Source organism: Echinops telfairi, unplaced genomic scaffold (assembly GCF_000313985.2).
Source record: "Echinops telfairi isolate 266 unplaced genomic scaffold, ASM31398v2 ScPeMD7_7469;HRSCAF=8507_1, whole genome shotgun sequence".
In the NCBI taxonomy this organism is placed as follows: domain Eukaryota; kingdom Metazoa; phylum Chordata; class Mammalia; order Afrosoricida; family Tenrecidae; genus Echinops; species Echinops telfairi.
The window spans coordinates 102567854-102629334 of NW_022111373.1; the positions used below are offsets into that span (position 1 = coordinate 102567854).

The 61481-nt window shown below is 43.1% G+C and overlaps 1 protein-coding gene across 1 annotated transcript; it reads right to left on the reverse strand.

Moving 5' to 3' along the window:
- Window positions 1-25574: 25574 nt before the first annotated feature.
- ISL1 (ISL LIM homeobox 1) lies at window positions 25575-36171 on the reverse strand. The gene is made up of 6 exons (XM_004703624.2): window positions 36111-36171; window positions 35102-35291; window positions 32093-32352; window positions 30032-30318; window positions 28580-28747; window positions 25575-26518 (listed from the first exon to the last, which is right to left on the reverse strand). Exons 1-6 carry the CDS (start codon window positions 36136-36138, stop codon window positions 26402-26404), a joined length of 1050 nt encoding a protein of 349 aa, XP_004703681.1. The 5' UTR covers window positions 36139-36171; the 3' UTR covers window positions 25575-26401.
- Between the last annotated feature and the right edge of the window lie 25310 nt (window positions 36172-61481).

Sequence of the window (61481 nt, forward strand, 5' to 3'; positions counted from 1 at the left end):
AAATAAACCCAGTAAATTTGTAATACCTTCCTAATGGCATATACGCCAAGAGTAAAAAGAATTGAGGGGAAGAACATTGAAATGTTCTCAGAAATGGTATTACTAGTTAATCTGAGACTGAACCTGAAATTTTGTGTGTGCATTGTGAGACAAAGCCAATGATAATTATATAACATTCCTGTAATCGTTGTGAACATTGTTAAGGATTTGGTGGGCGTGGGGGGATTGAACCTGAGGAAAATGAGATACAAATATAAAACTGTGTAGTACTAAATTATAATTCAATACATAAGTATGCACTCAGGATATGATGTTATCTTATGAATTTAATATTTCCAAAAAAAGAATTAAATATTTTCTAGTTCTGTTCATGGAAGTCCCAGAATTATCTCTCAGGGAGAGCAGTGAGAGCTCCTAGAATCAAATATAGTCTTGAAATGCCATTTTCCAGTGAAGTAGACGTCCTTAGAGAAACAACTTACGACAGAGTTGGGACAGGGAAAGGACACAATGATCTGGGGACATCTTGTTATACTTCAGTAAGGACTGCTTCAGACACGACTAGGAGCTGTCCAGAGAACTCAAAAGCCAAATTGAGGGAGGTTCCATTAGATAAAGAAGAAAATCTTGAAAGATGAACGAACACTAACCACCTAGAAAAGTGTCTTGCAAAATAAAATGAAACTCAAACTTATCAAACCTCTATATTCAATGACCAACTTAAGTTAGATGACCTGATGACACCCCAGGATGCGGTCCGGAAAACCTAGGCTGAGGGATACGCTCCAAGAAGAGCAACCTGAAATATTAAAAAGCAACAAGAGAGAGGGGAAAACAGAGAGAAATACAGAGGAAACCTAAAAAGTGAGAGAGATATATCAATCACCCATCATGTGTGGAACTTGTCAAAATTTCAATTCAAACAATTTAAAAAGATACACGCCCACATTTATGAAACAGCAACGACAACCAAAAAAATAGGATAAAAAAAAAAAAATAGGATCCTGGTTGTCTACTTGACTGTAATAAAATCATTGTTTTCCCATTAGTCCAAGGGACTAATAGACCATGCAAACGTGAGTCACCACAATCTAAGATTAGAAGAAATGGATAGTACCCAGCCACCACTCCCAAATGCTCTGAGAAGAACCACGTCAGACCGGGAGTCCCCAGTTATTTGGCCTACAGTCCCTTTTCAGGGGAAAAAAAATATATATATATATATATAAAACCCCCGCCAGGGACAGAGGTAACAATGAAAAATAAAAGAAGAAAAAACTTGCATGTGACCGTAATATATAACCTGAGCGAAAACACTGTGGTCTACCCGGCAGTTATTCCTTTACTTTCAATTATCTTGTCGTGTTAGCATTTCTTAGTGGTTTTATAGACAACAAACCGTGGATCAGGTGTTTGGCTGCTGTCCCCAAGATCACAAGATCAGCATTGCAAATTCACCAGGAGAAAAGTGAGGCTTTCTGCTCTTTTAAAGAATTATGGCCTGGGAAACTCTGGAGAATAGTGATACTTGCTGATTTAGCGTAGCTGCGAGTTAGAATCGACTCAGTGGCAATGGGTTTTGTGGGTCTGGTCTTAAATAGCCCAATTCCGTGGCCTCACTCTGCACAAAAAGCGCATTCACTACCACAGAGTCAATGCCAACTCATAGCGACTGTAGGTTGGGGTAGAACTGCTCCTGTGGGCTTCAGTGACTAACCCTTTATGGGTGTAGACCAGCCTACTCTTTCTCCCACAGAGTGCCTGGTGGTTCAAACCTCTGACCTTGTGGTTAGCAGGCCTCTGCCTAACCACCACATCCCGTAGCATTCCCTCGGCTTCACTCTAGAGCAGTGGTGCTCAACCTTCCTAATGTCGTGACCCTTTAATACAGTTCTTTGTGTTGTGGAGACCCCCAACTATAAAATAATTTTTGTTACTACTTCATAGCTGTCTTTTTGCTACTGTTTTGAATCAGGCGACCTCTGTGAAAGGGTCATTTGACCCACCCACCCCCAAAGGGGTTGCGCAACCCACAGGTTGAGAACTGCTGCTCAAGAGGAACTAAAACAGACAGAGTTGTTAGTGGAAACCAGGGACATTGTATATTTCACAAGCTCCACAGGTGATTTTGCTACAAACTCACTTGAAAAACCTCTCTGGAGTCTACATTGTTTATATTGTTTCCTGCACACAGTCCTTGCCTTGTCATTCCAATTCCTTTTTCAATTAATGTTCTCCCTCTTACACTAGAAATCTTCCCTTTACTTTTATCCAAATCATACCTATTATGAAAGTTAAGGTTATGTGTCAACTTGGTGTGGCCATGATTCTCAGTGGGTTGGCAGATATTCGTTAATCATCCATCAACGTGTGATCTGATGTTGTTGTTGTTGTTACGTGCCACCAAGTCCACTCCATTTCTATAGTGACCCCCTGGACAACAGAAGAAAACACTGCCTGATCAGGAGCCGTCCTCAGAATTGTTGGTACGTTTGAGCCCATTGTTGGAGTCGCTGTGTCAATCCATCTTGTTGAGGGCTTTCATTTTTGCTGCCCTTCTATTTTACCAAGCACGATATCCTTCTTGGGGTCTCTACTGACAAATTGTCTGAAGAAGGTGAGGCGAAGTCTCACCATCCTTGCCTCTAAGGAGCGTTCTAGCTATCTCTCTTCCAAGAAAAGATTTGTGATCAGCTATCAGGAGCCAATTGGTTGACAAGATAGCTTCCTTGTGGGTATGACCTGTATCCACTACATGAGTGTTTTTCGTATTGTAAAACTCACTCTCCGCCCTGCATCCAGAGCATCACCCTCTGACCTCTCCTTGGAATAGAAGCTGGCAGTCTAGCATTTGTCATGCAAACTTTGGGATTTCCCAACTTCCAAAGCCCTGGAATTCAGCAGCTTGACTTCTGACATGTTAATAGGAGGGTTACCAGTCCCTGCAGCCACTTGAATTAGAAGACCCCAGCCTCATTCCTGACTCAGGTATTTGCAAACTGTCTCCAAAACTGCATGAACGATTTCCTTTCAATAACTCTCTCTTGCTCCCTCTCACTGTGTGTGTGTGTGTGTGTGTGTGTGTGTGTGTGTGTGTGTGTGTGTGTGTGTGTGTGTGTGTGTGTGTTTATATATGCTTGATTGCTTTTGCTCCTTCAGAGGACCCAGCCTAAACCACCTCTTCTGCATTCAAAGTCTCAAATCACCCAATACAAGATGAGAAGCCTAGTCCCTTCAGTCGAAGTGTTCCCTTCCTCCTATAAACAGATTTTCTCCTGGCACAAGTTTATGTCTGTTTATATTCATCTATTCTGTTTCAAATCCCCTAGTCAACAAAAACTGCTTTTGGTAAAAGTCTCATTTTTGCATATCTTTGTAATCTTACAGAATTTAGATATTGTTGAGGTCAGTAAATGTGTGCTAAATAAATGAGGACAAATGACACAGTATCCAGGGAGGTCACTTAAAAACTAGCTAACAGCCCATTCCATCCTCAATATGCAAAGAAGTACCCCTGAAAGAAAAGGGGTCCTGGGAGGAAGAAAATCCAAGATAGATAACTGTCAATATTTCTAAAGCTCAGTCAGGGATATACCTTTAGCTTCTGTCTAAACTAAAATGCTATGGTTACCACTTTTACAACTAAACACATTTGTTTAAGGCAAAACACTGGAAATATTATTTTATACTACTGCATCCAAAAAGTGGTGAACATCCTAAGAGGTGGTATTTTATTAAAAATGCAAATGAATATGCACTCATTTATAAATGCACTTCAGTTTTATAAGACTACTGAAGAAAAGTGATTTATTTTTACAGACATCTATTTTATATCCCTAAAAGAAAGAAGCTTCAAAACTTTCGGAAGTTTATCTTGATACATTATTGGATGACATTCATTGAGTTCTTATTGTTTGCCAGGTGTTGTGTTCAGCACTTTATATACATTATCTCACTCTGTTTTTCCAGCAACACCCTTACGAGGCAGGATTATCTATGATTTCGGGAGAAAACCAGTGAGGCCTGGAGAAATTGGGTAACTGCCCAACATCATTCAACAATTAAACTGATCACTCACCTGCAAGGACTGGGAATGGAGTCCCCATGGTCCTGACTCACACCTTTGCTTCCTTAGCTCTGTGCTGTGTATTGAGGGTAAGACCACAAAGCACTGAGAAGACAGACCCAGAAAAGGTGAATCCGAGGATGAGAGACAAAATGAAGCCGAGAGCTTGGCAGTCCACCTGAATACCTTCTTGCTACTAAATTTCTCTCATCTCGGGCTTCCATCTCCGTTTTGATATTGACCACGTGGGGCAGTGGTGGGGGCTGCGCAAGATGATGCCTGGCAAGCATCAAGCTCAAAAAATGCAAAGTATTGGTAATGACAGCCAGCCTTACCAAGTTCTGTATTGTCGTGGACAGTGTAAGGTTCTCATTACAGCCTCTTCGTTTAATCCCGTGCAATGCACAGACTGACTTTCCATGCTTCGCGGACCCTGCTGAAGACACGATCTAATATTGTGTTGTTGATGGTTTAGAAGTTTTCTTACCAAGTAACGTAGAGTCTTATTTATAAGAAAAGAGTGTAAATTAAAATGCTGCAGACCTGTCCAGTTCCAAGCTCATGAGTTAGGCGGCTGTCAGCATCCTTACTTCTCTCAATATGTCATGCAGGCAGAATGCCCCTCTTTCTGCACACATCTTGCCCAAAGGAGTGCAGTCGGGGAGGATCAATACAACACACCTGTCACCATTAGGCCCTCTAGCAGTCCTTCTGAAGCCTGCTTCGCTTCATCCAGGGATAATGGTGATCATTATTATTTCCTGGAGCAATCCCTCCTAAAGGCTCAGAGCTGGCAGAAGGGAATGGTTTTGAGAGGGCACTGGGACGCTCATCCGGTCATTCGCTACCAGTCACTCTGTTCTTTCTTCTCCTCTCTTTCCCCCAAAGTGTGTGTGTATGTGTGTGTGTGTGTGTGTGTGTGTGTGTGTGTGCTTGTGTGTCTATCTCCTAGGATGTCCCAGTGAGAGGAAAAACATGTTAAACATGTTCTCTGGAATCCACCTCTCTGAAGTTAGGTACGGATGGAGTTTTGTGAAGTGGCCTGAGTCTATGTCTAAATCTTACAATGGTCCAAAACATAGGTAAACAAACTTTTCTGCCTTCAAACCAGTGGGGAGTTTGGGGAACTCAAGTTCCTAGGCAGAGGTACCAAGAAAGACTAAGAATTGCTGATGAATGTATTGTCATTTTGTTGCTTGAGTACAGTGACAGATGTGATTTATCAAAAAATAATGATAACCCCTACATTGTGAGAAACACAAATAAGGAATCGATAAGAACAATTTGCAGTTGGTCATGTGTGAGCACGATCTTTGGTTCTTGGAAACAATATGCCTCCTTAGGACTTTCCTGGGCCTAAATTGAAGAAAAGGTAATAAAATCAAGTGCTGAAATAACTTTACAAATATTTTGAGTGAGTGATTCAGATACTCAAACTAATGAGCATAAATAAATGTATTTTTCTGGCTCTCATACCTCCACAATGGTTGAAATATGCTTGCTCTCTGGGGAAATCTTTCACACACTAATTTATGGAGATACTTTTATTCGCGCTTTAGTCACAGAAAGCTAGGATTGAAGAGCCTACCCTTTTAACACAGAGTATACATTTCTTAAAAGTGAAGACCATTTATGTTTCTCTAAAAGATATGTTCAGATGTTTACACTTTTAATATGGCTCTTGTCTTATGTAAGTACAGAAAACATAAGGTGTAAATTCAATATTGGAAGCATAATCTTGCTACGGAACCCTCACTAAAAGAGGATTTTTATTGTTAATATCTTCCTCAGAGCACTCTGCATGTATGAGATTAAACGGCTGTGAAGTCTATTTTATCTATCCCCGAAATTATTTTGTCAGTCTCTTTAACTATCTAAGTATTTTTTACAGTTCAAATTAAAATCCCAAATCTATCATTAGTATCCTTATAAATCCCGAGTTGAAGATCCACTCTCGGAGAACGCACAACAGCAACCTTCTTCAGTCGAGGATGCCCCATGCCCAGACACCATGAATCTTCCATGTACATTACACGTTTTTCAGTTTTTTATATTTTTTTCTGAGGATGAGACAGAAGAAGCAGCTAACACCACATCTATCAGGAGAGCCGGACTAGACTTGCAGTGCAAGGGCTTCAGCTTTCTTTGAGGCTCCCGTGCCATTTGACAGTGGTGGCTGAGAAACATTAGCATAATCCTGAATTATTAAGAAAATTAGAGGTCAGATTTACTTTGCAGGAGTATTCAACCTCTGTGAATCAGGCCCGAAAGGGTCACAGCATTCCAGATGTGAGCCTGGTGGTTGGTGTAAAGTGCACCACATGTAGAGAATGTGCACAGTAAGGGAAAAGACAAATTACCCAGAGCTATTACTGTCATTAGTTCCATCAGCTGGGGAAGCCCTCCCACGGCATTTTCAGCGTGGTGTGTGGAGCAGGCCCAGGGCTTATCACATCTCACAGGGGGTCGCCTTCTGTGGAGCATAGTCACATAGCTTGACATTTCAGTTTTTAAAAAAAACAACAAAACTCTGGACCCCCATTCTCCAGGCAGCCTTCTGTTTCCCAGCTCCGCGGCCAGTAGCTCAAATAGAGGGAGCCAGCCCGCTGAAGGCTGCAATCATGTGTCTGATGGCAGAATTGCTAGCCTGTCTAGAGGTGTGCACCATTTCATTCACACAATCAGTTTTAAGCCCAGGACAAAGACTCGGCCCCTGTACTGCACCAGGGGCTCCTTTGGGGTTGGAGGGGATAGTGGTCCTTTCATTAGTCTTTGGAATATTTGGCCACAGTTAAAAGGTTAGGAGTCTATACCATGAAGAATTATGGTGAAATAATAACATGAGAGCAATATAAGGCGGTTTAGGCTGAGCAGTAGGAACCGATGTGATGGGCTTCCAGAGCCAACGGATGTCACAAAGCCATTGTCACAAGACCGTTTTGGTTCCGGAAGGTCATGCGGCCCAATGTTTGCTATGGGGCAGTATGCAACATAAAAGAATATTACGTGTACGTGTATATTATAGGACATATAAGTATATATTCTACAAGTGCTGTGGCATGTGATCCTAACTCTAAGAATTCTTGCATATGGCAAGTAATATGCAAAAGGAAGAAATGGCTGTACTAAGATGATTTTTCTTAAATTGCCTTTTAATTACTGGCTGAGATCTCTTTAAGGCTGCTGCACATTTCCTTCAGTGAAAGAAAGCCATGAAAGTTTATTTGCAAACCATCTCATGACGGAAGCAGTAGTAGGCAAAGCAAAACAAATGGAAATGCAGAAAGCATCCCCCATCCCAACTCAAAACTAGAACGAGAAGATAAGAGACAACACTCAGCATCCCGCTCAACAGGGAAAAGACACAAGCCCCAAATACATTTCATTAAAGGGAAAAAGTACTGCCTCCCACCCTTAAGAGAGTAACAATCTCACATCCACAGATTGGTGAATCCAAAAGTATCATTCAAAACACCAAAATGTGAAGGTACTATTTCTAAAAACACCCTCCGCCTATTGCTATGTACTTCTGCAGGCAAGGTGTCCGTCTCTCTGACCCTTGCTATTCTTTGATTTACACCACATCAAAATGGCAGCATTGGCATTCTCCTTGGAGGGCTCAATCAAGTTATTTTAAAGGCTCTGTGAGTTTGGGCTGGGGGAGAAGTGTGATGGAGGAAATCAGGGCTAGAGGGGAGATGAGATAAGGTTTCCCCAAGAAATTACCCTAAGGCAGCCCTTGCAATCTTTGAGGAATGATCAGGTGTATTGTCATAATAGAGGGGGAGAAAATCCCCAGGGCAATATTTCTGGGCCTTTTTCTCACCAGTAGAATTTTCAGTGTTCTTCCAATGTATTTCTAGTATGTCTCTGTGATTGTCCCATGTTCTTTGAGAAAATCTGTCAAGATTACCCCTTGTTTTGGAGTCCCCCAAAAAACAGCTGCCCTGACCCTCTGAGCTGACTTGCTGGCTGTGAATTTACCCATTAGTGCCTCAGTGTTGATTGATTCTTGTTTCCAAAGATGCCCTGAGGAGCCCTGGTGGTGTACTGAGTTGTTAAACATAAAGTCAGCAGTTTGAATGCACCAGCCCCTCTCAGGGATCAAAAGGAGGCTTTCTACTCTGGTAAAAATTCACAGCCTCAGAAACCCTAAGGGGTTCTACTCTGTCCTACATGGTCACTGTAGGCCATGATTTTTAGGTTGTTTTTTTTTTTAAGGTGACTAAGACAAATTTATTACTGAGAGAACTGAACTGTGGCCATCTGTGGACCACTGAGACATAATTAAGCACATTTAGTCTGAAATAAAGTCATGCCTGTATGAACCGGAACCTGTGCTTACTTTTTAGACTTCTCATCCTATTGGATTTATAACAGAGTAGATACACATCATTAATTAATCCAACAGCTCCATCTTACTCATGTGAAAACTCCAGTGTAGAGAAGTTAAGTAGCAGGCTCAAAGCCAAAGAGCTAGCGCTCCATCACTCTCCAAGACTGCCTGGCTGACCCCAAGCGCCTAGCTACTAAGCTTTAGCTCTCTACGCTCTTTCTCCCTCTTCTCTCTTTCACTCTCTTCTGCCTTTCATAATTTTCATTGTCCACCATCATTCACCTTCTTTTCTCTTTCCTTTCTTGTCTAGGTCTCAGATTTTAATAAAACAGTTCAGTTCTCATATGATTTTGGTAGGTCGGATATTCATCATGCTGTTGCGTAAATAAATATTTGAGTGGTCCTTGTGCATTAATACCAATGACCATGGCCCCGGACCAGACCATGTTTTGTTCTGTTGTCCATAAAGTTGGAGCTAGCTGGACAGCAACTAACAGCTATGCAGGATATTGGTGCTGGGGTTCAAAGCTGAGCAAAACAGGCAAGTGGGAGATGCAAACATGCAAACGGATAAAGACCCAGGCTGCTTGAGGAACTGGCATGTGAACCGAGAAACTGAGCGATGGAATGGGGTGAGACAGGAAAACGGTGTGTGGATTGGACATACTTCCTGTAGAGGATAAAAGCGAAGAAACTCAAAATTAAAATTTATGCTGCATCCCAGAAGCTGAAAGCGACGTGTACAGCTGGAATTAGAGCACAGTAATACTAGTGAATAGTTTACTCGAACTGTCAAAATTTTGGAAGACCTGGCAAAGTTTCTTTTCCAGGGGGTGGGGGTGGGGGGGAATAAGATATTTATGGACTGAAAAAAAAAACCCTTAAAATTCTTACTATTTACCTGACTGAATGCCAATAGTTAAAAACTTTGTGGGTGAGAACATCTAAATTGATTGTCCTGTAATTACCCGGGCAATTTATTTAATTATTTGCTGTGATTTTTACCTATGAATTCTGTGGGACCTTGGGCTAGTCACTGGCCTCTCATGAATGCAGATTAATCTCCTCTTCTACAAAATTGGATACACCAGTTTTCACAGGTAGGAGCTGAGAATGAGAAACAACATGAGAACATCCGCTACCCCAAAGCAGAATGGAAGCTTTAACCCATTCCCAACAAGGCCTCTAGGGACGGTGAAGGCATTTCCAAGGTTAAGGGAAGTTGTCCCAGAGGTCTCCTTCATGGGTTCCTCTAGCCACTCATCAAGGTTAGATGTAGCTTGGCGTAGAGCTAATTAGTTCTACGGTAAGAGGTTGGGGGACCCTTTCAGAGTAGCTGGCTCAGGAATGTATGTTGTGTCTTTCAGTGATAGTTCATCGCATTGCATCTTATGGAATCAAGACCTTTATTTAACGCTACAATTTTCCAGAAAAGGCTGTTTATGTACTCTTGCTACGCAATAGTGAGTGATTCAGGCTGCCAACCTGAAATAGCGGGTAGTAAGAGAGGAAACAATTTTCATTAACTCTCAAATATAAAAAATAGGTTTTTCATGATTCATTTTAAAGGAAAACATTTTTTCTCTCTCTGAAAGAAAACCAGCTTTCTGAAGACAAATGCAATTTGGATTGTTGTGGCTTCTCTTTTTCCACAGAGACCAACCAAATGTCTGTCTTTGGGAAAAAAGACAACTAATAAAAAAATCAAACAAATCTAGTTAGAAGAGATATATTGCATTTTCCATTATTTGTTGTACTTCACATATGATGTACATTTTAGGAAGTAGATAGGGCAAATGAATGACAGTTGATCCAGGAAAAGAAAATACAAGCAAGGATTAGATTGGAAAATGTTTGATCACTAATTCTGTAGCTCACAGCATTGGAGTAACTAATGCTTTTCTCATTGTGGAGGGGCCTCATTTTATTACTTTATACATTATACTATTATCTCAAAAGTAGAGATAAGAGAGGAAATATTACATTTCTATCATTCTCAAAGGTAATGGCATTAAAGAAATCACCATGATAAAAAATGTAAAGGTATTTGTTTTTAACTGCACTCACTTAAAGCCTTCTCTTTGTCTTGGCCCACTGTTCAATGCCACCCTTAAGACTTTTGCCTACCTATCAAATGAACACTCAGCTTTTATTTCAATTATTACCTCAAAAAACTTAAGTCAATGCTCTTCTTTTCATTCCTAGCTACCAAAGACTTTCTACTTTCGCCTCCTTCAAAAATCATTTTGAATTATAAATGCTAACTAACTTTGTTTATGGGCAAAGGTGCTTGCATTTAGTCTTACGTTAGAGACGCACCAGGAGTTCTATTTACTTCATCAGCTCATACATAGCAAAGTGGGAGAAAGAAGAGGCTTTGGGCACCCATGGAGAGTTACAGTCTTGGAGACCCGCAGGGGCACATTGTCCTGTCCTTTCCGGTCTCTGGGGGTCAGAGCCAACTCACTGACAGTGAGCTAACAAAGCCAAGTACAATAAAAGAAAGTATAAATTCCTGGTGAGGCGTTTATTCCGGGACAGAGAAATCATGTCACACATTGGTACTGATATTTTTCTTGCCATAGACACCTTAATGATGCAAAACAATATATAGTCCCAAATATATTCAGGATGGCAGACTACCAAGTGGTGGAATGTATGACAGTACAAAATACAGAGGAGCTTGGATTGTTTTCAAGCTGCCAGAATTTCCAAGGTCCGACTGATTGTGTTTAATTCCATGCGATATTTTTTCCCTTCAAGTTTGTTGCAGCTGAAATTATAAGAGCCGTGGTAACATAAGGCCAAAGGAATATTATTGTTTTGATGAAACATTTCATATTCTAACCTAGTGTCTACAAAACTAAGCAAATTGCTAGCTTCTTAACCAGTTTACAACACTCTACCAGGCCTTTTTCTCTCCTCTGTGGTTACTCTTAAAGTCACCAGATAATTACCTCTCCATTCACACTGTCTTGTGACAGCTCAGCTCTAGTCTGTAGGAGTTTAACACCTAAAAATAATTGGGGTGTCTGCTTAGGTTGTGGAATCTTGTAAGCGTTCTTGAATTCCACAAAGCCAGACAGCCAGAAGGGTTAAAAGCATTTTAGGAAATTCTGTCCTCTACGTCCATTTAAGTAGGTTCCTAGAAGTACCAGCCTGGGGTACAACCAGTCATTCTTCACAAACTGGTAACTGCACACCGCAAACACTTTGGTTATCAGAGCAGAGCCCTGTAGAATCAGTGCACTCAATAATGTCCAATAACAATGGTGAAGAGTTAGATGAACTATATTTAAAATATTTCTATCCTAATACCCCTCCTAAATCTGGCTTCCATCTTCACATCTTTATGGTATCCAATGACCTCTATTCAGCCAAGTTCAAAGGCATTTTCTCTGTCCTTATCTTCCTTGATCTTTCTGATGTATGGGACACAGCTTTTCATACCTGCCCCTTTGAAGGCTTCTGGCTTCAGTTCCTGAGACATTTCTATTGTCTTTTCTTTTTCCCCATCACCTGCCTGATCTCGCCATCTATTTCTCACATCTATATGTCTCTTTTTGTCTTTACACCTTTCCAGTCCATTTCCTTCCAACACATCTGTGATATTCTCATGTCCTGCTTTTGCAATTCTGCACCAATTCTTTCTAGTTGTTTTTTTTGTTTGTTTGCTTTCACTGAATTATGTAAACAAATACGCTCTCTAATTTGCTAATAGACCTATTTGTCTCTTAAAGCCCTGGGCACATCACAGGCACATCAAAAGTCAAGTATACAATTACAGTACAGAATTGATGTGATACAACCATATTTCATTTGCCCTCTTAAGAATGTTCACTACCTGTTCAAAGGTCACCTTCTCAAAAAACACTTTCTTTAATCATTCTGACTCAAAGTCTCTATCTCTTTTTTTGGTTTAATTTTTTAATTCACGGCAGCTTTTATTCTTTCACTATAGTTCATCGCTACTTGTATAGAATCTGAATCCATCACCAAAAATGTAAGTTTCCTGAATGTAATGAAGTTTTTTTTTCACTGCCAGAATAGTCATATCATAGCATTTATAACGGATGCTATGGAATAGCATAAACTGGAATAAACAATACCTTTGCAGTTATGGAGGTACCTTAGTTTGGCTGCTTTATGTATTTTAACATAATCTTAGCATTAAAGATGGGGTCAAAATTAAATATCACTCATTCTAGGGTGGGGATGGATGCATGGTACATGGTAAGTACTAGATATGAAAGAGCTTTAAAAGGTTTGTGGAAAAACAGAATTAAGAGATGGTGGAACATTTCTGAAAATTTTTTGAAGTCCCCTTAGAATACCTAAATTAATGAATGAGTGGATTATTGCATGATTTACTGAGAATCTGTCATCCAGACTCAGAACCTTAGAATCATCCATGACTTTTTATCTACCTCAATGCTGTAGTTTATATCCAGCTAGATGAGGTCAGAGTAGCTCTAATAAATAGGCCACACAACATGTCAGTGGCTTACAGAAGATAAAAATGTATTGTCTCAGTTTGAGGTGCCAGTTAGCAACTCCGTTATACAAAGTCACTTAGCACATTGGTTAGTTATAATGATATAACCAACCCATTGCCATCGTCAACTGGTTAAGCTAGGCTTTTATGAATTCTAGAAAGTTCTACAATGAACAAACTCATTGCCATCAATTGACTCGAACTCATAGTGACCCTATGGCAGTGGTGGTGGTTGCTGTTAGGTGCCCTTGAGTTGATTAGATCCATGGGGAGCCGATACACAACGGAAGGAACGCTGCACCGTCCTGAGGGTCTTCCTCTTGTTCACTGCCCCTCAACTTACCAAGCGTGATGGGAAAACAAAACACCAAGGAAGCACAATCACTATTTAAAGATCTAAGTCTAGAATAATCCACATTACTTATGCTCAGATTCCTTTAAGAAGGGCATAGCCATGTCGTCACACACAGATGCAAGGGACCCTGGGATTTTCAACCTATCCATCCACCTATGAAGAATGGTATGAACCTGTCCACATGCCGAGGAAGACATATTCTGACAGACAGCTATTAGCCTCCTCCGTACCTGTTGCTTTCTTATCATCCTGTTTAGATAAACTCACAGTGACCCTATTGCTGTTGTTGTTGGTGGTGGTGTTAGGTGCCATCGAGTCGGTTCTCACCCACGGTGACCTTGTGCACAACAAAAGGAAACACTGCACCATCCTGTGCCATTCTTACAGTTCTTTCTATGCCCGGGTCCACTGTTGCAGCCACTGTGTCAATCCATCTCCTTGAGGGACTTCCTCTTGTTCACTGGCCCTCCACTTACCAACCATGGCCTTCTTCTCCAGAGACTGGCCTCTCCTCACATCATGTCCAAAGCATGTAAGACAAAGTCTTGCCATCCTTTGCCTGCAAGGAGCACTCTGGCCTTACTTCTTCCAATACAGATCAGTTTGTCCTTTTAGCAGTTCATGGTACTTGCAATATTCTTCTCCAGCACCACAATTCAAAGGAATCCATTTTTCTTAGGTCTTCCTTATTCAATGTCCTACATTCATATGAGGCAATGGAAAATACCATGGCTTAGAATAGGCGCACCTTAGTCCCCAGAGTAACATCCTTGCTCTTCAATACTCTAAAGAGGTTTTGTGCAGCACACTTACGTACAGAAAAATGTCTTTTGATCTCTTAACTGCTGCTTCCATGAGTATTAATTGTGGAGCCAAGAAAGACAAAACCCTTGAAAACTTCAACCTTTGCTCCATTTATCAGGATTTTACCTCTTGGTCCAGTTTATGAGAATTTCGTGTTTTTTACATTGAATTCTGATCCATGCGGAAGGCTGCAATCCTTGATCTTCATCAAGTAATACCCTATCATTTGATCTCCCTGTTGACTCATTTTAAAGTTGTTCCAGTTTTTAATATTTTCCGCTTTTTCTTTGATCTAAATTTTTCAATGTTTTGTCCAGTTATTGTTGTTAGAGTTTTTGGGTTATTGTTTGATTTGCCTGATTTTGTATGATTGTACTGTACTTGTTCATGTACACTTACCTTTGTCGTAGTGGGTCACATGTTGGACTGCTTTGAAACCCCCAGTCACTCTGAGGGAGCAAGAGGAGGCTTTCCACTCCCATAAAGAGTTACAGTTACAGTCAGAAACACACAGGGACAGTTCTACCCTGTCCGATAGGGTCACCAGGAGTTGGCATGGACTATGGCTGTGAGTGAGTGAGGGAGTATATATTCATGAATGTTGTGGAGCACACAGGGGACAAAGTTATGAATATTTCTTAGGCCTAACCAAACTCCTTGAGGGAATAAGTCTCTAGGCCTGAGGGGCAAGGAGCTTATTCTCAGAGGACACCAGTCTATTGACATAAACAGTTCATAAAGATAATGACTCACATTTTGTCTGGACTCTTAAAAGCTCTTGAGCAGTTATCTAACGTGCAACCATTTGTCTCTTCCATCCACAGGAAAGATGAAAATATAAAGATCTCAGAAAATAATTAGTCTAATGGAGCAACAGAGCACACCAACCTCAGTCTCCACAGCCCTGAGACCGGAAGCACTAGATGGTGCTCAGCTGCCACTAACAACTGTTCAGAAAATGATCACATTAGAAGATCCTGGTAGAAAAATATGGGGAAAGATCCAAAATCACGAGAGGCTAGGTTTATTAGCTGGAAACAGAATGTGGGACCCCTGAGATTATGTGCAGTCAGGCCTGGAATTGAACCAACCCCCATTTTAGAATAATCAACTGTTTCAGAACCAAAGGGCAGCATTTTCCCTACAAAGTCCAGAAGGTTAGGACAGAAGGGGGATTAAACAGGAAACAGGGAGAAGTGGAATAAGTGATGTTATATTGAGAGAATGGCAATGGATCAGTTGAAACAAAATATATATGACCTGTTAAATGAAAATCGGATGCTCTGCTTTGTAAGCCTTCACCGAATTCATAATCAGAAGTTTCTAAAATTTATACCTCTCACTAATGCTTTGTTTTAAAAACTAGAGTAATTTATTTTAAGAAATTACATGTATGTTGATGTGTGGTTTTATTTTAAGTGACCACGAGCATTTTAAGTGATTTAAGTTTTATTTTAAGTGAATCAAGATTTAAGAATAGTTTTGTGTCAATAAATGTTTTTAAATTGTCAGAAATAACTCACATAAACCCAAACTTTTTGAACCTGTCTAAAAGTGTGAAAAGGTCCTAACTTTTAAGAGGTGGGAGAGCCACTACTGTAAGCAGATAAACGGTGGTGTTGCCCGAGCGGATTGCAACACATCCACCCCTCCTTTACCTTTCAGCCTCTTCTCTCATTTCTTGAAAGTAAAAAGATACCCATAAAACTGCCTCCATCCTCGGATCTAACATAGTCTTCACAGAAGTAACCAAGGAGAAATGATTGCTCCTTTGATGCTGCTCGTGTACATATGAAGGGAAGGGAAGACTACTGAGTGTTGCGCTGAGAAGCAGGTACCCAGGTTATTAAGGAAATGGGCTCTGCCAGCTCTCATACATAACTAATGACTGCAAAGTGCTCTGCAAATAGAAGAGCACTATATCATGGCGGGTTTAGCAACGCTGTTCCCTTTGCTCCTGGAGAAACTGACCCCTCTCTTGACATTCCGTATAAAGAAGACTTGTCTGAGCCCTGTTAGTGCAGCGGTTAAAGCACCCTAACCAAAAGGATTGGTGGTTTGAACTGAACAGCCACTCAGCAGGAGAAAGAATCTGCAGCCTGCTTCTGTCAAGATTGACAGCTTTGGGAAAAGTTATGGGGCCATTTTACTTACTTTGTCCCATAAGGTCTCTGTGAATCTGAATCTACTCCAAAGTAGTGGGTCGGGTGGTTTGATATGTAGTTATTTCAAAAGCTTTTAACTTGCATAATCAGAACAAAATTCACGGTAAAATGCTTATCAGTTATACTCTTCCCTAACCCTTATAAGTGATGTGCTGTTAGACCATCACTGAATTCTTTAATACCATAGGTTCTAGTTCAACACCAACCTTTTATCTTTGGCAAAAACTTGTATGTTCTGGCATTATACTTGTATGTTAACACAGAAGCATCTATATTCACATACATCCACCAGAATGATTCCACAGAATCCATCACCACTAAAAAAACCAAAGCATCAAAATTTTGTAAACAGTTCAACAGAAATAGTGTCCTATGTGGAAGGCAAATACATAGACTATATAGTAAGCAGTCTATAGGAGTCCTCATATAGTGGCTTGTGTTTTAGGCTACTAACCATAAGGTCAACAGTTTGAACCCACCTGCCACTCCTTGGGAGAAAGAGGAGGCTTTCTGCTCCTATAAAAATGTACAGTCTACAGGGTCACTAGGAGTTAAAATTGACTCAATGGCAGAAGTTTGCTTTAGTTTAGTTTAAGCAGGAGAGACCAGCTGTGGCCCTATATCTCAGTCTGACATTGGGAAGTTATATTATTTATCTGGCAAGAGCATTCCTGTAAACTAAAGTGTTACTTCTAAATTTATCAACACTAGGGGGAAATATTTTCAACCCCCTCCTTATAATACATTTATCTTTAGATCAATTCTAATCCTGCCACTTTATGTGCTGTTGTTCAACTATAAAACTATCATATTATCTGAGGCTAGCTATAAACAAATTAGTTCTTAGGCAGTTTTAGCTAGTCCTAGCATACTCATTTCTAAAGATATTGCTGGGCAAAATAGATCCAATCCCATTTTTGCACATGGCATGTAAGGACAGTTTTCATTAGCCTTAATGAAACTTGTAACACCACGCGGATGGGCTAATAGATGACAATGGTGAGGTTTTGCTAGCAATAGACCATGCTTTTGGTAGACGAACAGGAAAGGTATGTGTCATATACTTATTCACTATGTATGCTGAACCAAGGATCCAAGAAGCGGGGCCGTACAAAGAAGAGCTTTGCGATGGAGTTGTAGGAAGACTCGCCGGCAGTCTGCAATATGCAGATGACACAACCTTGCTTACTGGAAAAGAAGAGGGCTCCTGAAGCCCTTCCCTATGGAGCTCAAAGGGTGGGGCCTTCCGTGTGGACTACACCTCAGCGTCAAGAAAGCGAAACTCACGACTGGGCCAAGGAGCACGTCACAGTAAACAGAGAGGAAAAATTGAAGTTCTCGTGACTTTTATGTTACTTGGGGCCACACGCAATGCCCATGAAAGCAACAGTCAGGCAATTGAATGGCATACTGCCATGGGCAAACCTGCTAAAAAACGTGTGTTAAAAAAACAAAGCTGTCACTTTGACAGCTAAGTGCTGCTGAGCCAAGCCCTGGTGGTCTCCACTGCCACGAATGCATGTGAAGGCCCCACAAGCAAGGAAGACGAAGACTGAAGATCGACCCATTGGAATGATGGCACTGACAAAGAAGATTGAGTTACACCACCGCCTGCCAGAAGCCCGGGAAAATCGGTCTTGGGGGAAAAAAACAAAAGCAGACCTCTTCTGAGAAGTGACAATAACTCAGCTATCTTATGTACTTTGGATACGTCATTAGAGAAAACAAAACAAACCATATGTTTGGGTCAGGAGAAAAAAGGAAGACACTCCACGAGTTAGATTGACACAGTGACTGCTACCGGGGACTCAAAGGAGGAAAGTGAGGCTGGCGCAGGGCCGGGTAGTGCTGACACTTCAATACGCAGGGTCTCTATGAGACGGAACTGACTTGAGGGCACCAGACAGCCTATCAACAACCCCCTTCACTCAAGTGCTCAACTCTTGGCAAGTAAAATTGGGTGGAAATTTAACCACACATGAAAGATCACTGTAAATACTATATAGTTGCATAGACTTCAAGGGTACATCTTAGTCTTAAGATTTTGAAATGTACTGGTGTGATACTAAAATAGAATTCCAAGTAGTAAACCTCCAAATATTAGGGAGAGTAAATGAATTATTTTAGGTCTTATTAAACATTTTCCTTTTTCAGAGCTGCTAATCCATATTTTCCATGTCTAATCTTTTTAGATATCAATCATTCATGAAAGTAAAGTTTTTATGTTTTACAAATAAAGTCACTGGCTATTTTTATTTCAACTATTTCTTTTTAAAACACTGATCTCTCATAACATAAAGTCTTGAATTACTGAGACATAAAATTTAAAATAACTATCCATTAAATTCTGAGTTTAAAATGAGATTTTCACTAATTGAGCCTATAAGTATGTCTTCTTTTTATTACCTAAAACACACGTTCAAAGTACACGTATCCTTTTAATAAATCTAACTCATATTTTAAATGATTCCTCTTTGCCAAGAAAGACAGAAATAGCTTTGCTTTTGCTGAGCCTATTTTTAAAGTAAGTCTCTTTACAATGAAAAAGAAAAGAAGTTGTTCTAACAAGTGGTTATTGAAATGTTTAGGACAACACACAATTTTACTTAGAAGTAAGCAATTTTTTTTACTGAATGAAAAGAAATTGTACTTAAAATTAATTGAGATTATAAATGTTCTAAATTATCAAAATGACTACAGAACAGGGCCTGCATCAAATAACATTTTGCAAATCATATCCAAATGATATATAAACAACTACTTTACAATTTTAAATTACAAATAGGTGAAAAGACAGACAACATTTTGAAGAAATACTAACTAAAAACCCATTGGGCGGGGGAGTGAAATCTTTCATAGCCTTTAAAAGTTCATTCCCACCATATTTTACTTTAGCCCATTCAGTGGCCTGTCTAGTATTATCTCTATATACCTGCTAAGTTTAACAAGTTTCAAACAACACATTGTATTTGTGACAGGTCAAAATAAACAGCAACTCTTATCCATGAGAAAAAGAAAAGTTGGTGACTTAATTACTGTTACGGATTCTTTTCTTGGCAGCACGGGGAATCTCCCTGCAGATTCTTTTATTTCCTGAAGCTTGGTGGTGGGGGGGGGGGAGTTGTTTTGTTTGTTTTTCACCCTGACACACAGCCATTTTGCTGAGGGCAGGCAGGCGAAAGTAAGAAACGTGGGTCCACAGTGTCAAAGCTGGAAGATGCCTTGTTTGGATTAACACCATTTTAAGCACGTAACTCAACTACCCTCGCCTACGTCTAGGATTCGTTTTCAATCAAAGGTAGTATTATCTATGCTAACACACATGCACTCGCACTCATATAATATTTGAAAATGAGAATAGTGAGTATAAAGAAGGAAATAGGACTTTTATTTGTTGCTATCCTTTTTTTTCTCTTTCAAACGATTTTATTAGGACCTAATCCACACATCAGACCGTTCTATAGTTGAATCCTGTCAGGCAGTGTTGTACAGTCGCGACCACAATCAGTTTCAAAACATTTTTCTTCCTTGTACGCTTTGATTAGGACTCCTACAAAAAGCAACGTAACTATGGAAGTGGATGGTAGGTGAATTTTATATCGATGAAACTTTATAAAAAAGATGTAACTAGGAACCCCTCCTCATTTTCAAATATGAAAGAGAAGAAAAAGCAAACAAATTCCGTGGGGATCAAAATTATAATCTCACTCAATTAATTTGAAACTGGAGCCCGAAACTAACTCTGAAGGAGAAAGCTTTCCGTTTGGCTTTGTGCTGGTCCAGGAAGGTGGGGGGGTAGGGGGGTCGGCCAGGCGGTGGTCTCCTCGCCCTCCAGTGAAGGGCAATGCCAGCCGGCCGCATGGAAATCAACCAGGCAGGGCCAAGGCTCCCCTGGTGTCCCTGAGAAGTGGCCACGAAGCCAATGCAAAAGCACATGCAGGGAGGGAAAAAGAAAGGGCCGCGGTAGGGACGCCCTGTCCCAGATGGTGACGCATCTTTCTCGGTACATGCGGGAAAACGCAGCTTATGAGCGAACTAAATGTTTTTATTGATCGCCCTGCAGTCAGAGCCCACTGACCCTGCAAACCGTAAGTGGCTTGAGCGCAGCATGCCATTTCCAGGCAGCAGGTGAAGCCACTGGGTCAGTCCCAGACACCTGGCCCCAGCGCTCTCTCTCCGCAGCTCCACCACCTCCTGGGCCCCCCGGTTGGGAGAAGCCAGGGCGGAGGCACTGCGCCCGGGCGGCGAGGGCCCCCGGCTCCGGCCTGGCCGGCGGGACCGCGGGCGCCCCCCCCTCCACTCACGACGACGGGGGGGTGGCCGGGACGCGGCGCGGCGGAGTCTCGGGGCCGGCCGGGCAATGGAGGTTGAGCAGCATTCCCCATTAAACAATAAAGCGAGCTGTAAAGCCTCAGGTGCTGTGTTTGTGGTGCTGTCGGCTCGGTGCGGTGGCTCCGGGCCCGGGGGCGCGAAGCGCAGTGGGCCGGGAGCGTCTCTTCGGCTGATCCCAGGGAGAGATAAGGAGCCGCCGAGTCACCAGCTCTGTCTAGACTCGCGACCTCACAAGTCAAGCGCCTTGTTTGGATTAGCCCTTCAAATCTGCCAACCTGATCAAGTCCTGAAAGAGAAGGGCCCAGCAACACCCTCTTCCCCGACCGCCCCTCCTGTAAGGGATCCAGGGCCCACTTGCCTGCGGGAGTCCAGGGGCTGGTTAGACCAGTGTCCAGGTCCCCATTCTCCCACCCCCCAACCCCCACCGAGAGCAGAGGACGCTGCCCTTTCTTCTGCCTAGAAGGAGGGGAGATGCCTGGGGTGTGATGTGGGACAGAGAACCATTGGAAAGACAGGCGAAAACTAGTAGTGGCCAAACTCAAAGCCGCGGCCCCACTCCCACGCGCCAAACGAAGACCACTTTTCAGTGGAATGGTGAGGGTATCCCGGGAGGATGAGTCGTTCTGGGTTGAGGTCTTCCTAAAGGGCAGGACCCAGGGGCCCCTTCTCCCCACCTGGCAAAAAGTAACCTTATCTCCAACCTTTTCCCCAATATTGGGCGTCTCCTTTGGGCGGGAGTATATTACTATCACTATTTTCTGTTTTAGAACTCTCCTTAGAAATGTTGAGCGCTTTTGCAGATAGATGATTAAGCAAAAGGATTTTCAAAACGCATTAAAAAAAACAATACTAAGGACCCTGGGCCAACTCAGGTGCTGTTCCAGGGAAAGACTGGCTGGCTACTGGAGTCAACAGCTTAAGCGTCATGAAAATTACAGGATGTGATCTTAGCAATGGCCACAGCAAACACGGAGGAGCCATCCTTGCTGACCCTCCCCCTCCCAGGCTTCCTGTGAACCAACTTCTCTGTCTACACTTCAGACGTCTCTCGGAGGTGTGGAGAGATCCTCCATCACGACTTGGGACATTGTAAGCTGTGAAGTTTATGTTTGTGGCGCCTGGGCTCAAACATCCATTCAGTGGCTAGCTCTGTTATCAAGAAAACAACAATCAGAAAAGATCAGTAAACAGGGTTGGCCACAACCAGCGTGCTGGATTAACTTGGGCACATTCTTTAAAATCGCCAACTCCCAGTGGAAGAGTTTCTTGTTCTGATTTGAAATATTTGAATAATTTCAGACTCTGGCTCACGTTAGCAAAGTACTATATTTTAATAGTCACACAGACAAAGTCCCTTTATTTTTTTCTCTCCCCCAAGAAAGCGCCCCCTTGCCTTGAGATGGAGTCTTTAATTGTTGATTAGCAGAGGGAATGTAAATAGTTCTTAATGAATACACTTCAAGCATCATTTGGATTATAAATCTCTTTTTAAAAATTTGACTGAGCTGAACTTTTACAAGTAAGAAAACCAAGTTCTTTCCACTTAAACTGTTCCCTTGTACTCAGTCCTATCAGGGCGAGATTAAATGCCCAAGTTGGCTGGGTTCCATCCAAACTTGGTTCTTCTTTCGGTTTGAAACCCAGATTTTATACTTTTTTGTCTTTTCTTTTTTAAGAAAAAAGAAATGGCTAAGTAAATCCACATGGGACTTACAAGAGTTATATTTCAGTAAGCTCGATCCTACAGCTTAAAAGTCTAAGGTGCTAGGGAAATACAAAATAGGTCTAGTACCTTGAAAGCACATTATCTTTTGGCTGGTAGTCAAAAGGCGGAAATAGACCAGAAATGAGGTCAACATCATGAGTAGAGCAACATCATCAGGGTGACAGGCAGCAAGACACCAGAGTCATCTATTTCATCCTGAACTCCAAAAGTGTTGTGGATGGACAAAGTGGGACACAAAACACCCAACAACCAGAAAGGCTCTTTCAGTGCAGGAAGAAAAAACAGAGGGAGGTCTTCATATAGAATTCTAACTCAGGACCCACTTTAAGTGTTTAAAAAAAAATCCCAGGTTCATTTGCTGAATAGGAAAGAGAGAGACATAGGTCAAAATAGAAACTGCTATGCTTCTGAAACAATAGGGTGGGAGGAAAGAACCCGTGTCTGAGAGTGTAGATACTGATGTGGGTTCCCTGATTTAAGGGGAGCATCTGAGAGGCGTTTAGTTGCATTACATTTTAGCTGGCAGAAGCTGGAGGAAATGAGTCATAATGTCCAGAAGGAAGGATTCAGAGTAATAAGGGGAGGGAGGATCAAAGATAATAGCAAACAGGAGGGATTTCATTAGAGGAGCCCAGCTCAGAACGTGGTCTCCAGAGATGGGCAGGGAAAAGGAGGGTATGGGCAAGAGAAGGTTTGCAAACAAGAAGACATTTCAGCTACACATTGTAACACACATGCTGTGGAGCCCAGAAGGGGAAGACACACCTTTCGTATGAATAATACAAGACCTAGAATGCTATCGACCCATCAATCCATTTTCAGCCATCAGGCAACAACTATCTTGACTCCAGCAAGTGAAACCAAATCATTCATCACCCCCTCCCCAAATTACGGTACTTAAATTCAAGCTGTGAGTTTCAGAAGAGACTGACATCTCTATATGTAAAACATCAGCACACACATCCACACATTTAATCTTAAAAAACGGAAGGCCCAGATGAAGAAGCATCACAGCGAGGTCCAGGTTGGTGTCGCCAGGTCCCTCCCCATTGCACTCGAATGCTGGAGGTTTTGTTGCTGTTGGTTGTTTGCTTTCTCTCCATTTATCTACAGCCCAACTTTTCCAAAGAGTCTACCAGAGGCGGTGACTGAGGAAAGATTCCTAGCGCTCCCTATCAGGGTTGGGTGATCAGCTAACAGAGTTTGCAAGCAATATTCACCAGTATTCAAACTGGACAGGCCACCGGTCTTAGTTACCCTTGATTAGGTAGTGTGGGGAGGGCAAGGGTGAGGAAAGAGAGAGGTAGACAGGCGAAAAGGACGGACCAATAGAAAACAGTGAACAGGAAGCTCGGAAGAGTCAAGTCCGGTGGCAAGAGATTAGAGAGGAGGGCTTAGGGAGGGAAAAGGAAAATAAAAAAGGCCTTTTCCCGGAGAAGATCCGTGTGAGATAAGACATAACTCTTGTTTTCCTCTGCAGACGACTGCAAGCCATTATTACCGCCGGCCAAATTATTACCCCTCTGTCAGGAATTAGACACAATAATCAAAGTAATCAACGGGCATGTCTAATGCACTGTAACATTTTCAATGCAAAGTTTGTTTTCTCTCTGCCCCCACGTTAGAGCCTATAATTAACCCGTTATGTAGAACGACGCCAAACAAAAGCCTAATTGAGGCTCGGTTCGCGATTTGCCCCAGGTTTTGGAGCGGCTGGGATCGACTTGAGGGCTGGGGAGCTGAGGGTCCCCTCACAAGGCTCACCCGCACCCCCTCCTCCTCCGAGGGCCCCCACTCGACTCCTAGTCAGGTTCCTACCCAGGCCGCGGCAAGAGACACTAGATAGGGTGGGTTAGCTTTTCATATTTCTTAAGAGTTGTCGGATAATTAAAATGGCATTACATTCGCGCGTGCAAATGAACCGTTTTCCAAGAAGCCGATTATCATCCTGGGGACAAAGGGCAAGATGCGGCCGCTCAAAGTCTAACCGTGATGCCCAAAGACCACAAAGCCAAGTCCTAGATCGAACGGGAAAAGGGAAGGACCTTGATCTCTTTCGAGTATCCTAGGGACTGGCTGCAGTCCTTTAAGAACTAGTAAAAGCTGGGGGCGGTGTGGGGGGAGTCTGTCTCAGAAACCACATCCACCGCGACCACCTCGGATGGGGGGTCTACAAGACGGACAGTCCCACCCTCCCTCCCCACCTCACCTCCAGGTGGTTCCCCCCAAGGCAGGAGCCCTGTTTCTCTGCAGTAGGCAGTCACCCTTCCCCAGGATTTTGGCACTGGAGCTGTGGGAGAAAGGAGCACGCAAGGGAGAAGCCGTGCGTGCGGAAGAGGCAGGAAACCACACACCGGCCCAGGAGCTGCTGAGCCCCGGCTCTCTGTCCGCGGGTTCTTGGAGCGCAAAGAAAGCAACATTTCTCAGTTGACAGCCGCCGCTGGTAAATAATGGTCATACCTCACTGGCTAGGCAGAAAGCCTCTCTTTAAGCAAGACCTTATGCTTGAAATATGGGTAGAAAGACAACCCCAAGCAGGGGGCTTTGGTATAAAGCACTTACGCGGAGAAAATAAAATAGCGACTAAGGCGGCGGCAGTCCCTCTTCCTATTTGGTCTGGGGGAGGGAGTAGAACTAGCTAAGAAAGGTGAGTGGGGAAGGTGGGGGAGGGTAGCAGCGTCTCGTTTTCCAAAAACCAGTACATGCTCCGTTTAGAGGCTTCCAACAAGCTTTGATCCAACATGGACACTCAAAAATTGCAAGGTCGATCTTCACGACCTGCCATAAAAGTACCAGGCCTACTGTGTGGGCGCTTCTGCCCATTCCCATGCAAGCCTACAGTTTCTTCGGCCATTTGAACAGCTTTCTTGTAAACGTATAAAATGAGGGACCCTGGGTCGCTGCATTGGTTTATTTATCTATGCCAAACGTTTATTCGTGAAATCGTCCTGAAGATAATAGACTTCTACATATGGCGCTTTTATTTCACATAATATTTAAGGGTTGGGGAGAGGAGGGGAGACAGAACACATAGAATCAGACATAGAATTCAAAGACCACGATACAACCTTTATCTTTTTTGTTTTGTTTTGTTTTGTTTTTACTTCAGCAAACAAAAAAAATGTCAAATGACATGAAAAGTGGCAAGTCTTCCGACAATAAATAATAAATTACTTTATAATTTTTGCAATGCAAGAGCAAACAAAATTTTTTTTCCTTTTTTTTTTCCTCTTTATTTCCAGAGAGAGAGAAAACGGTCATTGGAACCAATAACTATACACATCTTTGGGGGAAAGTTCTTGGACAGACACAAGTCAAACACAATCCCGAGAGCTTGTGGCGAAATAGAGGTAACCTTGTTGCAATGCTTTTTAAGTTGGTTTTTAAATCTGAATTCAAAAACCTTTAAAGTCGCTTCAGACTTCTTCATAGAGGATGGATCTCAAAAAAAAAAAAAAAGGAAAAAACAAAGAAAGGACGAAAGGAGGAGGGATAGGGGGCAAAAGGAAAAAGAAAGAAATCAGCTACAGGACATGCTTAGAGACCCAGGATTTCAATTAACCCTTTGTTAGAGTCAACTAAAACCACTGCACACCAATGTAGCTTCGCCTTCTTGAAAAGACTTTCAGCGAAGGAGGCCAAGTCCCTCTCTTCCTGCTCTTTTGCCAGAGCTCCTGTTTGGCAAGGCAATGACCAATATTGAAACAGCACCATTCAGATTAGGATGGACTTAAAAAAAACAACAAAAAACCTATTTCTGCTTTTCTCTAGATGTGCAGTGAAATGAAAATGCCTTTTTTTTGAGATCCTTGAATTATAAATCCTCTACGTTTTAAAAAACATCTTGGTTTGTTTGTTTTCAGTACTCCTAAGGTCACTGGATAGCGTGTGTTGGGTTTTGTCTGCTGTTTGCTTTAATTCTAGTAAAATCCCATGATTGTCTTCACAGTGTTGCTACCATATCACCTTGTCATTAAAACAGACTTCGTGCATTCCATGGAGCATCCATTTCTCGATTCAGTTTTCATTGACTGGGTCGTTAAATACTTCTGTTTCGGAGTTCAACATTATAATTTCCCACTGTCTCCAACAGGGAAACAAATACATCTACATGACTGGTCCTCATGCCTCAATAGGACTGGCTACCATGCTGTTAGGTGTATCTGGGAGCTGAGAGGACATTGATGCCACTTCACTGCCAGTGGAATTAGAGCCCGGTCCTCCTTCTGAAAAATTGACCTGCATGGAAGGTTGAGAAATGAGTACAGGAGGCTGTAATTGTGTTCATGGCAGGATGATACACTTGTCATAGGGGTATCTGTACTAGTGGCTGTTTGTATAGACAAACAGACAGACAGGGATCCCGCCTGACTGCATTTTCAGACTTAATTAAACAAAGCTTAGGAGTGAGAATAACTTGAGAAGAAATCAGCTCTCTTTCCCAACTTCTAAAAGACTCAAACTCAATTCCCAACACTATGTTGCATTCAATTATTTAAGATCCCATGGTAAAATGGCATCTCAATTCTACAATGCATGCTCGAAATAAAATTACCCTGCCAGATACATGTTGCCCTGGGAGCAGGCGAGATCTTAGTCTCCAGGCATCAAAGCTCTCTTCCTGAGTTGGAAAATCCATAACAACATGAGTGAGATCACGTGAAGGGCAAGCCAGAGAGGAGGCTGCAACGAACAATGATTAACTCAGAAGGCTTACTGTGGGGCTTGTTTCCTCTCAGTGTCTCTCTCTTTAAATCAGGTTCTTCTCTGACCCGTTTGATAACATCATTATAAATATCGGGCTTCATAAAGTTTCTGAAGATGCAGACCCCTGTGGCCGTCCTGTATGGCCCTCCTGTCCTTACTTCAGCGGGACCCAATTTTAAAATAAAACCCATTGCTTTCTTTCTTAGTCCCAGGATCCACCTTTCCTTTTACCCTATGTGGGGTTCAAGGGATGTTGCAAACCAGCCCCGCCTCTGGATTGGTCCACTCATAAACCTAAACCTTGTGGCAAGCCCTTTTAATCTCTCCACTGCCCAATGACCTAGAAAAAGGGAAATGGAAATGTGAATAGCTAAACTCAATCTCTTCTCAAACACTTGATTTCCACAGGAAAGAGCAAGATTTTAGAAGAGAACTCTGTTTTATAGAACAAGATTCTTTCCGGGATGTTCACCTTTCAAGAAGTTCATATGCGGTCCAGCATATGTCTACCATATCATAAAGAATTTCTATCTAATATTTCTGTTTATCTTTACTACCACAGCCTTTGTGAGGCAAAAAGGCGGGTTAGTTTTCTCCAAATGGCTAAGGCATTAACTTTAAGTGGAGCTCCACAGATTAAATAAATACTGTCTCCCAGTGGTAGAACTCACGCTTCTTGTGCTATACATGCCACACAGTCTGTGACTGGGTGTGACATTTGAAGCCAGACATTTAAAAGTGCTCCACACTGCAGTCCCATATCTTAGATGAAGATATTCCCAAAAGGGGACCAAACAACAAAACTAGCTGCCTTGAGTCCATGCTGACTCATAGGGACCCCCTGTGGGTTTCCTAGATGGTTTATAGGAAAGCTCACTCTTTCTCCCAAAGGGCTGCTGGTAGTTTAAAACTGCTAACCATGCAGAGTGCTGCCCCAACTCGCAACCTACCAGGGCTCCTAAAATGGGACAATAGTCACCATAAAAATCAAACGTCTATTTCAATAAGTGAATGCTTTCCAGACAGATATGGAAAGAAACTGCACCCAAACTGGGGCTTGCTCCTTTTTTATTTTTATGTATTCTGTATTACAGTCACCTTGCTTTGAGTGTTTAAATAGGCCCTTCTCTAGAAACCACTCTAGAAAAAGTGAAGTCACCGAGTCAGGTCAAAACCAAACCAAAACAATCCCTCACTCTCACCCTCCCACCTTTCAGGTGCTCTCTAAAGTCCCTTCCATTTCTTAAAGGGGAAGAGCCATGATTCTACAGCATAGGCCCTCTCTCTGGGTGTGTTTACCTAGTTAGGCACCCTTGAAGTGTAATCCCTCCAAGCAGGCCTGACTGATAGTAAATTCAACTCACTGTGGATGGTACAAATATGCAGTCTCCTAGGAAAGGCTCACAAGGGGTTTCTTTCCAGGCGCTCACCTCTCTCCTCTTCACCTCACCCCTCCTTTGCCTCTCCTTAACCCTGAGGCAAGGGAAGTACAGCCCCCCTGCCCACCCCCCAATCTTTCATTTTATGGCCTTGAAACCAGAATCCCCTTTCTTTGGGAATTCCAGCCTCCTCACTCGCAGCGCTGACACTTACCAGTTGCTGAAAAGCAGGCTGATCTATGTCACTCTGCAAGGCGAAGTCACTCAGTACTTTCCAAGGTGGTTGGTAACTTTGCACCTCCACTGGGTTAGCCTGTAAGCCACCATCGTGCCTCTCCGGACTGGCAGCCACCATGGGAGTTCCTGTCATCCCCTGGATATTCTGTGAACAGGCCACCCCCCGAAGCCCAGCATGTTAATGAGCAAGCACCTTCCCTCTATTGTCTGCACAGGCTCAGCAAATAGACTCAGTTATTTATCTTATCTATATTATGGCCTCTATTGACTCAGCTAATCTGCTGCACCTATGGATATTCGCTGGCTGTCAGCTTTGTTTTCTTGTGTTTTGATTTTCTGCTTCCGAGGAGTGGACAACAAGTTCTGCCTGACCCTTACGGAGCCAAATGGACAGGACTTTCTTCTTTCAGCCCCTTACAGGGGCAGTTCATTTTATGTCTTCCTTTCTACCTACTAAGTAGTAGAAACAGAGGCAGGCTAGGCTCCCCTTCAGCCTCCAGATTTGGTGGCTTCCTAGGAAAGTCTCCACTAGTTGAGTCTTTTCTCCTTGTAACACCCACCCTGCCAGCTGAGCCCCCTCCTCCCCAACGCAGGATCAGGCTGTTATTTCGCTTAGTATGCATTAACCAACTAAGTAAAGGCCCTGCCCTAGTCTAGATCAGTCTGTCAAGTTTCATGACGGCTAGTTTTATGACATAAAACTAGGATCAAAGCATTAAAAAGCAAGGGCACACTCCCCCCCCCATCCTCCCCCCCCTAAAAAGAAAGAAACTTTTTAGCTTCACCTAACCAGGTAGCTATGGGGTGAGTGCAGCTTTGAGTCACCCCCAGGGGCTTGAGCCCTGCACACATCTCAGGAAGGGTGCTCTCTTCCCATGGGCCATCCTGGGGGACTGCCTGGAAGTGCAGTAGCAGACAGGCTAAGTGGCAGGCCTGGCCTGATGCTCCTAGAATAACCCACCCACCCAGGGAGCCAGAGCTTCATACTAGAATCCCCTGTGTGCCTTTGCTCCTTTACAGTCTGTAAAGGTTGTGACTCTGGGGGACAGTCTGGTCAGTCCGGGGTGTGGAGGGGAGGACAGGGCCTTGGGGTTCTGGAGTGTGCACCAGATGGACCGAAGGACCCACACCTTCCTGGAGGGCCAGGGTACAGAAAGGGAGGGTGCTGCCACTCAGCCCCCCACAGAGTGCCCCAAGATCTACCAGGTCTTGGGAGGGAATGAGCCCCACTCCTATATCATCTACCACCTGGGAATGGGTCTGTTGGGATGGAGTGCAGTGGGGCAGGACGAAGGCTGAAAGTCAGGCTCTTGTACTACAGTGGACTTGAGAACAGCTCACTGGGCAGGCTGTGTGCCAGCACCCACTTCACCCCAGAGAAGCCCCCCTTTTTCCAGAGCCCCTGGCTCCGGGCCCCGGCTGGACTCACAGTTTTGTCATTCGGTTGCTGCTGCTGGAGCTGCTTCATCATGATGCTCCGTTTCTTGTCCTTGCATCGCTTGTTTTGAAACCAGACCCGGATCACGCGGGGGCTGAGGCCAGTCATCTCTACTAGTTGCTCCTTCATGAGCGCGTCGGGCCGGGGGTTGGCGGCGTAGCAGGTCCGCAAGGTGTGCAACTGCTTCTCATTCAGCACAGTCCGCACGCGGGTGGTCTTCTCCGGTTGCTTGTGGACGTGGGGCCGCAGGGCTGGCTGCCTCGCAGAGATGGGCTCGGCTGCGGGGCAAGGGGGCGCAGTGAGTGCGGGGCCGGCCACCCGCCTGCCCGGCGGGACAATGGCCCTGCTTTGTCGCCTCCACTCACAAAGCAGGCGGGCGGCAAAAGGCGCGAAGGGGGTTGGCAAAGACTGAGAAAGGGACAATAAAAATCTCAGTCGCTAATCTGCAGAGGTCAATGCTGAGTAATATGGGCCTGGGACGCAGCCCCCGCCCCTGCTCGTGTACTGAGAAGTGGCATAGGGCTTGCCTGTCCCCAGCAGGGACATGTCCTACAGGCTCTCTCTTCCCTCCTGCGTTACCTCACGTTACACCTGGCCCAGGTTACAGTCCAGGCAGGGCGGTTTTTTTTTTTTGGGGGGGGGGGGAGGAGGAAACCACCCGAAAGGGCACCCCTGAAGGAAACAGCACAGGCGAGATGGCCGGAAGGACTCTCCACTGGCAGAGAGCTCTCAGGCTGGAAGGAGCCTTGAACTTCAGTCGGAGAGGATGGTCCTGTTAGGAGGCTATGCAGCCATCAATGCAGCCCGGGAGGTCTGAGTAATAAATGTGGCGTTTGTTCTGAGAGGGGCTAATGCGGCGAAGGGAAACTGAAAGTCTGTTCAGCTGTTTGGGCTCCAGATCCACCACCACTGGGAAGCCTTTTGTGTGTGTGTGTGGGGGGGTGACCCCCCATCCAAACCCCCTATTTTCTTCTTCCTCTGAGTTTCCCCAAGCAGAGTCCCAGGCTGGACATGGGCTGGATATGACAGAAGTTGCCCCCTCAGGCTCGGCTTCCTGAGAGCTGGTCACAACCCCCCAGGACAACTTTCTTCTAGCTTCCAGTAAGCAGAGGGCTGAGGTGGTTTCCCAGGGCGCTGTGAATGGCTACTTCAAAGCTGTGCCTGCCCAGGGCAGATCTACTATCGCCTGGAGGCCGGTTTAGGAACCCTCTCTGCTTTCTTACCCGGGCCTCCATCACCAAGCTGGTTCAGCTCCCACTCCGTCTTGGGGAGCAGGGCTCTCAGATCTGAAAGGTACAAATCCAAATCGGGCAATTTTCCGGACCTCCTACGACAGGCCCACACCGTGGAGGTCAATTTAGAGTTACAGCAGCAGACCTGAAGATGAAATTCTTACCAAAGCACATGGAATAAATGGCTTTAAAAGGCAGGCTCCCTTTAAAAGGCAATTACTGCAGATTGGCTTGTTGACAGTCTTAAATTACAGCTCTGTGTGGTGGCCTACAGTTATTAAGACTATCTTTTTAGACCTGCTTCTCGCACAAAAAGGATAAAAATAAATCTAAAAAAAAGTTTTGGAGTGCTGAACAGTTCTCAAGGAAAACGGATTTGGGAGGCTAAAAAAGACTTAAGGCAACCTAAGCTTCCTGCACTTGGCTAAAGGCGGAAGTTCCAGGGGCGGGGCTCCACCCCTGTAATGAGGTGGCGGTGAGAATACCTGTGGGGAGGTGAAGCTCATGCTCAGTAAACCATTTCGGGGAGGCCAGGGTGAACTGGCGGTACTGTTTGGGCATGTACATGCATGTGTGCACAAGTGATGCACACTCGTGTATCCATATATAGACCCACCGACGTATAGGCGTGCGGGGGAAGTCGGGAAGACAGTAAGTGCATGGAGCCCTGCAGCAAAAGAGCGACACAGTGCCAAGAGCACACAGGACACTTCATTTGACTACTGGCCGCCCTCTTAGCTACTGGGGCTGCGGTGGCCGCCGGCGGGAAGCGAGCGTGTGCTGGCCTAGCAGAGAGGCTGCCCTTGGGGTCAAGGAGTACCTGCCATTTGCAGGGGCCGAGCCGGGTGCAGGGGGCTGAGAGGGTCACCGGCGCCCAGGCTGGCCCTCTCCACCACGTCGTGGTCGGCGCGGCAGAAGAGCCCGTCCTCCCGCAGCGCGAACTCGTCCCCGGGAATGAGCTGGCGGCTGCAGGCCACGCAGCGGAAACACTCGATGTGATACACCTTGGAGCGGGCGCGCATCACGAAGTCGTTCTTGCTGAAACCGATGCTGCACTTGGCGCATTTGATCCCGTACAACCTGCGCAGGAGGCCGGCCAGGCGTGGGGAGAGAAGCACAGGGAAAGGGGGTCACTTCTTCAGGGCTGGCAGGCTACTGCTTCAGGTCCCAAGAAGGCCAAGGGGCCTAGGCCAAGGGGAACACACCTTGAGACTGAGACCAGCATGAGCAGAAGCTGGAAATGGGTTGGTGGTGGTGGTAGTGGGAATGGGCCTGGGGGGCGGGGTGGTGGTGGTGTTATTTCTTTCTATCTTTCTACCTTCTCCCACCTTCTGGGCCTTTCTTTTACTCCCTCTTCGAGGCAAAGCTCAACGCATCAAGCGGCCCCCCAGTTCAGAACACCTTGCCCTCAACAAGGAAATGTTATTCACTGACTGCAAGGCCAGCCCCCAGCAAGCCCTGGCAGCTCTGGGCAGACCAGAAGGACATGGGTCCTGGCCCCACACTTTTCCCTCCCCGTCCATCCCGTCCCAGTCTCCCAAATGCTAGCTGCTAGGAATGGCTCTGAAGCTGCCTCAAAAAAAGTCCTTCGCAGGGAAAAGAGAGGTCGGGGAGCAGCGCGGTCACCCCCGGGCGGGCTCTGTTTGTGGACACTCAGATGGGAAGGGAATCACAGAAAACGAAAGCTCCGAGGAGAGTTCCACATCGCTTTTCTGCAAAATAAGCACATTCTGGTTGTTCTCAAGGTGGGGGGTGGGGCGGGGATCCTCAGGCAACAGTGCTAGGGGACCCATTTCACTTTTTAGGGGGGAAATGCATTTGTTTTGTTATGCAGCTTCCTCCACTTGCTTTGGTCTTTTTCTAGGGTGTCTAGCTACCTCTGTTTCAGTTTGAGAGCCCTGACCGGCCTGAACAAACGACAGGAGCTCCGTTTCAAGGTTGTAGAATCCGTTCAGTCTGCAGGACCCTGGCCCCTCTTCTCAGTCTAATGAAGGGTCTAATGAAGGGGGTATTCCTGCAAAAACTGAGGGGAGGCAGAGCGGAGGGCACTCAGCCCTGCGGGGTGAAAGGCACTAGGGAACAAACTCCCTGTCTCTGCTCTGACAATGACTGGGTTTCGGAGGGGCAAAGACTGCCCGCCCCCCTCCCAAGGCAAATAACAACAAAACTGTGCAAGAAAGCATGGAGGGAGGTAAACAAGATCTTGTCCTTCCAAAACGCTGCATCTAGAATTTGGCGCAGGCAGCTCTGTGTGCAATTGAGCAAAACAAGGTCTCTCCCGCGCGGCAGGAGTAAAGATACCAGGAGTAAGGATTCTCCGTGAGGTGTGAAGTGAGCTCTCTCTCCAGAACCGGGACTTCACACACCAATCAAGTAAACAATGAAATCGGCTCGTTTGTCAGAGGTTGGAAGGTAGATTCAAAAGTTTTCCTCCCTCCGCCTACTCCCTGTGAGATCTTCCATTTCATAGGATGAGGACTTGACTTTGCCTGTGACCAAACAATTTGGAAAATCCCTCCCCCCCTTCTTCAAGTACCCCAACTCCTTTACTTCCTCTCCTCTTCCTACCCCTCCCTGAATTTAAAAAAAAAAAAAGCCCACACACAACTCCCTCTGCTCACTGCTCAATTTTGTCCATAAAGTAGTATTCATTTCAGGATTTTAAAATAAGCAGTAAAAAGGCTGTATGTTAAGTGAGCGTGAGAAATGAGGATTTAAATATTGACTAAACTAATAGAGGTTCCCAGATAAATAAATCCTGATTTACGGAAGCCCAGTCCTTGCTCCTAGTCACTGAAGAGCTAAAATAATAATAATAATAGTAATAATAATAATTTGTGCTACCGTTTATCATCAATAATAGTAGAGGTGAAATCTCTGCTGTTTTCTAAAATTTAGTATTTTTTTAAAAAGGAATTACACGAGCTTTCTAAGACAAAGAACTTTCTGCTATACATATACAGGTCAAGGAACCAATTAAACAAAAAGGCAAACATTGAGATCAAAAACAAATTTCAACTCAAAAAGTTCTCGCGATTTTAAATCTTGTCACTATGGGCAATTCACTCAGTTACCAGTATTTTATCAGTTACCAGATTTTAGTGTGAGAAAGGAAGCTGTTCAATTATCTAAATATACCAATCGTTCCTAGACAGATGATGGGCAATTTGATCTGCTCCGTCTAATTCATCAGCTCAGATAAGATAAGAAAGAAAAGACAGTCAAATGCCACCAAAGGGTTAATATTTAAAAAGGTGAAATGTCCGGTCTTTTTTTGCAGGGAATATTTGTTGTTGTTTTTAATTTCCCAGGGACGAGTTTTTACTGGAAAAGTTAAAGAGATAGCGTTTCTACTTGTTATTTCAAAGTGCTTAGGTCAAACTTTTATTTCATCCATTGCCTTTCTATTTCTGAAGAAGTTGGAACTTACTAATAAGGTGCAAAACTACAAACACTGAACTATATAATAAAGCATGACCTTTCTTAAAACTTGAGAAACATGCATTTAATCCATCTTAATTTTGGGGGGGGGCAAAGAGGATGAGGGAGAGAGAAAATACTTTGAACATCATACATTCTAAGACTAATTAAGCAAGTCTCCGTAGCACACAATTTTTAACAAAAAATTACTATGGGGGTTTATTTTCCCCTCTCTTAAAACCAAAATGAAGAGCACAGTCCAATTTATAAGGCAGATACAGTAACTTTGCCCCCTGACCCCCACTAAAGACAAACTTTGCAAAATGACAAAATTACACTAACTAATAAGTAAGGGGGTGGAGAGGCAGGGAAATCTCACCAAATTAAGGAAGCAATATAAATGGCGTACCTGATATAATCTCTTTTACAGTAGGTTTTCCCATCCCTAACAAAGCAAGTACAGCTCTCGTCCAAATACTGATTACACTCCGCACATTTCAAACATGCCGCATGCCATTCCAAATCTGGAGAAACCCTTAGAATATACTGATCGTGAATTTGATTGCCGCAACCAACACATAGGGAAATCAGACGTTTTTCTGAAATGAAAATAAATACATGATTGACTAACCGTTTACTTCCTACAGAGATAAACACACTTTTAGTGTCGTTCTCTTATAGGGCGTACTCCAGGAGGGGTCTCTCTTTTTTCTTTTTTTAGAGTATTGCACTTTGGGATGGTAATTGAAGTGTGCCATCAAAACCTTGACTCATTTTAAAAAGGAGGTGGAATATATGTAAAATGCCGATTTGAATAGTCTACATTTGTAAGCCTAGCACGCAATCAAACCCGCTCATTTTGTATTTCTCCCTGCCCCCCTTTGCCATAATCATTGGGAAAGATTATGGATAAGTCAAGTCAAAGAAAAGGTTTTGACTAGTAGCGTTAAGTGAACGCAGAGATGTCTATATTTTCCATGAAGCACGTTCTTAAATAGCACCTAAGACTGGAGATTGTTAGCAAGAGCAGACATCGATACAGTTGTCAGTCGTTCTCCTTGGCAAATGCTAACTTGCATCTCCGGGTATTCTAAGTGCAGGCAGACCTTTGCAACATAATAACCGCCTGAGAATTTAGGATTCCCTAGAAGGAAACGACCGCTTAGCACCAGAAGGCTAGGGTTTTGGAGGGCACACAGGCGAATTCAAACACAAGGTAAGATCAGTTTCCCGAGGATCAGAACCGACAGCAAGCATGCAGGCGGGGCTGCAACAAGAAAAAAAAAAAAAAAAAGCTACCCTTGTCTCTCTCTCCAGGCATCGACTGCAACCCCGAAGAGCTCTGGGCACCCGTGCCTGAGAGAGACCCCCGCACAAGAACAGCACACCAAGCCCCATAAGGTAAAATAGCCTCTTACTTTTTGGTGGATCTCCCATGTCTCCCATATCTGTAAGAGGGAGTAATGTCCACAGTGAAATGGTGGTTGTACTGTTGGTGAACAGCCCACAGAGAGGAGGCTGGAGCTGTGGCTAAGTGGGAAATAGTGGCCCCTGGGGTTGCCAAGCCCGAGCGAGCCGCTGCCTGGCTGCGCCGCGCCCTCGCCGATCGCGGAGTCCAATTTAAGCCGGCGGAGTTGGCGGAGCGAAGGCGCTGCGGCGGCGGCGGACTCGGCGCGGTTCGGGCACCTCTCTTCCTTATCTCTTACTCAAACTTCTCAGCTCCAACTCCGCTCCAACGCCATTGGTCTGACGCAGCGCGCGGGGACGTCAGGCGAGCGCCTCGCCCATTGGCTGCAGGGAACGCCGCGCAGCTGTTCTGATTATCATATTTCAGCCTCGCCGCCGCCGAGCGCCACTGACCGCTCCGCGAGCCCGAGGGAGAGGATTAGGACTCCCGAGGCAACACGCTCTGGGCTCGGGCCGCTCGCCGGCGCTCGGGATGCGGGGCTGCTCGGGCTTTGGGCTTTCCTCCCGATCTTCTCCTTCCCTCCTCTTCCTCCCCCCGCGCCCACTCCCTTTCCCCTTCCTGGCCGCGCCACCCGCGGGCTGGCCTCCCCCGCCGCCTCCCCTCGGCCCTGCGCTCCCGGGGTTCCCGCAGGCGGCTAGCTGCCGTGCGCGTGGGGTTCACTTTTTCTGCCGCTGGTGGCGAGTATAGCTCTTCCTGTTGACAAGATCCCTCCCTCCCTCCCGGGATCTAAGCAAAGGGGATGTGGACCAGGCCGTTTGGCTCCGTTTGGCCCTGCGTTTTGACGCACAGTCCCGGGCCTGGCCGGGCTTGACTGCCTGGGCAGGTGAGTTCTGGAGCCGGCTGCGCTGCGCGCACCGGGAGCTGCGCAGGAAAGAAGAACCGGGACTGGGGATGATTAAACTCAAAGGAATTGCCCGCTGAATGCAGTCCCCGCCCCCCACCTCTGATCCCCCAAAGCCATGGGGTGGGAGAAAAGGGACGCTTCTTGCTTTAGCGGAACATGAGGTTGGACACGCACAGGTAAAGTCAAGTTAACTGCAGGCTGCCTCGCCTCTGCTTCCAGTGTAGCTGTAGAATTAAGACACATCCCGGATCCGAAACTAAACAGCGTAAAGATCTCTCAGTAGTAGAAAGTTGTGACGCGGTTATATGCTGTCCCAATTCTTTGCTGGTCTCCTGACCTTTGCTATCACGCCAGGTAGTTCATGGTGATTCGAAAATTATAAGGACAGATCTACATGTGATTTTTCTTAAAAAGCGCTAGTAGCTATGGAGTGTAAAACAGGAGCACAGTGAAATCCGAGTACCTCTTTTATTTCACCGAGCGTGGAATTCCGATCATTTTCTCCCGGGAAACTACCTGGAGAGAGAAGACTGTTCGCTGCAACTTACCGGTAATCTTTTTTTCCCCCCCAATAACTTTCTTATATGTACTCATGCACTGTTACCATCGCCCAAAGACAAACTCACAGGAAGGCCACCCCTAAGTACCGCCACACCTCCCCCAAAGCTTCTAAATAGCCATCCCTTATCTTAGGTGACTGCCAGTTTTATCTCAAAAGGCCCACAAACCCAAGCCACGGGAGGCTTAACTTTGGTGTCTTGTTGCCCCAGAAAGCCCAGTGTTAGGAAACTCCTTTCTTTGTATCTTTCGCCAGATCTCGCTCTTGATAACAATTGTGAGCCCTCTAAGGGCTCAGCGGCTTGGTTTGAGCTGATACTCCTCTCCAGAGAGGGAGAAGCTACTCGGCATGAATTTTCTGCGGACCTCCTTGGGCCTTTCCAAGACCTCTAGTATGTCTGTTTATTTTGCCGCCCACCCCTCACACCCCCAAGTAAGATTTCTAGCTGAATCTCATCCCTGTCATTTATGATTATGCTCTTGCCAAGTGCTGGTGTGAAATGGAAAGTTGTAAAGACCTAGGTTGCTACCTTTTGTTGAAAGGTTTTGTTTTGTCTCAAGTTTCTAGTCGCCCTGTATTAGGTGTGCGGAGCTTTGTTGTAAAGCTGCGTTCACAAAGCTGATATTGATAAGCGCAACGTAAAGCGGTCTTCCCCCCAACAGATAACCAAGTTGATTGTGGTAAAAAAAAAGATACCACTATAACGCAAGAAAGTAAATAAAAGATTATAGCCAGTCACACATCAGCATTCCATTTGTATAATATGGTGTTAAACACCAGAAACTACAAGAAAGCCCGATGGATTATACTGGAGAGTCTTAAAATGCTTCTCTTTCCCACCTTCCTAAAAAAATCACAAACACACATAGTGTAGTGTTTTACTCACCCAAGCCCCACCCAAACCAATAAACTATTTTAAAAGAATTATTGCCAGGGATAGCAAAACCAAACCCACTTCATTGAGTCCATTCAGTTAGGCAAGCTGGCACGTGATTTGAAGCAAAAGCTTTAGTATTAGACAGTTTCACCACAAAGAAGAAAACATCCCATGCCCAGCCCATGCCATTATTAAGCAGATATTTTCCAAATAAGCCCCTAAGTGGACAGAGGCAAAGATTAGTACACATGTCCCAAAGAGACATTTGAGAGGATCTTATCATTATGCGCTTCTATGTTGATGTGCTCTGAAGTTCTATATGATTATTGCTAATAAATTTATTCATAAGCCCTTAAATTAGGATAGCAGGCTTTGTTGTTTCACGTCACCTTAAAGTTCAATTGGATTCCCGACTATTCCCCTCTTATCTGATTTAATGCATGTGGATTTAATGCATTGAAAATACCCACAAAAATTTAAATATTTGTATAGAATACATCAAGTTGTGATTAGCAGCCCCTCTCCTCCCCTCCCCCAACTTGATCACAAGAGCGACCTCTTGTGTTCAAAGGGAAGACTAGATCTGCCAAATATGGACTCCTATTTTGACCTTTGTATCTTCTGTCAGAAAATCACCCTTCAAAACAGCTTCTGAGAATATGAAAAGGAAAGGGGGAATATGACGAGTTTTCAAACACAATTCTCACCCCCTCCAAGACACACCACACAGTGTTGCTGAATACAAAAGTCATTGTGATTTAATAAATTCCATTTGAGTGTGTGGTATCTACCCGCGTGCACTGGTACACACCTTCCAAAATACAGTTGCTACAACCCAAGCCGCCTGGTGGGTTCCTTTGCCTATACTTTTTGTGTGTCATTGCATTCTTCTGTGGCTTTAATTCAAATTGCAGCATTCCACGTCAAACTTGACACCCGATAGACTCCTCACCAAATATATTCCTAAGCTCTTTTTCAAAAACTAGGTCCTCAGTGCCATTTTCAATGCGATCAAACATTTGAAGTTCATTTCCTAATAGTCTCTGGAAGATAGAAGTGTATTTTAAGTTTTCTGTTTGCTTGCTTGGATTTGGAAATTACCTGCACTGAGAGATCTACCTCCTCCCAAACTCAGCAAGATTGGAAAGGGAAAGAGGACTTGGATCCTCTTCCTCTAAGAGGAGGGTGACCTTGCTTCGTACTGGGATTTTATTCCAGGGAGGCCAGGCTCTGTGTTTTACCCCTTATCAGAACCAGGTTTGAAGGAGCTGCCGGTTCAATGTGTTCCACTGTGCCAGGGATTCGGAGGAGGGAGAACCAAAGGATTTCTATTCATATAGCCGCAAAGAATGTGAACGTATTTCACCTCTGGAAACAAGAATCAAGTATTTGATATGCCCCTCCTGCCGCTTTTTGTTTTGCTTTTTCTGTGTCGAGCAGAATAGGGCTCCGACAACCCATCCGTTTCTTCCATCACGTCCAAGGGACAGTTAAAAGTATATGCACTTAAAGGATGCCACGATTGACCTTTTATATTTCAACAGGAACGGGGTGTGAGTCTTGGGAGTTAACTGCCTCTATCCCAGTTGTGTTGGTGGCGGCTCATTGAAGGCCAATCAAGAAACTCGGCGCTCTAATTTCAGATACTAAGCGGTCTCCTTGGAGCACTCACGATAGGGTATGAAATTATTATCTCCATTTCTTTCTTTTTCAATGCAAAGCCCTGAGAATAAAGGAAGCTGTTAACATAACGTTAGTTGTGGTTCTCTCGCTCGGTGTCTGTCTGTCTCGCTTTTATTGCTAGAACTCCTGCTGGGAGGGTGGATTTGTTGAGTGTCAATTGCTTTAAGCAATCTGGGTCAATTAGCAAGAATTCGCTCCCCGCATTTAAAGCTTTCCAGCCTGCCTGGGTTCAGGTAGTCCTTTCGGTCACCGGCGCGCCGGACAGCCGGCAGCCGGGCGGCAGCGTTCCAGTGCGGTCGGTTCTCAGCGCCGAGAGGCTCGGGGCTGCCAGCGGCCGCTGCAAAGCCACAAACCTCACTCAGGGCCAGGGAACCCGAGGTCCCCCAGCTTACTGCCCGGAGTCATTCGGCCAAACGGGGATCGCCATGTGTACCCTCTTTAAAATTATTCTTGGGAGACAGCAGTTGGCAATGTTAGGGTTTTCTTCTTCTGTTTCCGGGACGTGTGGTTGTGTGTGTTAGTTTCTCTTTGCAAAATCCGACTGTGAACAGATGATTTTGAGATACACCCGAGTTCTGCGTGGAACTCAGGCTGGAACCAGTGAAATGTGCTAAGACGTCCCGACCCAAGAGACCCTGAACGATCCGATCCACTGGGCAAAACCTTCACTAAACGGGTCGGGTTCTCGCAGGCGGGAGCTGCATTCGAGAGAGGCGACAGGGCGTCCCCCGCGAGCTGCGGCTCGCCCCACTGAGAGCTAGCTACTCCTTCACCGACTCGAGCAAACCGCTGCCCGTTCCACCTGAGCTCGCGGGAACCCATCCCCGGAGCAAGTTAACAGCTCAGTCGAGTTGATCAAGTGACATTCTTTGTGAAACAGGCCACTATTTTTCCACTGCAATCCTGTCCGACCAGCAGCTCTGAATGTAGTGCCGAGGGGTTCATTTCCACCGCCTGCCGGAGGCTCACTGGGGACGGGCGGGGGAGGGGAGGCGAAGGTACCTCCGCGGAGGTCAAGAGGGGGAGGAGGAGCAGCAGGAGAAAATTACCAGCCAAGCGGGGGAGGGAGTTGGAAGCCCGGAAATCTACCAGGATACCTCAAATAACCTTGTTTTAAGTCTCCAAGAACAGACTCCTCGTAATAAGAGTCCCGGGCTGGAGTTCTCGGGTGGGCTGCGGAGGTGATGTCAAGAGTTACAGCTACTTTCTATGAATTAAACTGGTAGCTGAAGCAGGTCGGAGCTGCAGAGGGTAGCTGAGAGGGTGGTGGGTGGGCAGAGGGTGTGTTTCAAGAGCAGAAAGAGTGATTCTTGTCGCTGTCTTCGGAGCGTAGGGAGGAAGGAGGTTTTAGGGATAGAGCAAAATCTTAGAATTCCAGTAGATGCCTACTGAGTCCGGGAGATCAAATATTGGGGACACTGAGGTTGCCTTCCGCTTAAGGGAATGGAAGGGCGAGCTCAGGGTTGGTGTGCTTTTAGAATTCTCTAGGCCTCCAGACCTTTGCTGTGTGAAAACTTACATTGTTTGCAACTCCAGGTTGAGAGAATTTGCTTTGCTACATACCAACTGACCTCTTTCAGAAAGGATGTATTTTGATCAATTGGAAGGGTCACGAATACCTTTCTCTTCCCACCTAAAGGTGGTTTCTTGTCGAGGGTCCGGGAATTCTCTTGAGATCTGTTTAAAACCCAGAAGCCCACCACTACGTTTCTGGTCTTTCCCAGAACCCCGGCCCTCCTGAAGAAAGTTCATGGGTAGAAAATCGGCCTAGTTCAAGGCCAGGAATATGAGAAGTGTGACACTACAATCTCCATTGCCTTGGCTCCCTCCCCTTCGGATTTCTAATTTGTTAAACCTTCTAGCCGAACCATTTCCCAATCATCTATATCGGGGCATTGTTCTGATTCCATCTTTCCCTTAACAGAAGTGGAAACATCAAACCAAATCTACTTCCTCCCCGCCCTAACTCCTGCTAAGGAGAAAAACACCGACCTGACAATCCCTGTCCTTTCCCGGACGAGGAACTCAGCTTCTTCAGAGGTCGGTTCATTCAGTTACTAACTGTAAACCTACTTCTGCCCATGTTCGGGACAAGGTGGCCTCCGTTGTGCCTTGGTGGGCTCAGATGCAGCAGCCTATTTCTAAAGGAAGGAGATCCCTGTCTGGCACCCAGGGATGTGGGGCTAGAAGATCCCCCAGCCTCATAGAATTGATTAGCAAAGAAGAAAATGTGGCCTCCACTGTTGTCTCCACGCAGAGACACAGTCCTTTCAGAAGACTTAACTCTCCATTCTAGGCATCTCCTCTCCGTCCGTCCCCCTCACTCCAATCTCCTGGGATTTCCCACAAAATGAATGTAAGTGTGGAAATGCACCATTTGAATTGCTTCGAATTCCTTGTCAAATCTCCCTTTCTGCGATCTATGAGAGGCTCAACTTCCGCAGTGTCTACGTTCCAAAAAATTGCAAAGGACAACGTTCCCTGTACTATTTGCTTTGGTGGCAGCTTTGGGGTGTATTTCGATCTCTAACGTCGATCCCTCCCCCCTCCAATAAAGATACCTTCAAATATTAATTTGGCATCTTATTTTCAGGATTGAGTCACCTGGACTGAATATAAGATGAGAAAACTATAGCATAGATGCACGGCTCTGCTCTGCTCTGCTGCCCAGTGGGTCCTATGTGCAGATTTACTAGAGGCCTGGGCTCCTTTGTTGATTTAAGTGTTGACTATGAAAAACCCAACCATTATCTTCTTGTGTTTTCTCAATTGCCTATTGTTGGCTTTCTTCAGCTACATCTCTGCTGTGTAAAATTCGATCCGAATGAAAAAGTAGATGGTTTTTAAGCCGAAGTGCGCAACAGTGATCATACTTTTAAGTGCCAATTTTGTTTTAAAATTTTGAAGTGTATATATACAACATCATATATATGAAAGGTTTCCAAAGCATATAGCATAATCTTTATATATAATCATGTGTTGTAATTATATATTAATGATCACACTAACATTACAAGATAATGCCACAAAGATACGTTTTAAATGCTATTTATAAAATGTACAACTGCTCTCCTTCCAAGGAAATTAGCATGCTCAAGTATCATCTGTAGCACTTTATACAGAGAAAATAATTCAAACTTGATGAATCAAAATATTATGAAACAAGATGGTTTATAATTAAGTTGCTAAGGACTAATGCTATCTGAAAACATTTTGGTTTTTCAATCTAATTTTATATAGATTGTGAATTTAAAATGTGTAATATACTTCTGACTATTCTGAAACTTCCAATTACATCAACTAAATATAAAAATAAATAAGTCCTAGATAATGCTTAAGTAACGGCTACAATGATCTTTTGTGGTGTGATCAAAAACATCATGTTCATCTTTACTTAAATGTACATGCTAACATTTTAAAACAGTTTTATTTACATGTTAATAGGTTAAAATCAATCTAACTACTGTTACCACCTCATAATTTATAAGAAATGAATATACAATAAGTGATTTGCATTAAATCAACTGCTTTACTATTAGTGAGGGTCTGTTACTAATAGGGTTTGTTATGAAAATCTAACAAGATTCACACGTGTAACAAATATGTGTCTTTCACTCTCAGTGTCCTGATTAGTTATAAAAACAGTGAGTCATTATGTAATGTGTACTAGCACTTGTTCCTGAGTTGGTGCTTTGCCAAAATTCTAAGATACCGTCCCTACAATCTGATACAAGTGACTGTTTTGCAAGATCACTGGATTTTCAACTATAAGGCTAAACCAGAAATTATATTATTACTCATAACTAGCATCCTGCCAACTTTCACTTGAATATCAGGACCCAGAATTTATGTCTCACTTCCAAATGTGAAGCAGTATTCCATCTGATCTCATTCCATTTAGGATTTTTTGGTACTGGTGCCTTTGGTGAGGGTACTAAGAATCATTGTGTAATAGCCCTGACTTGGGGTTCTCCTATGAGGCATGAAAATGTAAGTCGTATTTCTTAGGTCTCAGTAAAAAAGTGTGCATTCCAAGGTTGATTTAGCTGTCCCGAATGTCACATGATGCATCTCTTCATCATCCTGAGCCCAAGCCATTGCAAATCTGACATGGTCTTTAGAATGTGCTGCGCCAAGGGCAAATCCTCTTGGATTATGCCAATAGCGAGGGAGCAGCGCGAGTTCAGCTCTCAAAGTGGTGGACGGAGGTGTAATTAGATGGGAAATCACATTTTTGGAATATAGTGGTCAGTCTTCAAAAGAGGATAAAAGAAGGTGTCTGGTTAAGACTAGATAAGTGCTTGAATCAGGAAAAGAAAGCTAAACAAGAAAGTAGAAAATAGGATAAATGTTAAGATGAACAAAAAAAGCAAGGGAACTTGGAAATCAGGCTCAACCTTTGAGAATTTGCATTATAGGCAAAATTCACATCCAGTGTGGTTATTAGATTAGATATAATAAAAAAGAGAACTTGTGTTTATGATTTTAGACTGGCATTTGAAACTTTAAAAAAACTATTTAAAATTTTCTTTTTTGTAAAAAGCCAACTGATAGCTATCAAAATTCAGACTCATTGTGGCCCTCAAGGACAGAGTAGAACTGCTCTGTAGGGTTGTTGAGCTTGTAGATTGAGCCCAAACAGCCTCATCTTCTCCAGCCTAGTGACCACTGGGTTCAAAGGGCAGCCTAATGCCTATGCTTACCAGGGATCACCTCATTATTGGTCTAGTCCAGGGGTCCTCAAACTTTTTAAACAAGGGGCCATTTCACTGTCCCTCACACCAGTTGAAGGGCCAGACTATAGGTTAAAAAAACAACAAACTATGAACAAATTCCTATGCACACTGCACATATCTTATTTTGAAGTAAAAAAAAACAAACGGGGCAAAAACACCCAGCGGGCCGGATAAATGTCCTCGGCGGGCCATAGTTTGAGGACGCCTGGTCTAGTCCATGAGCAGGAAAACCATGTACTCATCTATAGGTTGGCATGAACTGTTGGAAATACCAGGAAATGGGTGTCTATACCATGCTGTATAACTAATTCATTTAATAATCGGACTCAGAACTCGAGAAAGGAGGAAAGACCAGAACTGAGAAAGAATTGGAAGAAAAAAAAAGGAAAGAAAGAAAAAGACTTCAAAGTTTCCCAGAGTTTTTGTTCGGCACTGCTTTTCTTACAGATTAGACGATGCCAGAAATTGCCATTCAGACATTTGAAACTGCTCACTTAAACCACAATAAAGAAGGGAAGGTGTTGTGAAAACACTGCCTCATGCTCAAATGTATGCCAGGCAACTTGAAGGCCTGCCAGCAGCATTGCTGTTAGGTTAGCGGTCCTGATCTGGCTTCATCTTCTCCTAAACTACTTCTTTGGATGTGAGAACAAATGTCAGCCCAAACCACGAGGATGCATGCTTCGCAACCATACACTTGGGAAGGGATTGGTTGTCCAGAATATCGGAAAGGTCAGATAAGGTTGTTCTCAGAGACTCCATTCTGGAGGTCGTGGGGTCAGCGTGTCTGTACATGTGCACCCACCAACAGGCCCATAAAAGCCTGATAGGAGGCAGCAGTACCCCATTAAAGGTCACACTCAGGCAGAATCAACCACATTTGAAAGGAGTCTGCTGTAGAGGAGAAATTCGAGACTGACAGCAGTGGCAGAAGCGGCAGCGAAAGATGGAGTGGGGATTAATCATGGTAAAATACGGAGTGGAAAAAGAGCAAATTCTGCCAAGCATGAATACTTCTCTACTTAGATGTTTCACAAAGTACACTCTTCAAAGTACGAGCTGATTGGCCAAGGTCAGGGTGATCCTTGCTAGGTCAAAAGAAGCAGCTGCTGAGTGCATCCCTTGGCAGATACACGGAACACCTAAGGATTTTTTTAATGGTAAAAGATTTTTTAAAGAGAAAATAATTTTTGGATCATAAGTACAGTTCTCCCCTTCCCTACACCCCTCCCCGTAAAACATTGTCATCTTTACCTTCTTCCTTAGAGCTCAAGCTATTCATTTGGGGTGCAGACTGATTTACAAATATTATTGATTGTTATTAACCTGGAGAAGTTCAAAACCTTTAAAAAATTTTGTTTATGTACCTATACTCATTATTTGTTGAGATTTAACATCTCGCTTAATTTCATCATCCACAAAACATTACATGACAACCTTTGGGCCATATAAACCCCCGCCCCCCCCTCCAAACACAATCCCACCGCCATTGAGTCAATTTTGACTCATCACCCCTAAATAGGGTTACTGAGACTGAAAATCTTAACTGGAGCAGACAGCCTCCTCTCTCTCCTGATGAGTGGCTGGTGAGTTTGAACCACTGACCTTGTACTGCAGTTAGCAGTACAGTCCCACCCTGAAGCTCAATGCTTAATCCACATTATCGACAGAATTTTTGAACCATATGTTGTTGTTGTTAGGTGCCATTGCTTCAGTTCTGACTCATAGCAATCCCGTGCACAACAGAGTAAAACACCGCCTGGTCTTGTACTAGCCTCACAATTATTCTGTGCTTGAGCCTACGAATGCAGCCACTGTGTCTATCCATTTTGTTGAACGACCATATTGGCAGCCACTAAATAGTGTGTGTTACAGGACCCCATGAAAGGTCACTAGAACTAAAATAGGACCCCCTTCTATCGTGCATTAGGTCAATTGGACTCACTAAAGATTTCGGTCAGTGTTGCTCTTAACAAGAAGTCATCATTAGAATCAACTGGACAAGAATTGGTTTGTAAAAAGGGTATAGAAGTGATTCTTAAATGGACATGAAGAAATTACTTACGAGGGGCATAGACAATTGGCATGCATCTCTCTCGTTCCTTTTCTTTCTGATTGGCACCTACACATTGTGACTCAGGCTCCAGCAGTCATTGTGACTTGGAACTGACCTTGCAGATGGAAGACAATGAAGGCGAAGTTGCCTACATCTAGGGTCATTAGATTGAATTTGGACAATTGCATTTGTTATTGATTACAGTGTAACAAAATGGGTTTAGCACATGAAAACAAAAGCCTTTCATCACCTCCCAGTTTCATAGGTCAGGAGGAATAGTGTCCCGAATCCTCCTCCGTTCTCACAAGGGTGCAATCAAGGAGGCAACCAGGCTGCATTCTCATCAGGAGGCTTGATTGGGGGAAGAATCTGCTTCTAAGCTCCCTCAGGTGGCAGGCAGAATTGACTTCCTTGCAGTTGTATGACAAAGTTCTCCATTTTCTTCCTAGCTGTCAGCTGTTAGTTAGATGCATGTCATGTGGCGATCTATAGACATATTACAACATGGTATTTACTTCTTTAGGGCAAGCAGAGGAATTCCTCTATTCAGGAAGGACCTCTTTCAAGATCTTTTACCTGAATAAATCCGGTGGTCTAGCATAAGCTATCGTTTGATTAATTCAAAATCAATTGCTTTGGAATATTAATTATATCTGCCCTATACCTTAGTCACATAACACAGCCTAACACAATACCAGGAAGAACATGCTGGCATATTCGCAAATCCCTCTGAGACTCAAAGGGCTCAGATAGCAAGGGGTGGGTAACTTGGAGACCAACGTAGAATTCTGCTTACAATAGCTTACCCATTGGCTTCCTACATGATAAGAAAATAAACTCATTTTTGTCATTAGTGTAGATAGATATCTCTTACAGCCAAACACAATGGATAATTGTTCATCTTCAGAATTATAAGGAAAAAATATAAAAAGGAATAATTGAGTTTAAAATTAATTTTTTAAAATGAATAGAAGATAGGGATGTATTATTGGGGGGAAAAAGTGAAAGTCCCACATCAAATACTCCAGTATCTCTTCATTTCCTAAGGATAGATATTATTAGTCATATATTGAGTAGCTTTCCAATTTTGGGGGATTTACACATATACATACTTTTTATATGTGTATAGATATATGATATAATTATGTATCTACGTTCAATTATATGTATATAGATATATTTGCGATAAATTGAATCATAAAACACATCCCACAGAATATTTTGGTTAAGTTTTTACATATGTTAATGGCTTCCTGCCACCGGAATTCTCCCGTAGTTGAATGAGCTGGCCTGCTCATTGCAACCAGTGAAACAGCACACGGGAGTGCTCTGGCGTGTCTTCGTAGGATGGTGCTAGCAAGGACTTTGAAGATTTGTGTTCTGTGTGATTTTGGAAAGGCTTCAAGGAAGGGGAGGCTCTTTCACGCTACACTGGGAGCTACCAGGAAGTGGGAATCAGTCTGATTGGATCGACTAAGAAATCTTATCTAGGAGGAGGGAAACGAGAGCCGTAACTGGTAAAAGAGCAGCTGGGAGGGGAGGCTGTCTGCTATTTTTTTGAGTTTGTTTTTGTCCCTATTTAGACAAAATTAACACAGGGACTTCTTTGCAGACTCATTCTTCAAGATCAGACTTACCTCATCTCACGCTGATCTGTAAACTTGTTTCTGTCCAGCAGGAGGACACCAAGGCCTAGCTGTGAGGGACGAGCCAGCTCCTAACTCACTGAGGCCCAACTGTGTACAACCAATTCCGAATGCTTCGGGCTAGTTTTCTCTTCCTCGCAGGGAATCTCCCAAAGAAGCAATCATAAAAACCCAAACCACAAATGAGGCAATGCATCACACAGCGGTTAAAACCTTTATAAATTGTTCACAACACGATTGATTTTTATAATACAGTCGACAATTTCAGACTTTGTTGCACACATATCAATGTTATCCTAAAATAAGCTATGTTTCTTGGGGACACATATTTCTAGTTGTACCTTTCTATACTTAGAGGTTTATTTGGGCATCGTTATGACATATAAGTGTTATGCATATATTATGGGGCCCTGCTATTGCGCCAGCATCCAGCTGATAACTGAAGGGTCAGCAGTTTAAATCCATCAAATACTTCTCTGGAAAAAGATACAGCAGTCTGCTTCGGTCAAGATTTCAAGACCTGGAAACATAATCCAGCTCTTCCCTGTCCTATAGAATGCTCATGAGTCAGCATCAACTGGACTGCACTGGATTTGGTTTATGGGTGTACACTTTCAGAGAAAGCATTTCTCTCAAAATGGCTTGAAGCTTGTCTGTACTCATACATGCACAAATGTGTATCCATGTCATTAGTTATCACATTGGAATCTGTGAAATAGAATTTGCAGGAATATTTTGATTGGTCCTTGTTCCAAATTTGTTTAGAACAACCAACTAGCTGCTAATGTCAACATTTCTGAAAACTATGTTGAATATGTTGTTTCCTCCTAAATATTTATCTTCAAAAAAATAATCTGAAAAAGCCATACTTTAGGTGGGCAAATAAATACTTCCAACTCAAACAAAATGAAGAACTGTTCAATTTTCCTCTAATATTTACAGATTCTCTTCTCATGTAGTAATCTAAATGTCTTTGGTTCAAAATTCACATAATGTCTATAACGATTTTCCCCTCGGAAGCCGGAGGAAGTGCCATTTCCATGGGCAGTCAGTCCACCCGGTTTCTCGTCTTTCTGTTGAAGAAAGTGGCCCTTCCCCAACTCCTCGTGCAAGCATGTGCACGGCTCACATTTCTCGTTTTTCACGTAAGTGTTACAAGCCATGCCTGCAAAGTAATTACAGAGGTATCTGAAAGGGAATGTTAGTTTTTCTTGTTCAAATTAGTTGGGATAACTTGTAATTTCTGAGAAAAGAAACTGAGAAAATGTAAGTTATCTCTGAGTGTTTGGATTGAATTTCAGTACTCAAAGGGTAAAATCTTCCAAAAATCTTTCTATTTCATGTTGTTGACAGAGGTGTAATGGAAGTGTGGGATTGCACCTTCTCTGCTCTTTGCAAACTTGGAAGGATGCCATTGAAATCATGCCTTTTCCACAGAGTCCCTGCTTGAGGTGAGGAAACAATGACCATTGATCAGCTTAGCAGCCAAAAGGGAACGGATTCTTATTTTGTTTCCTGACCCCTGTCTTGCCTGGCGTCTATTTGCTTGCTGTCTGCAGTCTGCATACTGAAAGCCGCTTCAGAGCAGGACACTGGTGAATCAGCAGGAAAAGGGGTTGGGCAGTGCTAAGGGAAAGGAAGGCAGAATGAGGAAACGAGGTGAGCCTTTTTTAGCATCCCCAGCCCTACATATTATAGGATCCCATATTGCTATCAGACAACCGGTGCTGGGATGCCTAAGAACCCTGCCGAGGGACCCTTTGGAACAGTGGTTCTCAACCTTCCTAATGCTGCGACCTTTTAATACAATTCTTCATGTCCCCCACAACCATAAAATCATTTTTGTTGCTACTTCATCACTGTCATTTTGCTACTGTTATGAATCGGGTGACCCCTGTGAATGAGTCGTGTGACCCCCAAAGGGGTCGTGACCCACAGGTGGAGAACCGTTGCTTTTAGAGGAGAGTCGCATGCTCAAGTGCCTAACATTGCCATTTGGACTGGCATTGAGCAGGGAGTTCACAGCGCCCTGGTTTGGCCATTCTAATTTTGTTCTCTCCTCCTACTTCGTCTGCCATCGAGTGCACATTTTGCTCACAGTTAACTCCTCTGGTGGGCTGAGGCACGCCCACATCTGCTACATTTTGGTTGGCATATATGTACCCTCGTGGGGCAGTGGTTCAGGTTGTGCTGCGAACCATAGTCCAACAGTTCAAAACCCACCAACTGCTCTACAGAAGAAAGACAAGGCTCTCTAACTCAGAAACCCAAAGGGGGACTTTCACCCTGCCTTACCGGGTGACTGTGAGTCAGAATCGACTCGATTTCAGTGAGCATAAGCACCAACCCGGAAAAGACAGTGTGTAGGTCTCCGCTTCCGATTTCACATTGAAGCACAGGTAGTCCATCCCCAAACTGTTACAGTGTCTCAGTTGTTGTTAGAGACATACGAGACTTGTACAGTCATTTAATTTTCATTTCTTATCATTGGCAATATGGACATCTATAATTTAATATTACAAGGTTAATATACAAGATAAGTAAATGATAAAAATTATACATCTATACATGATGAGTGATGACAACATTTTGCAAATGATGATGCAGCAGATAAGTGCTATAAACGTTAGAGTTGTAGCTATAGTGATGGCATTATTAATTGTTGTAAAGTGCCTTCGCGCTGGGTCCCCCTCACAAAGACCCTGGGTACAACACAGAAGGAAACACCACCCGGTGATGTGCTGTCCTCACCACTGTTTGAGCCCATTGTTCAGCCACCATGTCAGTTCATCTCTTCTAGCCCTTTCCTCTTTTTCACCCCCCATCTATGCATGATGTCCTTCTCCAGGGGCGAGTTTTGTTCTTCTTTTTTGATAACATGACCACCGTATATCATCCTCGCCTCCAGCGACATTCGGGCTATACTTTAAGACAGATGTGCTTGCTCTTTGGGCATACCATGGCACTTTTAGGATTCTTCATCAGCACCACAATTCAGATGCACTGATCCTTTTTTGGTCTTCCTTATACGTTGTCCAAATTCCACATGCATACGAGGCTATTGAAGCTACCAGAGTCTGGGTCAGGTGTTCTTTAGCCCTTGAAGTAGCATCCTTGCTTTTCCACACTTTGAAAAGGTCTTGTACAGCAGAATTGACCCAATGCCATGGAATTCTTGACAACAGAAATCTTTTCACTGTTTATCGGGATGTTACCTACTGGTCCACTTGTGAAAAATTTTGATCTTTACAGTGAATTGTAATCATACTAAAGGATGCAGTCTTTGATATTCATCAGCAAGTGCTTCACGTTCTGCTCACTTTCAGTATGTCACAGATTAATATGCCTTTCTCCAATCCTGATGCCACATTCTTCTTCATATCAGGCAGTTTCTCTGTTGATTTGATCAGCATGCTGACTGAAATAGTATGGTGAGAGGATACAGCCCTGAGGCACACCTTTCCTGATTTCAAACCATGTGATATTTCCTTGTTCTGTTGCACAACTGGCTCTTGATCCATGTACAAGTTCAGTCGGAGCACAGTGTAGTGTCTGGAATTCTCACTCTTTTCAAGGCTACCCATAGTTTGTTATGATCCACACAGTTGAATGCCTTGGCATAGTCAATAAAACACAAGTAAATATCTGTGGTAGTTACAAAATCTGGTGCCAACTTGAGACTATTAAGAGTGAAGGGGTGGAGTTTGGCCTGTCCATTAGGTCACAACTTGATGACCTCATTTGGAGGTGCTACGAAGATAAATAGCTTGCTGGAAGGATACACACCTTCTCTGCTTTGTCTCCTTGTGAGACATTCCTGTTGACAAGCCACATGGAGCTATGCTGATGGCAGTCAGTGCCTTGGAGCTGGAGGAGCCATGTGGAGACCCACGCCAGCACTAAGATGCGTCTACCACCACTGTAACCCAAAAACTTTCCACCCATTGGCCTATGCTCCTCATTGCATGTGTTGCACGAGTCTGAGGAGGAATTTACAGACTGGTATTGGACATATGGGCTAATATAAGACTTACAGACTTGATTTGGACTGAGCTGGTATGGGTTCTTAATGAACAATTGCTCTTTGATGTAAACTTCTCTCTTACACACATATGAGTGTCTAGAGTTTGTTTCTGTAGTCAACCCAGACTGATACAATATCTTTCTGGTATTCTCTGCTTTGAGTCAAGTTCCATCTGACATCAGCAATGGTATCGCTTGCTTCAAGTCTTCTTCTGAATTTTGCCTGAACTTCTGGCAACCTCCTGTCAACGTATAGCTGTAACTGTTGTTGATCTTCAGCAAAATTGAACTTGCATGTGCGTGTTCTATTAAGTGACCTTTCTTTGTAATGGGTTTAAATGTGGATTTCTTCCAGTCAGTTGGCCAAGTAGCTGTCTTCCAAATTTCTTGCATAGATGAGTGAGTGCTTCCAGTGCTTCTTCAGCCTGTTGAAACATTTCCATTGGTATTCCATCAATTCCTGGAGCCTTGTTTTTGGCTAATGCTTTCAACACAGTATTCTTATTAGTGTTAGAGATAATAATTACACTAGAAAGGTTACTGTTAATAAGTTCCTATTCAAATGGTAACTGACTTATGAATGGAAAATACTAAGGATTTCATTGTATTTTAACCACTTGCTAATTATTGGATTTAATTTGGCTGTATAGAAATATGTTTTCTTTAAAGCTGCTAGGGAAATACATGTGATATATATGTATATATATGCAACATGCACATAAATATACTAACATGAATACATACACATTAATGTTATACGCGTGTTTTATAAATAATTCTCATTAGGTAGTATGAAATATAATATCACTTTTACATTATACTGTGGATTTAACACCTACTATAATATAATTAACATAAAATTAAAGACAAGCTAATGTGTATTAAAGATAGACCAATTATCGTATGTAGTAATTAGGAAACTATCTTTAGTTCTCTTTCAAAGAGCAAATTATTTATTAGCTTAAAATCCATGATTTCAACATTGTGTAAAAATGTTAAATTGACCTTGACAATGCAAGCATTCACACATACTTGTGCATATCAAGCACATTATGTTTTACTAACAAGTACTGGGAAGTCTAATGAAGGCGGCTCAGAGAAGTTCAAACAAATGATTAGTGCAGACAATATAAATTGTTCCTGCTGAATATGTCTGTAATGATAAGAATCTATTTATAACTAAATGCCAGTGCTAAAATTATAACTTTACGGTGCATGTTTAATTGGTTTTATATTTGCACAATCTTTTAATTTGTGGCATTAAAAAGAAAGACATTATCTACAGAGTGCAGCGTGTTCTTGTATCTTGGTTTCAGGCAGGACATAGAAATGACACTATTGTGTCTCCATATGTGAGCCTCTTTGTGGCATTTGCAGGAGCAGTAAAGCATATTGAGTCACCCACAATACTCTGTTCTTCTTTGTGACATTCATCGATGTATTAGGTGGGGAGAGGGAGTAAGAAGTTTAAGATAGAACTGGTGGGAAAAATTAAAATAGGAATTCCTTTTAATTGATAGGAAAAATCTGAAGTCCAGTTGGTTCGAGAGGGGAACTTTGGCTGTATTTCCTAGATCACATGTCTGTGGAACATAATTTAATCTGTAGGGTTTGATCCTTTGAGATGCAGGGAGGAGGTTGTCTTGGTTTGTGAGAAATAGAATTATTTAGTCAACTTAAGAGACTAGAGAGGGGCTATTCCATTTTTAGTCTTTTTGAGGAACTAAGTATTTTTGATTTGAGTATGTACACAGGACATTTCCCTGTAGCGGCAACTTTGAGCTCTTCCTTGGGGTGAATGAAATCAGTCTGTCCCACATACAGTACCAAAAGGGCAGGATGCAATGTGACAAACATATTCAGTAATTTTGGATACTTATTAATATATTAAAGCAAATGTCTAGAAGATTAACTGATCTATTTTTAAAAATCAATTCAGACATTTGTCATTGCATTGATATTGCTTACCAAAGCATCCTTGGTAATAGTTTGGATAGACTATAAACAAAATAAATGTACTCCTTAAAGGCACATACATTTAAAAAATTAACTTCTATTTACATTCATTTATCCCTGTAATGATCTAACTGCCATATGCAATTGACCTTCAAATTATGATGACTTGTTTTACTTCAGTGAAGTCTCTCTATTCTTCTTTTTGCCTTTGCTAGTTAGTATTTTTGAAGGGCCCCAAACACAATTTTTACTCTTTAAAAATTTTTTTGGTTATGTTCCATATAAAAAGGCTACCTGACATATGAATAACCAACATATGAGGGGGTATCCCCCGACCAAAAAAACTGGAATTTTCTTTCAAAGCTCTGTATTTAAATTTTGTTTTTAACAAAACAACCTTATCACCTTCAAAGTACTCCCCATTAAACTTAATACATTTGTCAAATTTGCAATTCCTTTCCTGCACACATTTTTCAAACTCATCTCTTTGGATGGCTGACAGCACTTCCCTCGTTTTTATCTTCACCACTTCTAATTTGTCAAATTGCTGTCCTTTCATGTCTCTCTTAATTTGTGGAAACAAAAAGAAGTCTCACTGAGTGAAGTTAGGTGAGTAAGGTGCGTGGGGCAAGAGAGGCATTCTGCTTTTTGCCAAAAGCTGGTGCAATGAGACAGCAACGTGAGCAGGTTCATTCATGTGGTGGCAGAAACCAGTCCCCCATCTGCCACAAATCAGGCCTCTTTTGGGTCACACACTGTTACACAGTCTTCTCAGAACCTTTAAATAGAAAGCTTGATTAACAGTCTGCCCCGGTGGAGTGAACGCTAATTGCAGTATGGGTTGACATTTTCCTCTGTTCGAGAAATTGACAGACGTCCAGAACAAGGTTAGTCATCAATCAACATTTCACCTTTTTTGAAATGAGAAAACCACTTGTACACTTAAGTTTTTCCCATAGCACTGTCCTTGTAAGGTGGGTTCAACATCATAATAGTTTCTGTGGCATTTTTCCTGAGCAGGAAACAAATTTCACAGCCGTATGCTCTTAAATCAGCCATTCCAATAAAGCGAGGTTCAAGCAAGACTGCGTTTGTGAAAAAAATTCGCTGTGACCAGAGAGAACTCATATTGTTTCCCCTAGATTGAGGGGTATTTAAGGTTTCTAAAGAAGGCATAACTATGTTATCTCTCAATAGAAAGGTGAAGAAAGTAAGCATTGAATTACTGATTGACCATTGCACCATTTTACAAATTTTTTAATCTTGGCACTCCTTCAGAGTATCTCAGGGAATTTTAAGACTCCACTGTGTTTTACATGAATACTCCAAAAAAGGTACTCTGTGAATTAATCAGTGCACTAGCAGCAAACAAATGGCACTCTCAAAGGGATTAACGAGTGAGTTTTAATGAAGAGACAAATTAGAGGGAAAATGTGGACAGGGGTAAGTAAACCAACAAGGATGATGAAGCAACTGGGACTAGTTGCCGTTACTGTTTGGTTCCTACTCACAATGACCCTATGTGCAACAGAATGAATTATTGTCCAGTCCTGCACCATCCTCACAATTGTTCGTCTGTTCGAGCCCATTGTTGGGATCACTGGAGGACCTTCCTCTTTTGCACTGCCTCTCTACTTTACCAAGCCTGTTGCCTTTCTTCAGGTATGGGTCCCTCCTGACAAAGTGTCCAAAGTACAGGAAAAGTCTGGCCATTTTTGGTCTACAAAGCATTCTTGCTACACTTCTTCTAAGACAGATTGTTGATTCTTTTGGCAGCCCTTGGCACTTTCAATATTCTTCTCCAGCACTATAATCCAAACACATCAATTCTTTGTCTTTTTTCTTCAATGTCCAACTTTCACATGAGTAGGAGACACTTGAAAACACCATGGCTTGGGACAGGCACACCTTAGTCCTCAAAGTGACATCCTTACTCTTCAACACTTTAAAAAATAGTTGTTCGGCAAATTTGTCTAATGCAATACACCATTTTATTTCTTGACTGCTGTTTCCATGAGAATGGATTGTAGACCCAAGCCAGATGAAATTCTTGATCGCGACAGTCTGTTCTCCATTTATCATGATGTTATGGACTGGTCCGGTTATGAAGATGTGGGTGCTTTAAACTGAATTGGAATCCATGCTCAAAGTGGAAGCCCTTGATCTTCATCAGGAAGTACACCTCAATTTCAGCAAGCAAGTTTGTGTCATCAGCATGTCTCAGGTTGTTAATGAGCCTTCTGCCAATTCTGATGCCACATTCTTCTTCATATGATCCAGTTTTTCTGATAATGCAGATTGAAAAAGTATCATTAGAGGATACAAACCTGACACACACATTTCTTAATTTTAGACCATGCAATAATCCCTTGTTTTGTCCACAACTGCTTCTTGATCTATGTACAAATTATGCATGAACACGATGTAGCATTCTGGCTATCCATAGTTTGTTATGATTCACATAGATGAATGCCTTGGCATAGCCAACAAAGCACAAGTAAACAACTTTTTGGTATTCTCTGCTTTCAGCCAAGATCCATCCGACATTAACCATGGTAGTCCTTTTCCATGTCCTTTCCTGAATCTGGCCTGAACCTCAGGCAGCTCCTTATTGAAGTACTGCTGCAGGTATTGTTCGATAATCTAACACACAATTTTACTCACATATCAATGAAATTTTTCTATAATTTGTACATTTTTTTGTGTCACCTTTCTTTGGAATGAGTACAGATAAGGACCTGTTCATGTTAGTTTGCCAGGTTGTTCTCTTTCAAACTTCCTGGCATAGATGAATGAGTGCCTCTAGTGCTCCAGCAGCGAATTGAAACATTTCAATGGTCATTCCACCAATTCCTGGAGCCTTAGGATAGATGGAATTCCTACAGGGCTTCCGAGTCACAATTGACTGGATGGCAGTGAATTTAGTGTTTTGGTTTGACTATGAGTAATGGTTGCTGGGAAAGCCCATCACTGTCAACACCTTCATTGATTTGGAGTTCACATAGTGATACATACTCCAGCATTCCCAGTTTCTTGCCAGTGGCTTCCACAGGTTGAGCTGTACTAGAATCCACAGCTTCCTGAGGAAGATCGGAAGACTGAAGGTGCAAATAGATCTGTGGACTCAAGTTGACAATTGACACAGGCTCCGTATGCTTCCTCTTGCAAACTTGTCCATTGGCATTGAGTTGTTTTTGACTCATGGTGACTGAGAGGGGCCAAAGTGGAACTGCTCCCTAGGGATTTCAAGACTGAACTTTCAGAAGCAGATCACCAGGCAGGCATTCAAGGTGCTAATAATGATGTGTTCAAACTGCCAACCCTTGGGCTACAGTCATCCAGCAGTTGACCTTTTCTGTTTATGCACAAATTCAGTGGCTTCAAATAACACAGATCAATTATTTTACTGTCCTGGAGGGGGGCAGCCCTAAATCAAAGTGTTAGTTGGTAGGACTACATTCCTTCTGAAGACCCTAGATTAGAATCCTTTGCCTTGCCTTTCCTTGCATCTAACTACTACCTGCATTCCTTGCCCAGTGGACCCTTCCTCAAATCTGTCCACTCTCCACTTCTATTGTCACATTTTCTCTCACTCTGCCCCTCTTGCTCATGTATTAGTGTCCTGGTGTAACAGAAATGCCACATGTGGATGGCTTTAAAAACCATCAGAAAGAAAGACATCCCGATTCAAGGTTCTGGTTTAAGGGGGAGCTTCTCTCTCGCTTTCTTTGTGGGCTCCAGGGGAAGCTCCTTGTCTCTTCCGGCATCCCTCTGCTCCTTGGTGATCTTCGTGAAGCACAGCATCTCTCTTCTCGCCATTGTTCTTGTTCATCTTCAGGTCAACTGCTTCTTATAATTCAGAACCAATAGGTAGAGGACACCGTGTACAATGATATGCTTTCATTAACATAACAAATAAAAACTATTCCCAAATGGAATTATTTCCGCATGTATATTTCAGGATTCCAGCACATATTTTAACCCATTATCACCCAACTGATTCTGACTGGCAGTGACCCTTTAGGACAGTGCTCCATAGTGTTTCCAAGGTCATATTCTTAACAGAAGCAGACCGACACATCTTTCTCCCTTGGAAGATCCAAACCACAGACTTTTCAGTTAGCAGCCTCACATTTAACCATGACGCCACCAGTGTGCCTTAACACATATTTTAGAGAGACACAATTCAATCTATAATTGATCCCTTGTGATCGATTATATTGGGCTTTTCCCTATAATCCAAAATAACATCTTTATTTTAAAACCCTCCATTTAATGACAGCAGCAGAATCCCTTTTGGCATGTAAGGTGGCATATTAATAGGGTCTGGGACTCAGTATGGGGACCTATTTGGAGGCCACTTTTTAGTCTGTTATAGACCCCAACTAGTTATGGATGTGAGAAAAGTTGATGGCATTGCTATAGAGAGATTACAGGTAGTTATACAATAGTCACATATTGTATAACTTGTACAAGTAAGAAGGAACTCTTCTTTATCACTGGAAAAGTGTTTTAGTTTTTAAGAATGAAAAAAAATGTTAGTGTTCCATTTAACGTTACTACTGTGGTGTACATTTAGGAATTGATGTTTTGAATACCTTCTGCCTTTCTAAACTTTTAAATTCCCTGCTCCAGAACACATGGAAAGAATATCACAATATTTTTAATAAATAAAACACTTAGAAAAATATTGAGAAATTGTGAGATAGCACAGGACTGGGCAGTGTTTCGTCCTGTTGTAAGTAGGATCACTATGACTCAAAACTGACTCAATGGTCCCTAACAACTGTATTGTGGTTGTGATTTTCTAGGAATTTTTATATCACTTTGACGACATCCCTGTAAACAAGAGACTGCTATATTTCAGCAATGAAGAAACAGAAGCACAATTAGCGTCTCAGATAACATAACTAATGTGTGAGTATGTTGGATATACATTTCCACTTTCATCCCCAGACTAGTTTTCCACTCTGCTGATCTTTTCAAACGTTATGATCCAGGCTTCCAGTTGGGTTTTAGATGACGTTGTAAGGAAGAAAGAAAAGAGTTCTTTTCTCCTCCTCTACTGTCACACCCTGCTCTTTCCTTGTTTATTCCAGAGACAATGCACTCCATTCTCTCTCGAGCTATGTAACTTCCGGCAGGTGCTATTAGTGATGATTGTCCATTTATACTAGTCTCTGAGTTGCTGGCACCCTTGTTTCTCTCCCCTTTCCCACACCTCTGCAAATCAGCTCTCCTGAAATCATTTTCAATGAGATCCCTTTGCATGTGTCAACCCTACTCCACTCTTTGGAGGCCAGCTGAAATTCGATTACAAGGATGCTTGGCCTTTGAATATGAGTTCTTGATTTCAATATAAGAACCTCCACAAAATTATATTCCTTAAGCAAATGAATATACAACATGAAATAAATTAGTTGCACATACTCAATGCCTTACAAACTTGTTTTTTATTGTTAAAACAGAACATTAATTTGTAAATTTGTACATAGCACACCTTATGATGCATATTATGGGTAGGTTATGCAAGGGGTTTGTCTGTAAATATTAGACCTATTTTATGCATCTTTCTGAAAATTTTGCCACCAGGGAGCATTGTTCAACACATCTTCTCTGTCATGTTCTGAGTTCATGCACTGCAGTGAAATTGAGTTAGATTCAGTAACATTGGAATTTCATCAAGTTGTCCCTCAGAGAAGAGAACTCTTACCTACCACGGTCTACTTCTGTTCTTTTACATGCTCTGTTTACCATTGCCTAAGCGATGCTGATATCTGTTTCCTTGACAACAAGGTAAGGTGAGCACTGAAATGATATAGAGTGCATGTCAGGTGTATTCATAAAGTGAGTTGTACCAGCAGTTTTTCAGAGAAATGTATCAGAGCAACCTTGCCTTTTGTGTGATCAATGCTAATGATGGCGATTTACATTGTTGTTGGTTTCCATGGAACCGAGGGGGCAAGTGTCCATGTTACTCGACACTGGCCTCGCACATGTTTGCATTCGTTTACTACTACTGATCATTTTGGGGCTTGACCATAGGAACAATTTCGAGGATGATGCAGGACAGAGAAGTGTTTTTACTCTGTTAGACATAGGGTTGCTATCTGTCAGGGCTTACCTAACAATAACAACAACTGATTGTTTTCTCCTCCGTTTTTCTTACATCGCGCATACTGACTAATTCATTTTTAAATTGAAAGCTAAACAAATACTTGATCTATGTTGTTTCAATTTAGGGATATTATGAAGAAATAATATGATTGCCTCTACGGATCCATGATGGTATTGCTGGATAAGTTTGGTAGTTCAAACCCCATAGCTGCTCAATGGGAGAAAGATGAGGTTATCTACTCCCATAGGTACAGATTTGGAAAATCTATGCAGGGTCACTATGAATTGGAATTGACTTGATGGCAGTGGGTCTAGGTTCATTATGGTCTCGACTCCTAGAATATGTACTTCAAAATACTTTATGACGGCATTATAATTGTTCAGTGATCCAACAGCATATATTGGATATGCTTTAGTAATTATTCCTGTTATTCTAAATTGCAATGTTGTTATTGCTATACCTGTGCCTGGGATGTAATCAGATCCTAAACTGATTTTTAAATTATTTTAAACACCTAGTACATCCACTTAAAGACTATTAATCTTCAACAAAGGGCTAAAAAAAAAACATTCAATGGGAAAGGGATTGTCTCTTCAACAAATGGTGCTGGCAAAGTTAGATTGACATCTGCAGAAAAATAAAACAAGACCCATGCCTCAGTCCACATACAAAAATTAACTCATGGATCAAAAACTCAAATGTAAACAAAGAGCAATCAAGATAATCAGTGACAAAATAGGACACACTTAAGTGTCCTGTTGCAGGGTACAGACATCCTACCAAACATAATTAAGGAAGGACAAATCATAGAAAACAAAGTAGA

What these genes read in the sequence shown, in the direction of transcription:
- ISL1 (XM_004703624.2), bottom strand. Translation starts at nt 36,138, where the DNA reads ATGGGAGACATGGGAGATCCACCAAAAA. An exon ending in TGTAAAAGAGATTATATCAG is followed by an intron (nt 32,353 to 35,101) that starts GTACGCCATTTA and finishes CCTCCTGCGCAG; the next exon opens with GTTGTACGGGATCAAATGCG. An exon ending in AGCAACCGAATGACAAAACT is followed by an intron (nt 28,748 to 30,031) that starts GTGAGTCCAGCC and finishes GCCTGTTCACAG; the next exon opens with AATATCCAGGGGATGACAGG.